Raw genomic sequence first — 72089 nt, forward strand, 5'->3', positions numbered from 1 at the left:
ACATCAAATATATATAACCACCACAGTGGATGTAACCCAATTTTTAAAAGTGAACCACTTAAATCCTTTTACTCATAATCTAGTTTGATATCGCGAGCCACCAAAGGTTAACCTACTGGTTTTTGTTGACCTCCTAAATTTGAGCGTTAATGTAAGAAATGCATACTATTTGATTGCATTTTCTACCTGGTTGAGCATTTTTCGTACTGAGCCATCATATACGCTCCGAGTATTATTACGTGCAGGAGATAGAAGGAGAAAGTTTTGTCTAGTCCTCGAGAAGGCTTAATTTGGGCTTTAACTAAAATTTGATTTGTATGTGGGCTTTCTGCTGAATGAGGAGGCAATGGCAATTTTTTGGTAAGTAAACTGAAACTTTGAATTCTGACAGAAATGGGTAAGAAAAGTTGGCTACCGTTTGGGGCATGGGCTGGAAATTTATTTTTGGGGTTTGCTCGCTGGGCTAGCTTCCAGCGGTTGGGCTTTAATTGTTTGGCATGTCTCTTTTAGCTTGTGCCCTTATTATTTAATAAAAGTTTATTATGTGTTTTTCATTAAATTTGTTTTGTTAAGTTTTTTTTAATAAAGCTCTAATTTTTTCTTTAAAGTTCTGAAATGAAATTAGTTTGTAAGTTCAGGTAACAAGCCAAGTAGCAGACTTTACTGGGAAGTGTTCTGAAGCAAGACTCCACACCAATTCATATTCAACATAGATTCGGTGCAAGGCAATATCAGAAATTTTGTACAGAATATTTAAATATTTGTCTTTCATCAAAGAACTATTATCAATAAAGTAATCCACATGTCAATTCCAATGATATTTTTCTTTTGATGTTAATCAAGCAAACAATCCATCTGATGAGAATGAAGACATAATATAGTATGAAAAATATGATGAATATAGCATTATTTTTGTTTTAATTACTCTTGCACAAATTGCCAATTAAAAGAAACTTATATTCCTTAATCAAAAGAAAAATAAGCTTAATTATATAATATATTTCCGCACGAGCATTCAAGCCATAATCATTTAGTAACTTAACATAATGGCACTTGCACGATAGTTGGGGTTCACTTCACAATATTTCTCATAATAGGAACTGACAATTTTTTAGGTTATCATTGAAAGATGAAATCTGCAAAAATTTACAGAAATCAGAAGCCGTTTAGTTATCAAATTGTTAGGGCCGTCTATGAAATTTTAGGAGCTCTGTGCGAAATTTGTAAAAGGGGCCCTCCTTAAGATAGTTTTAAGTTTTAAAAAAGTATGACAATATATTGATACTAGAAAACATTCACTTAAATTAAAACAAAGTCACTTAGTACTACGGTCACATTATTGTTAGCCCACTCCCGCAGCCTCTTAGCGTAGATAATATCGTTTGTTCAAAAAATAAAAAATAAAAACAAACTTTAGCACTCACTGGTTGCATATTTATAAATATCCTTAATGATAAGTAAAAAGAGCTACAAACATAATCTTCACTAAATAATCAAAAGCAGATTTATCATAAACAACCAAATATGAAGGAAAAAAAAACATCAAACCTCTAACTTTAAAGTTTCACTTGAATGTATAACGTTATTATATAATATAATTAAGAAACTGCCGCATTTCAGGGTATTATTATTGACACTTAAGATATCTCATTGTACTCCAAGTTTTTATATTTCGGAAGAAAAAAAAATACTCTTATAAGGAGTGCACAATGCAGTTTTAAGTGTTAATAAAAGCAATTTTTTTAAATATAGAACATTATTACATGATGTTAGATGGCAAATATTTAGGGGCCCCTTCAAATTTGAGGTCTTGTACGACTGCACCTTTCGCTCCCCCTTAACGCCCCCTCTGCAAATTGTGACTTGATAAATTGACGTATATAATGTTGTGGATAAACCATGAAATGTTCACAATAATAGCTAAACAACTAAGCGATTTCAAGTTTGAGTGTGTTTTTTTATAAAGACGATCTATGAATGATGATTTAAAAACTGAACGGTTTTTTTTTTTTTTTTTTTTTTTTTTTTTTTTTTTCAACGAATGGTTCCAATCTTGAGATTTTATTGTGGAGAAGGCCAAAATAAGTATTTAGCGTTGTGTTAAATTATTAACTATTTAGCGTTTGAATGCTGCTGACATTTCTATATCTAGAAGATCTTCATGCGTCAGAATGATGTAGGGCGAAGAAGGCTGTAACCAATTACCAATCTAATAATAAGCCACAAGCGTGAAGAATATATAAAGGCTCCACTAGCCAAGCAAAGTGAGATGGATTGGTCCCATCCATCAATTCTACAGTGAGATTTAGGTGCACACACTATCTAAGCTAATTAAGCTAGCTAGTAACAAAAACAAATAATGCGGCACAGCTTTTGTGTCATTTGGATCGAGCTCAGCTAGCTAGCTCGGACAAGGTCAACGATATCTTCGATCTCATTGCTGTGCTGCACTTGCTCACCACCATGCACTGTATGTATAACTTTACCTGCTACTTAGGTCATTGTTTTACATCATTGCATGCCATCTACGAACAAGTTGTTAGGGTCACAACTAAAAGTAAATCTAAATACGCTTCGATCGGTAAACCTTGTTAGCAGGTCCGATTCCAACATCAGGTTTTGTTAATTATGATTGTTAAGCTGTTACTTAGCGCTTAAGCTAGCTTGATTCATTTCAGCTAATTCTATTCTTCTTCGGTAAACAACATTAGCAATCAAGTTGTTGAATACACGGCCATATTTCAAACATGGCTTTAAAAATAACACACAAATATTCTGTTGATATTTATAGCCAACTTCTTGCCATATTTCAGTTTTAGCATGTATATTGGTTTGAAAAGGGTTTCAATGAATTAGCTGGATTTATAATTAGGTTCCCATCCCTCTTTTTGCTACTCCATTGATTAAAATCCTATATCTTTTCAATTTTTGATCAAGGTCCTTGGGTAGTAATAACATCATTAATTATTTCAATAATAAATACTTTTTATTTTTAAATATATTCCCTTAGTGTTAAAAATGTTACAATTAGTATATTTATATTTATGACTAAATTTTTTATCTTATATTTTTATTTTTAGTTTGTACCCATTTTTAATTTGCAATCCTTTTTTAATTTGTACCAATTTTCTTTTCAGTTTTAATTTGTACTCATATATTAATTTCTTTTTGTGCCCATATTTTTTAAAGTTTTATTTGTATTTGTGTTCATGTGTTTACGGTCACGTGACATTGTATAATTAATAAATGATAGAAAAATTACATATGGCATATTTATGTTTTATGGCTAAACTTTGTATCATATATTTATATTTTTAGTTTGTACCAACTTTTAATTTGCAACCTTTTTTTAAATTTGTAGTATTTTCTTTTTAGTTTTTATTTGTACCCATGTATTAATTTCTTTTTGCTCCCATATATTTTAAAATTTCATTTGTACTCATAATTTTTTAAACTTTTATTTGGACCCTAATTTATTTATAATGTACCCATTATTCTTTATTAATGTACCACTTTGTTATATGTGAAATGTACCAATTTTTTTTTTTTAAAATATACCAATTTTTTTAACACTATGGATATATTCTTTTGCCATTTATTATTTCTTATTGTTACATAGTTTTTATCCATTTATTCAATCAAAATGTTTGAATTTTTTTATTGTAGCCGTTTATAATACTATTATAATGAGGGATTTTAAATTTATAGGATTATAAAACTCATAAAATATCAAACAATTAATGCCAAAACTATAAAAATACAAATATTAATGAGGTGTACAAAGTTAAGGGACTTTGATCAAACTTTGAATACTATTAAGGTTTTAGTCAAAGAGTGTTAGGGACTAGGGACCGCATCCAAAATATCTCATATATATATAGACAAGGAAATTTTTATTTTTTGAAGGTAGCTAGATAAGGAATTAGGTCCCTATACAATCTTCAGCTTAACAAAAATGCTTGATTGAGTGAACATATAAATGTATATGGGAGACAGCAAACGATACTAGTGAGCGGGTCTGCTAGTGTAGTGAGTGTCTATACTTTATAATGGACCACCTTCTTTAGGTCACCCCAAATTCTCTCGATCTGCATGTGCTTCAACCACCCTGTGCTCAGCAGAGACGCGCTATAAGACCCTATCCCATTCCTATATATACCTGCCCTCTCTTCTCTTGCATTGTACTCCATTGTTGTTCATTCAGCTGCATTATTCCAATGACTACTCAAAATGCTCGTTCTTTTGTTTTCTTTGTGTTATTGGGTATGGGGATATGTTCTGCAGCTAGAACACTCCTAAATTATGAAGAGCCTGTCCACGTGCCTGCTGTCAACTATGGGGCAGGCCATGGCATTGGGGGCGGTGTTGGATCAGGGTATGGCAGCGGTGCTGGAGGTTATGGTGGCGGAGGAGGTGCAGGAAGTGGTGGTGGCTATGGAGCTGTAGGAGAGCATGGTGCTACTGGATATGGAGGTGGTAGTGGTGGTGGAGAAGGCGGTGGTGTTGCCTACGGACATGCTGGTGGACATGGTGGTGGCGGCGGTGGAGGCAGTGGTGGTGGTGGTGCATATGGTGTCGGGGGCTCAGGAGGGTATGGAAGTGGGGGTGGTGAAGGTGGTGGGGCTGGCTACGGCACTGGTGGAGAACATGGGGCTGGTGGTGGTGGAGGAGGAGGTGCCGGTGGTGGCGGAGGATCCGGATATGCTGGAGAGCATGGCGGTGGTTATGGAGGAGGAGAAGGTGGTGGTGCAGGTGGAGGTTATGGCGCTGGTGGAGAACATGGTGGAGGATATGGCGGTGGCGGTGGCCATGGTGGTGGTGCTGGAGGAGGTTATGCTGCTGGAGGTGCAAGTGGAGGAGGATATGGGAGCGGTGGAGGAGCTGGAGGTGGAGTTGGTGGTGGTGGTGGTGGCTATGCAGGTGGTGGTGGTGGTGGTGGAGGTTCTGGTGGCGGCAGCGGCTATGGTGGAGCTCATGGAGGAGGAGGTGGGGGTGGTGAAGGTGGTGGTCATGGTGGTTATGTTCCTTGAAATTACCTTCACTTCTTTGTCACTAAAGATTTGTATCACCTTACCTTATAAAGCTATTAATAGTAGTAAATGGGAAAACAAAATAAGGTAAACATAACGGTAAGGGGATATGTATTACTTTGAGCGTATTACGAATCCCAGTTGTATGCTACCAAAAAGGTTGTATCTATTCATGATATATGAGGATTCTTGATGACTGCTCTTCGAAATATAATAAGCCATGTTCTTTTTTTTAAGATTTGCCTTGCAGAGATATTAATTAAATTTAAATATTGATAAACTTTAACGTAGAAGATGAATCAAGTCATGAATAAATTTTATATTTTTATATTTTCATAAAAGTTTTATTTATAAATTAAGTTCCTTTGCCATTTCAGTTTAGTTTTACTAGTCTAATCAAGATTGATTTTGTTTCTAATTATTGGTTTAGCTTTGTACTTTATTTTTCTATAAATACCTCCTTATGAAAAAACTAACTAAATAAAGTGTTAGTGTGTGAAAACTTATATCCAAAATTTTCAAATACTATGTTAGAACTAAATTGTCTCCTCTAACCAACTAGTATTATGGTCTAATGATATTTCTTCATTTGTAAGTGAGATGTTTGGCTCACATGTCAATTTCGTATTATATTTGTATTGAATTCGATACTTAATTACTAGCTGGCCCATTAATGTGATTTGACCAAATCTCCCTCCACTTAAAGAAAAATATCCCCATCACTTTCCTGTTAGAGTAGAATACCGTTGTATAAATAAAATGCCTCTCCCATCTCTCACTCTGAACCACCACTATCCCACCCATTTTATTCATGCTCTTCCAAGCTCCATGTAAAAGCCATTTAAATCCCCCCCTCCATTGGTTTCCTCCAAACTTGCTTCTCCTTTGCTACTTCCGCGTCTTGTTGCTTCCAAACATGGCTACAATCTTTCAAAAATTTAAGGGATGTATATGGTACCAGCTACAAATAGAAACTCTTATTTGATCACTAATTACTACAGTCTAATGATATTTTTCTCTACTAATAAGTAAAATGTTTTAGATTCTACTAACATGAATGGTAAATTTGAACCAAATTATTATAATTTGCTCATTGTGATTGAGCACATTCCCCACCATCTGGTGCAAGTATATTGTTGCATTAAAAATATATATAGTAAAACAGCTGTCATGTTTATTTAACATTACAATTGAAGTGTCCAGAAGTGCCCTAATAGGCCAACTTCGATTCAAGGATAGGCCTTAAAAATAAAAAAAAATAAAAAAGAGGAGGTGCTGGAATAAAAACACTTAAAGTTGGTTTTTGAACAAATAATTTATCTACACTAAGAGAAAGGAGAATGTGATAGGTTTAGCCTCATAATGGGTTAGTATTAATGTGATTCAAATTTGCTTTTTGCGAAAATCAAACCTAAAATCTCTCACTTACAAGTGAAAAAGAATATTACTAGATTGTAACACTAAGTGGCAAAACACTTAAGTTGATTAGCTCAAATAGAAATTTTTAAGATGTGAAATGTCTGCAAAACCCTTCCATATAAATCCTCTGTGCCGCCTTCATCAACTCATTTGCTCTACAACTCACTCTCTCTCCTTTGTTTTTCTTTTTTCGCTCTGCTTCTTTTCCATTCTCTTTTGTGCATCAAAATCAGCTTCAACGAGTGTCATGACAACCCCAGATCTCACGACAAATTCTAACTTTCCTTTTCCCTATTTCTCCGAGTGGGACATTGCGAACCGCCGTATCTAAAGTCACATGAGTCAAACTCGATCTCTCTGCAAATCTCACTCTCTCGCAGAGTTGGACTCGATCTCAACTCGTTCCAATTCGATCTTTTGCCAATCTGAGTTTGTTCTACCTTTGTGAATCATTCTTGTTGTGTCTGAAAGTAACCCATTGTTATCCTCTTGCTTGAACAATATCAACAATAATTAAATAATGGTACAAATAGACATCATTATGGATGTACTGTTATAATATAATATCATCTCAATGTACTATCTGCATTGTCTCAGGGTAATCGATCGAGATCGTAACAATATTATCTCAATACATTACTGTTGGACTCGATCTCGACTCGTTCCAGTTCGATCTTCTGCCAATCTGAGTTTGTTCTACCTTTGCGAATCATTCTTATTGTGTCTGCGAGCTGATAGGAGCATATTTATGCAACTTAGTTTGTTTGTTTTCGTGCATTTATGTTATTAGTTCTTAGTTATTTTAGTTCTTTAAGTTTCTTTTGTGTGTTTTCAGGTTTATAAGACGTATTTGGCGAAAGGATGCATTTTGGAGCCTTTTGGAGTACTTTTGGGCACAAATTGGATAGCTTATGCTTGGAGCAAAAGGAATGGACGAAATTGAAGAGTTGATGTCGCAAGGATTCCTACTACGACAAAGATTCCTACTACAACAAGGATTCCTACTACGACGAGGATTCCAATTACGAGAAGGTTTCCAAATTGAAGGAGGTTTCCCACTCACATGAGGATTTCTAGTTGGACGAGGATTCCTAATCACACAAGGATTCCTACTTGAAGTAGAAAAGTTAAGCCAAAGTTTCCTATTTTGGTTGACCTTTCCTAAATCAAGAACGCTCTAAGTTTTAGCAACTAAGATGGCTCCCGAGCACCCTTGGATAACAAACAAAGGTTCTTTGCAACTTTCCCTTCCTTGCCGTGCAAGGAAGGTTGTTTCCCTTTCTTTGTGTAAACTTCCCTATTTTCCATCTGTGTTAGGACCTTTCCCTTATTCTAATACCTCTTGCTTTGTGTCTTACCTTTCCCTAAACTATGTGCCGCACCCTTCCCTTGTGTTTCCTAATTTCAATTTCCTATTTCCTAGTTTAATTCACTTTCCTAGTTCTAAAACTTTCCCTAAAGTCCTAATTTATTCTAAAAATAATTAATACTTTAAATATTTATTCTATAAATAATTAATACCTAAAATATTATTCTATAAATAATTAATGCCTTAAATATTTAGTCTATATATAATTAATTACTTAATCCATACAATTATTTTCAGCATAAGTACGATATTCATTGAAGATTGTAAACACATATAAACCGAGGATAGGGTGCTTACATTAGGTTTCAAAAAAAAAAAAAAAAAACCAACAGGAATTGAAACCTAATTAAGTCCAAATAAAACATAATTAAGTCCGAATACATAACATATAAAAAACACCTTAAATTTAAATATTGTCATACAAAACATAAATTTAAAACTACTATTTGGATGATCCTGGTCCATCCCGTAAGACTTCATAACGCCATCAATTGTAACCTCCCTCCAACGCATTATCCATCAACTTCATCAACTGTTCATTCATATCATCCTAACCTACCTATAAATATTCGTTTCTGCTGTCCTAATTCTTCACAATTCTATTACCTTTGTCGCGCAAACACCTGTATTAAATGCGGTATTAATTCTTCGAATTCACATTCAGTAAATGGTCAAAATTGAAAGGAACTTGCGTGACGAATTATTGGTAGCACAAATTCTCCTTTTCGTTGCACAAGTTGTTCGAGCCAAACAAAATTACCCCGTGTTTCCTTGCTCACTTTACGCGACGCAAGCGATTATTCGTCGCACGAAGTGTTCTTGCGCGACGGAACTCTTTGTCACGCAAATTATTTTTTTCTCCTCTCTTTTCTATTTCGCACGACGAAGTGTACTTTTCGTCGCGCAAGTATGTCTTGTGCGGCGAAATATTGTTCATCGCGCAAAATATCGTCACGCAAGCTGTTTTTTCTACTAGTATGTCCCACACCAAAATTAACTACTATTACTATCATCCAATAATAAATCAGAAAGTACATCAAGTGACTCATCGACTTGCGAGGTTTAGTCGAACTATTGATCACTAAGTTTCGTTGACATTTTAAAGTTTTTTAGTTGTTTTATATTTTAAATAAATTCCTATTTATTAAGAAGTCAGTTGCTTTACCCATTCCTTAGGAGAATCCCATTTGATTAGGAGATTTCTTTTACCCATTCCTTCTGGATATGTGCAACAAGGAAGTGAGGAGAAAGTTTACAAATTGAAGAAGGCTTTGAACGGACTGAAACAAGCGCCTAAAGCTTGGTACAATTGTATAGATGCCTATTTCTCAGGATTCCAGAAATGTCCACATGAGCGTACTTTGTTGGTCAAGTCTGAGGATGGACTTAAATTTTTAATTATATGTTTATATGTAGATGATCTTATTTGCACAAGGAATGATGGCACAATGTTTCAAGAGTTCAAAAATTCCATGAAGGCTGAACTCGAGATGGCTGATTTGGGAATGATGCATTATTTTCTTGGAATTGAAGTGGTGCAATCATCAGCAGGAATTTTCATTACACAAAAGAAGTATGCAAAGGAAATTTTGGAAAGGTTTAATTATCAGAATTGCAATTCGGTCAAAAATCCAATTGAACCAGGTTTGAAGTTGCATAAGGATCTTGGTGGCTAGAGAATGGATAGCACCTGCTACAAACAGATGGTTGGAAGCTTGATATACTTAACAGCCACTAGGCCAGATGTCATGTGTGCAGTAAGTCTCCTAAGTAGGTACATGGAATTTCCAACAAATCTTCATTTTCAAGCTGCAAAAAAGGTGTTTCACTATCTACAAGGCACAAGTGATTTTGGAGTCTTTTATAAGAAATGAGAAGTTTCAAGACTTATTGGATTCACTGATAGTGATTATGCAGGTGACTTAGATGATAGAAGTACTTCTGGTAGTGTTTTTATGATGAGTTCAGGAGCTATGTCATGGTCATCAAGAAAGCAGCAGCTAGTTACTTTGTCCACAACTGAAGCAGAGTTTATAGTTGCAGCAACATCTGCATGTCAAGCTATATGGCTTAGAAGAATTCTTGAAGAGTTACACTTTCAGCAACATGAACCTATAGTAATCTATTGTGACAACAGTTCAGCAATCAAGCTCTCTAAAAATCCAGTTCTACATGGAAGAAGCAAACACATAGATGTGAGATATCACTTCCTTCGTGATCTTACAAATGAAGGGACCATTGATTTAGTTTATTATCGAAGTGAAGATCAGGTTGTAGATATCTGACCAAGCCACTCAAGTTGGATGCATTGAGAAGCTGCGTGGTTTACTTGGAGTGTGTTCATTTAAACATCTTAAGCAAGAAAGGTTGGCTGCCTTGGCAGGTTTTGTGATGGTAGAAGCTGACGAGCTTGATGATGAAGCCTTTATGATGGTGTCTAAACCCTAAACTGTTTTCATAGAAATCAGTTTAACGGCGGGTGTTAAGTTTTTTAGTTGTTTTTTATTTTAAATAAATTCCTATTTATTAGGAAGTCAGTTGCTTTTACCCATTATTTAGGAGAATCCCAGTTGATTAGGAGATTGTTAGTCATGGGATAGTCGTTGCTATTTTTTTCTACAATTTAGTTATTTGTAATTCTATTTAAGTCAAACTCATTTCAATGAATAGTATGCAATTTAAGTTACACCGCCTTCATTTCTTACTTCACAGTAAGTATTCTAATCCAATCGTCCTGACCAGGTTCAAATAAATTTAAGTTATCCAATCTAATCCCTGCGACCAGGTACCAAATGGAACCTAACATTCTTAGTGTATAATGTGAAATATCGAGTCCACAGCCGGCGGCGCTTCCAGATGCATATACAGATGTGGAGGACAGCGTAAACACACTACAAGATTAAGTGAGTGAGTGAGTGAGTGAGTGAGTGACATTATAGTAGATTGAGTGGGTGCATCATAAATTTAATCGAGCATGGGTGCCCACATAATCCCCTTTCTTCTTAATTTGCATGTGCTTTCGTTCACGCTCTCCCTTAGTGGACGCGGTTTTGAAACCCCATCTCATTCGACGTTCCTATAAATACCCTCCTTCCCCTGGGTTCTAAGCATAAGCTTGTGGGATTCGATCGAGTGGCAGTAACCTCTCAGTCCCCGTCATGGCTCCTCCTCAAAAGATTGCTAGCGTTGCTTTCCTTGTGATGTTAAGTTTAGGAATTTGTTGTGCCACCAGAGCCCTTTTTACTACTGAACAATTTGGAGCCCACACCCTGTCTACTACTGATGCTGTAGGAGGGGGATATGGTGGCGGTAGTGGAGAAGGGGGTGGTGCTGGCTACGGAACTGCTGGTGGGGGAGGACACGGTGGTGGAGGCGGTGGCGGTAGTGGTGGTGGCAGTGGTGCTGCAGCTGGAGGTGCTGGGTTTGGAAGTGGGGCTGGTGAAGGAGGAGGTGCAGGGTATGGTGCTGGAGGAGAACATGGGGCTGGATATGGTGGAGGTGGCGGTGGTGGTAGCGGTGGTGGTGGTGGAGGAGGTGTAGGTTCTGGAGTAGGGGGTGGTGAAGGAGGTGGTTCTGGAGGTGGTTATGGTGCTGGAGGAGGAGCAGCAGCAGGTGGTGGCCATGGAGGAGGAGGAGGTGGTGGTAGTGGTGGTGGTGGAGGTGGTGGCGCAGGTGGTGCTGGATATGGAAAAGGTGGAGGGGCTGGTAGCGGAGCTGGTGGTGGCTATGGTGGTGCTGGTGGTGGTGCTGGTGGCGGAGGTGGTGGCGGCTCTGGTGGTGGTGGAGGTGGTGGAGGTGCACATGGCAGTGGTGGAGCTGGCTATGGAGGTGGTGCAGGGAGTGGTGAAGGTGGTGGTCATGGTGGCTATGCACCTTGAAAACACCTTTGTTACTGCTTCAGTCACTATGGATCAAACCTCTTTTTGCCAAAAATATTATGAAAAATAAATTTCCCGGGTTAAGAAGATGGTTATTATTAAACCACTGTAAAAATGGAACAGATCGACTTCTGTGGTTGGATCAAATTGATAATCGACCAGGAATATTGATCTTCCATATTATTTGTACTATCTATATTGTGGTTAAAATTTCAATTTAATCCTTCTCAATAAAGATCTCTAGAATTTATGTTTGGTTGATGAATCAAAAACAAAATTTTTTGGTCCAACAACATGCGTGCAAATGAAAAATCCGACTAACGAATCTTTAACGCCTGATTCATGTCAAAATAAAAGAAGAGAGATGAGGAAAGAAATCTGTCTTTACATCTTGAAGCACTACTTTGTTTTCACAAACTTATCACTTTAGTGAATGACCTTCAATCTTCTCTAAAAATCTCTTAAGAAAAAGGAATTCATGCCGATGCATGTGAGCCAACATGCTCCAATAACATAAGGAAGTTGAGATTCCATCATAGAACTAATTAACATTAAGAAATAGAAGCTCAAAGTTATTTAAACCATACAGAGGTTTTTTTTTTTTCCCAATGAGGGACAACTCTCAAGTCTCTAAACAAAATGTACATAGAAGAGTACACAGTGGAAACCAAAAACCTAAAAATTAGAAGGAAAACTAATGAAAATGGCTTGAAAACATTAAGTTTTAAAGATAAAGACAAAATAAGAGGTAAAGTAAATAGTACCAGGATTAACTTTTTAGCGTTAAAATGTGATTTTTCATTAAAGTAAACAGTACAGGAAACTTTTCGTTAAAGTTCCCAAAATTAAAAGCAATTTTGTTGTAGGTTTTCTTTTCTAATTCTTGTTTCCTACTTTCTCTTCATGTCTTTCCACTCCCTTCCTCATCTCTTCATCCACCGGTCTTTATTTTTCCTCCTCCCTCCTCCTTGTACATTTATCTTATTAAGAAGTAAAAATAAAAAGCAAAACGATTATCCAACGAGCCAAAATTCATTTTCATGTGAATTCTAGATTACGACCATGATACTTTAAAAGCTTTCACAGATACATGATAATGGAAATTACATTTTGTTTTTCTGTCGACCTTTTCTTCATCCCCATTTTGTCAATGAGTTTGCTTTGCATAAAAATTCGATCTTGTTTTCTTCTTTTTGTTTCAATAGAAACGTATCCCAAACCTAGAAGATTAGCATGTATATATGATATCCAACAAGAAGCATATAGAGATACCAAATTCTTATTCCACCAGAAAAATATCTTGGCAAAGTACATTTTCCAAACAAAAGGTGATTAATTTGATGGCCTGACTCTCAAGTGGAACAAAGTAAAGAAAAAAAAAACCATGGCCAAGTTATTAGTTATTGCATCTCTATCCTCTATTAGTTTCTGCCTGCCTAGGTGATCATTTCAGGTCCTTCCCATCTTGATCCTTTTCCTCAGGGTCTTGATCTTGTGCTTGTTTCTTAAGAATTCCCTTTAAGTGGTCGGAAATCGGGATGTGCGGAGTAGGAGCACTGTCCATAGTTTCTATCATCGACCGGCCTCTAATCATGTCAACCTCCCCATCTTCATTCATCATTACCATATTACATGGAAGTTTTCCAGCGTAAAATTTTCTGTCATTTTTCTGGTGCCTGCATTTGAAGACATCCTATTAAAATGTCACACGGAACAGCATAATTTTGTGAGGGTATACAAATATACATCAATTGTTTAGTATGCCAGTATATTCAGACTTATAGGCTAATTATTTTGAAATGCTAATAACAATTATTTGCGGAATAACTTGCTAAAGAAGTATCAACAAAATCCGAGATCTTTGAATTAATGCTTGCATATATACCTGTCGAAAACCACCCATGTCGAGTGAAGGGTTGCAATTTGCTCAACAACCAGCGAGCGTGAGGGATAACCCATTATAACTTTCTTCTGTGGAAAAACCTGCATGAACATGCGATACACAAGCAATTATATGTATACGGAGACTCAGTATGATACAACATGATAGCACCGTCTGTTCATATAGGCTTGATTGTTATACGTACCCCATATTTGTTGCAAAGGTCTACGACTTTCTGAAGCTTTAGATATTTGATGTCACTCCTCGACTCATTTTTCTCTTTGAAAAATGATAGTTCTTCTAATCCCACCGGCCAAACATCCAGCCATGTCTTGGAAGAGACTGCAGATTTCCACCACCCAAGTATTCCATCTCACACGAGGCAAAATCTAGTTTACGTATAGCTAGCTATATAGTTCCATATGCTAATCAACTGTTAATTTAATTAACACATCAACTGACGGTATGCGTGTCTAATTAATTAAAATTCGATCCTGACTGACCCCTCTATCATAACTATGAAATACTCTCTCCAAATGAAAAGGCATACATGCATATGCATTTAGAGCTAATTTGCACACAATAAACTCAGGCATGCTAGCAAGCTAATATATATGTATATATACTCACGGGGAATGTTAAGCCATGGCATGACACCAAGAAGAGTGACAGTAGAACCGGCGTTGATTACAATATTCTCGAGCACCCATTCAAGTGGCTCCGTTGTGAACTCTTTCATGCCATCCATCACGATGAGTACATGTTTCGGAGTGTTCATCGACTCCGATGACTCCTTCATAATGTCTTTGTCCATTGCTTTCCTGTTCCGGCTGAGAATAGATTTTCCCATTAGTTTCTGCTTCTTACCTCCTTTTTCGAAGAAAACAACCAAATTATCTGCACAAATCACCTGCTAATTACTTTGGGAACTTTACGAAGCCAAGCTTGTTGTGCAAATGCTCAGCCCGGAGAAAGAGATGGAGTACCCAAAAGGGAATAGATACAGGAACTTCATATTCCTTAAATAGTTAATCAAACTTTGTTTTCAAGGAAAAAACCAAACCTAAGGGCTTGGTAAAACCAAAACTACGTAAGCAAACTTTGTTTTCAAGGGAAAAACCAAAATTAAGGGCTTTAAAACCAAGGAATGGGCATAGTTATGGTACGTATTTTGACATAAACAAAGATTTGTGGCAATCTCCATTCATGACAAAGGATTATAGGATTATTCAATTTCAGGTTTTGATTTTCCCTAAGATTTATCAAGATGCTCATTCTTAAATCTTATCTGCAACCTCTATTAATTCTAAATTATGGAGTCCACGGCCATATTATTTAGCTATTAACAAGAAAGTTGTAAGCTCACCAGCAAACTAATTCTCCTTAAACATATCTCCATATAATTTGAGTGGTGAAGCTATACAATTTGTGAAGTGATTATGTTTTTTTTGTTTTTTTGGATATTCATGCTTAGCCAAATCAAAGATGAACATTAACACCCGCCTCGGCGGCTAATACACTGAACAACCATTTTTGTAGTAAATGTGTTAGTATTTAGGGATCATCTGCCAATTTTCTCCTTACAAGACTATACTAGTCTTCTAATCCTAGCCGTCCATATAAACCCAGCGATTGTGATTATGCCATGTCGTTCAAATTAGTTTTATCTTTGACGTTCCCGTAATTTCCTAATCGAGGGTACTTTACAATATTTTGCACCTGGAATAGAATGCACTCTTTAAACTAGTGTCTCCAGCATGTCTACTTTCTAATTTGTGACAATTGTGCTTCAACTTAACACCAATTTAACATTGCTTAAAAATAATAAAAAATAATAAAAAAGAGGACAACTGGTGACAAACCACGGTTATCCACTCCTTCGGGGGTCAGGAAGACTCACAAAAGCATTTCAGTGTCTCCCTGAGGACAAGTCTGGCTTCCACACCAGCGGGTTTCGAACCTGAAGACCTCCTGTTTTTAGTTTGAATGAAGCCTCGAAATCCACCATTTACCTCTTGACCACCAGCTTATGATTACCGATTTAACATTGTTAACTTTTTCAAAAAAAAAAAAAAACTTGTAGCATCTCGCGACCAATAACTGAAATCACCTAACCCATATCTCCGCAGCCATAAGAAGCAATGTTGTTGCAAAAAGCCTTATCTGATCGATCTAGCCATCAACAATTTTTTTTGGTATTTTGGAATTGAGGATGGCCACAATTCATTTTTTCTAGGTTCTTTCTGGAATTTGATGACAGCCACAATTCATTTTTTCTGGAATGAGAATAGCCACAATTCATTTTATGGGTTTCTAGGTTCTTTCTAGAATTTAAGGATAGCCACAGTTCCTTAAAAACCAAAGAAAGCCCAAGATTTCAATTCCTTCAAGAGTATTGTGTGTTGATTTGGATTTCGTAGTTGATTTTGTATGCTCCCAGACTCGGATGTAGTAACAAAAATTGCAAGGAAATGGCCGCCGACGAGGTTGTGCGTGGTTTGGTGGGTGGCTATCGAGTAGGTGGGCACTTTGGCTCCTTTTGTTTTTCTTTAATATTTATTTATTTGTTATATTCGCCTTTAGAAAAGATAACACTATTAAATTAAAAGTTAAGTTCATAAACAACTATCAAAATATTAGAAAAAAGACAAATGAAACACTGAATCTGGGACAACAAACCCGCAACCCCTTGAGCTACACTCAAAAGACTTACCTTTTGCTTCTTTCGTTACCAAACACGACCACATGTTGAAAGTTGCGGTAATGTGGAAGTAATAAGAGGATAATTTTGCAGCCGACGCGTTGGCTTCTGTAAGGCACTCCTCGGATCCTTCTGTTTGGCTTAATTCCCTGCCTATAGAAATTTTGAACAAACTCGTCCTTACAATTGTTGTCAACTGGAGAAAGCTTTGAAGGCAAATGATCGATCAAAGCAACTCTGCAACGTAAAAACTGACACTCAGCGTAATGCAGCTGCCACAGGACGCATAGTGTGGTTGGTTTTAAGGCTGCCACCAGCACGGCTGACCTTTTTGCACGGCGAAGATCCCGCTCTCTTCCTTTTCTTGTCCAATGAACTTCCATTCTGAGGTCCTACCATGGCCGCTAGGAGTTGGCTTGCCCTGCCCTTAGTCAGACTTTTCTTTGAAAGATATCTGACAGCTTCAGTTCTCTCTGCATCATCTACAACATTGTTCGACGCTCTTTTACACAAGGCATTGTCTGCTGACTTCAAATGATCCTTTCGAATAGCATTGTTCAATGATCTTTTACAGGTCACATTGTCCGCTGACTTCACATGATCGCATGGAAGATGAAAACTTGGTTCTGCAAAAATTCCATTCACACTCATTACGTTGGTTGCATTTATAAAATTCATGAGACAGCCAATAAATTTTTCTGATCAGATTGAATTTGCTTACCTGGAGACTCAAAAACCAAATCCAGACTTGGAGATCTGGGTGGCGTCATAGGTTGGAGAATAACTTTAGCAGACCTTTTGTGGCAGCTATTTGCAACGGGAGTTGATGTACTACATATATTCTCAGTGTTGCCCAACGTTTTATCAAAATTGTTTCTTCCCCCACCTGGAGTTGAAGAATCAATGGCAGCACCAGTATCTGTAGTCTCCTGGGAACAACCAGCATCACGCCTAGGTCCATTAATCCGTTCAGAAAGTTCACTAGCTTCACCTCTAGTGTCAGAGACGTCAACCTCTTCAGGTCTCACTTGATGCAACGAAAGAGTAACCGTCTCACAAGCATCTCTGGGTTCATTGGCAGCACAACGATCAACATAATTCACAATCGGGGATAAATTATTGGTGCTCTCAACATTCTCTAGAACTGACTTAGGTGATGTACTCATAACAGCTGGATTCAAGCATGGATTTAGTGCTTCCACTACACTCAAAAACCAGGGAGTACCCTTCCTTGCATAGAACAGAATGTATGCCTCCTGTGATAGAACAAATTCTTCTCGTACCCTAGTGACCTGTAAAGAAGACATAGAATGGACCTTTTAATGTTTATATTTGTTTTCTTTTGGTCTAACAAAACAAATTACCACAAGAAATAAGTCCTTTAAACAAGAAAATTAATATTTAAAATAAATAACGGTTGAGGGTTAAATAATCCAACTATACTACCACAGATCATCAAATTCATCTATGTGGTAAGGAAAACCTCAACGGAAATTATGCCAAAAGAGGTACAATGAACCTTAAAAAAGAATTACCACGTATAAACATATAGCAAGAACAAAGGTCAGAAGTTCCTAACAGATTATAGCAAAACCAACACACGGTTCAGGCCAAAAGGATCATTAATGCGAAAACAAATAAAAGACATGAATGGCCCCAACCACTTCCACACACACACACACACCAGATTCACAAGAATTATAAAGCCGCGGAGGTAAAACAGTTACCGTGAATACTACAGAATTTATACAGGAAATATTTACCCTTGAGTCATCCAACCTATGCCATGTATCTGGAGAGGACCGAATGAAGCAAAAGTAATGCCCAGAAGTAGATGAGAACCCAACATGCTCCACAATTGCATAAAGTTCGTACTTCAATTCCACCTATTGAAAAGAAACGGGGACTTAGAATTTGAGAAAAACATCCATTTTTTCATTTTGGTACATTAAAAGAGATTGAAACCCTTGATGTACCCTAATCCTAACCCATTACCCCTACCTTTCTCACCAAACTTGCCCACCCCAAGGGCTTGAGAGACAACACACAATTAAACATACCTAACTGGTGACATAACATTCAGCAGACCTTTTTTGTAAGATCATCTGATCATTATCATGTATTAACAAACCCTACATTTCTCGTAACTGATCTCAAGTTGGCTAATGAGGTAATCAGTAGTATTGTACATAAACTAATAAACAGCAACTCACATCGATGTCACTGCCACCAGTGTAGGGCTTCAAGTCCAACTCCAAAGGAAATTCTACATGTTTTTCAATCTTCTGAACATTAGATCCGTCAGTCTTAAATCTCTTCAGGTGAAATGCAGCAACTTGAGGGGCCTGGTCAACAACAAGCTGCTTCTCCACTGACACTTTTTCCATGCACTTCTCACATGTAAACTTTGTCTCCGAGTCATTGATATTTTCTATCTTAGTGAAGGACTCCAAGGCCCTTGGAAGAGTGTCTGCTTCTTCAATCTCCAGACTCAGATCAATCAGAGGTTCGTATGTGTCAGAACAATGACCGCAATTGCAACATCGGAGCTGAAAGCAATTCATACATATAAAAATCAACAAATATAAATTAAAGATTAATTTTCCAGGTTTCCAATCAAATTTTAACCATAACAGGAAAAACAATGGCTGCCAGATCTAGTCATACTTTGCTTACGAGACGACCACCAAAAACCTTTTCCACAAGGTTTTTATCTTGCACAGATGAACTCTCGTCCTTTTTCATAGAACCCATGGAAGATCTCTCAAGTTTATCTAAAAAACATTGCAAGAACTCATGGGCATCTTCTTGCTGGTATCTTTGGAAGTAAGATGAGATGTCTAGTAGCATGGGGGTTAAGAATCACATTCTAATGTAAAATTCTCGGCAAAAACTCATTTTCAAATCTACAAGTAATATTACAAACTCCACAAAAATTGGTGCAATGAAAAATCAAAATTTTACAAATAAAAAGCCAAAGTTGTTTTTGCACATAAATATAAATTCATATGAACGAAAAGGATACGATTCAAATTGTCAACAAGTTTCCATGGCGAAACAACTTTTCCTGAAGAAGCTATTGAAAGATCAATGTGGTCACGAAGAGCACAAAGAACGCAGAATCTTTCACTACCACCTAAATACTCCCAATTTCAGATTTAAATCAGTAAAATTGAATAAGAAATCTCCATAAACCAACTAGCTTCACAATGCTTCCAACAATTGAGATAAATTAATAAATGATAATATGGAAAAACTACAAATAGAAACTAAGGTCTTACGATCACACGGCATCAAATGATTGGAAGAACGAAGACCCTCCAAGAGCGGCACAGTGTGCGTAAAGCATTGCAGAATCGCATTCATAAAGCACGTGTTACCTAGATTTGCAAGCCCTGCACTCTGCAACACCAAAACCACAACAAATCTCAACATCCCAAGATTACTCAAATCAAGATTAAACCAAAAAAAAAAAAAAAAACAAAGAAATAATGAAAGAAGCATTAAAAATAATAACATACCACCATAGAGGGCTTGGTTTCTTCCTTATGAAACTGTGATTCCAAGGAAATCGGCGATCCCTTGGCAGAAGACCATGAATTCCACGGAGAATACCAAGAAGAAGAAAATCGTGAAGAATCGGAAGAATTCAATTCATAAATTGATAAATTATTACCAACAAGATTGAGAGGCGAAGGCGGTGGAGAAGGTTCAGCTTCTTCTTCTCGTACTTGTTCAAAAATTGGTGAAGACCCGCTAGGGTTTGGTAAAGAAGAATCCAAAGATTGGTCGCCTAGGGGTTTCAGAGTCGAAGACGGCCAAAACCCATCTGCCTTTTCTGGCATACAAACCAAAGCAAGGTCGTCCATGGCGTCAGACTGCGAAAATGGCGGAGACCCATCGAGGGCTTCTGCCATTGAAGCTGGAGGAGATGGAGTTCCCAGTTGGGTGCTTGGTTTCTGAGAGATGGATTTCGATTCGGGACTCCGAAGAGATGAAGGGATGGGATTTACAGAGAAATGAAAATTGAGTGTGAAATTGGAATTTGGGTTTTGGCTCCACAAATTAGGAGGGAAATGGGGATTTGGCTTTTTAATTTTTTGAGAGGTTTTGGATTTTCATATTTTTGGGGGGTTTGGAATTTGAGGAGTCGGTTGGGAAGGAGAGGGAAAAAGTTAAAAAGTGGTTGAAAAAAAAATTAGGGTTTGGGAAAAGGAGGGAAAACTCAATTTTGGGGCCAAATTTGGCCAGGGTGGGAAAGAGTGAAAGACTTGAGCTTCTCCACCACTTTTCTTAAAGTTCCAACTACGCAAATATTAAAAAAAATAATAATAATTAAAAATCCTAAAACTTAGAGAAGAAACTAGCTTCTTCCACTAAAGTCAACTGCGCCTCCATCACGAAGCCACCCCTACTAAGAGAACGAACAAACAAAACGATTGGATTAACGAAAAATGAGGGTGAACGAGCCACCCACATAGTGAGCAGTCATATAATTATACCAAATAGTGTTAAAAGCACTTCAAAACCACACAACATCAAAGTGCGCTGCCGAAGAGAGATGCCCAATAAGTTAACTGACGGAGGTTTATGATGAAGACTTATGCTATAAAACAACAATTGAGTACACGAGGACAAGAAAGCCCAGATCTAAGACAAGCTCGTAGAATTGAGACAAAAGCTCAGGGCACCAAACAAGGACCAAAGCTAATAAGAGAAGATAAATAAAGACTGTAATGATATAAGGCTAGAAGGAACAGGAAAAGTTAGAGTTGACGCTGACCCCAACCCTGGGATTAGAGTCGGCAGCAAAGAGAGAGAGAACTACGTTTTTGCCTTTCCACGAGCAAGAGAGTTGGGGATTTTTGCCTTCTTGCACACACATGATGTGTTAGCCATCTCGTATTAAGGAGTGTAGAATTTTCATTTTACAAAAAAAATTGTTATTGGTATTCTAAAAATTTTCATTTTGCACTCCAAACTTTCTATAATTAGAAAGAAAAATACACTTATAAGGAGTGTAGAATAAGATTTTTTCAGTGCTAATAACAGTTCCTTTAAAAGAGTTATTAACAGTTAATGTTACGCCAACTTGCACAAATAATCCACACTGTCATATATGTTTACATGTCAAATTTTTTTATTATTTATGTAAGATTAAAAATAATTCATAATAAATTGCATTGTTCTCCCAAATGACATTGTGTTGAGAGTTGAATCTCAACAACGAGAAAAAAAATGGACATTGAATGTGCTTATAAGTAATTAGACTATTTTTTATATTGTTAATTGAATTATGGTTGAACCTCAACTTCTTCACATTGTTTCTAAAGTTTTGCTTATTCGTTCTCCTCTAGTTGAGCATGAATTTATTTGGGCTTCTTCTCCTTCATCGGTCTCAGCCTTTTGACACTAAAGCCATCTTCAATCGAAAGGGCTACGTTTAGCCTCCGCTCATATTATAGCCTTGCAAAAAATTATTTTATAATGAATAGTGGCAGATCATATCTATATACAATATCCAACCGAAGGGGGCTATATTTTTAGCCCCCTCAATAATTTATTATTTCAAGTTTGTTTTTTAATTTTATCGGTTAATTGAATTAAACTACCATATTAAAATAAGGTTTCCGGACATATTTTGAGGGTCACTTGTCATTAAATGTTGTTTTAATTTTCATGTTATTAAATATTTTAATTTTACTTGCATGTTAACAACTTAGACATTAAAATGAGATAAGATAGTATAGAAAGGAGAAAGGGGCGTGAGAAATGATGTAGAATTGGCTAAGGTATTTATAGTTAGAAATTTTTTTTTTAATTTTGTCTTAAAAAATAAATAAAAAAAGTTATATGACGTCAGCTAGCAGCATAGCTAGGCCCAACTTTTAGAGCTAGCTGGCTGGCTATGTTTGGCCAGCCCTCTAGCCATTTGGCTACATTTTGGCATGGTGGGTCCCAAATTTTTTTTGCCCAACCCTCCATTGGAGATGGGTTTTATGTTAAAACGGACTATGTTTTGACCTATAGCCCTATGGTCGGCTTGGTTGGAGATGACTTAATGGCTCGTTTTGAAGCTCTTTTAAAATGATTGAAAGTGTTTTTAACAAAAATATTTTTGAGGTTCTAAAACTGGGACATGTAACTAATAACAACTACCAAAACACAAATTGTACGTTGTACTATCAAAGCACATCAATTCAAGTCGCTCGAGAGGCCACAATTACTGCAGGTCTACGAGGAACACGTTATGCAATATAAGATGTTAACGTAACTTAATCGTAATTGTTCAAATAGGAGGGAAAGGAAGAGGAGAGAGATTAGGAAGTGAGAAAATCATCCTCCGGAAAAGGCAGGTACTTGACAAAGGACACAACTACATCAAGCAACTTGACCCGACCCAAATTACAGTTCTTAACGTCAACCCTGTCATTCAAGCAACACATCTTCCCTTCGATAACTTAGCCTTCAACGATATATTTCTTGCAAGTTCACTTATAAAAGATTGAATTAAAATTGGGCGGGGACAGAATCCACAGTTTCAACAGAATACAGGCCTTGCTCCCTTGGCACAAAGCAGTAATGTTATGGTGGTTTTACAAAAACACGAGCACATATAATCCACAATCTCAGAACAATAATAATTCCTGTGCTACAAAATATAACACCCGCCACTCTTAAGCCCCGAAAATTTTTGTAAGTCTTACTGGTCTTTTGAAGAACTTTATCGATAAGTCTTACTGGTCTTTGGAAGAAGTTTATCGACTCTCTTTACAACCCCTACATATGATATTGGCTGGTGTACTTACTTTAACAAATGAACAGAAAGCATATCAACATCACAGGATTCTGTCCTGAAGATCCGTCATCAAATTGGATGCCAAGGAGCTAAGCTTCTTCCCCGTCTCTCCAGCAATATTCTTTAAGGAAGAGATATCCTGTTGTGCCTGGAAAGCATCACAGCAATTAAACCCAAATTAGTAACCAAAACTCAGAATGGAAAAAGAAAAGCAAATCAAGATTAACTTTGGTGAGACACAGGCTAAAAGATGATAGGCATACATCACACAAAAATGACGGGCAAATTTATTGCCTGCCACTGCCAGACATACCTGAAAAGACAGTCGGTTGATTAGGTCGCTTGCATTAAGATCAATAGCTGGATCTCCCCTGTCACCAAATAGATCAGCACTGGAGATGGCAGCAGAACCCTGGAAGTAGAAAGACAATTGTGTTATCAACAGCTAAATTCATTCTCTAAGATTTCTCTCTCTCTCGGCATATCAAATATATTGGCAATTTGGTATTGGCCTTCAATGCTAAAGTTTCACATGAAAGTTTTATATTCAAGCACCCCCAAATTTCATGTCCAGAACAAGAAAATACATATAAGATTTGTAGGAACTTTAATTGAACCATATGTTTTGAAGAAAATAACTAATAAAAACAATTGTCAGTAAAATAGTAACTCAGTACTGTTGATTGATCGTGAAATATAAAGATCACAAGTTTATACTAAAAATGGTTCCTTTTAAGATTTTATTTTATTAAAACAGAAAAAACATGGTTTAGGATAAATATAATTTGCCAATATGAGGTCTAGCTGAACGATAGTGGTAACCTGACAAGACTTCAACCAGAAAGTAAAAAACCAAAGACATGGTACAATAATTCAAAAGAAGCACATGAACATGAACATGGTATTATAATGGTAATGACACACACCGAGAACTTCTGCAAGGAGGCTTGAGCATCAACATCAGCAGATCTGTTCTGGTCACCAAAAAATTGTGCGGAAGAGATAGATTTTGCATTTGTGAATTTCTTTCTTGCTTCATCAGTTTCCTGAATTTGAAAAAAATAAAACCTGAATATTTAACAAAAGAAGAAAAGGAACAGAAACGAAAACTGGTTTTCAGAGTGTGCTGAAACATGACATAAAATAAGTCTTAACATGTCACAAGTCTCTTCTTATAGGTCTCTCCAGTAATCAATATCCAAGCGCAAAAAGACAAATGCAAACATATCCATAAGTGTGAACACTATAAGACTCAAAAATTTTAGATTGAGGAAATCACCAGCAGTAAACATTCTTCTGAAGAATATTTAAGTGCTAAGTTTTCCTAAATAGGTTTGTAGTTACTACAATCTCACAAGGCAAACTTTATTTCCACCTCTGAAAATTATATGGCCGGAGCCAGGTCAGGCAGGAGTGATTGGTATTATGGGAGGATTGTACATTCCAACTGTCATAACAATTTTACTCTGGAGGCACCATTTAATAAAACAAGGCCTTACCATTTCAGGCATATGGTTTGCACTTAATAACAACATAGAAAGGGAATGGATGAAAAATCTACAAACCATTTAAAAAGACTCAAGTAACACAGAAAATAATCTCATTCACCTTTTTAAACATCATAATCTGCCTATTTGTCTTGCAATCCATTCTTACTTTGTATTAGAATTCTAGAATACGATAGACTAATTTTGTATCTGACTATTTTTTCTCTTCCCTAGTAATATAGTGCCCGTCTCTTTCCTTAAAAAGATGATAGGAAAAGTTTAACCCATATGGTTCTCTTCGATTCATCAACCTTATACTTCTAAATCATGTCAACTCGTTGCTCCTGGTTTGATAAGTGAAACATGTATCTAGAGAATTGGGCACATAACATTTTTTTTTAATTGCATTTGTTAAATCCACAATTGAAGGCATGTCAGGAACTTTATATGATAATCATAAGCGACACGGAAACAGAAACAGTTACTTCAGTCGTGACGTATTTGAACTAGTTCTCGTGGAAACTACTTTATATGTTAAAGTCATAGGTCATAAATAACTTACTTGAACTTTTGAGGTATTTGAACTAGTTCTCTTGGGGAAACTATTGTCCATTCCAAAATCCGAAAAGAAATTTGATGACTTTGGTGGAGCAATATGGCTAATCACATGAGCACCAGTGGGATTTGTCTCAGTATTTTGGACAATTTCTACATACTCAAATCGAGATGCAAAGGATGATCCAGCTGTTGGAGTGCTGTTAGTTGAGGAAGGCACTGGAACTGGGGCAACTGGCTCTTCAGGTTTCTGATCGTACAGGCTTTCACTTGGCTGCATTTGATAAAGTTAAGATAAATGCATTTTGGTTAAACATATAATCAAATAAGAAACCGAATCCAAAGATACTACATCTGATGAATAATCTACCCCAATTTTGAATAAGCAATCACAACCTTTGTAGTAAGTTTGCGAGCACCAAGCCCCCCGGTCTTCCCAGTTTTCTTAGCACCACCAAGAGGCTTCTTAACAGTACTGGTAACATATGTATGAGGGGCTTTCGGGGAAGCAGCGATTTCAGGTGTTTCTTTCCTTGCTATAGAGTTCTCTTTTGGAGCTTCATGGGTCTTGACATCAGGAAGCCCATTAGATGCTTGTCCTGACTGAGATGCAACAGGAGATGATGGAAGACCTGCCTCTTCTGCCATACTTTTGGCAACTTCTTTGGTAAGTATATGCCTATACAACTCGGCAGCTCTTGATGTGTACTTAGCCTCAATTTTGCCTCCATCCGTCCATCCATGCTGCTTAAAGAAAACTTGTGCACGGTTGTTTCCTCCAAAGCTCATCGTTCTCAGCTGTTCAGGAGTCCATGAGTCTAAATTTGTAGATCTATACCAATAGAAACAAATGTAAAACTGTTGTCATTGTCGTCGTTGTTGCTTTTGCAGTTATTTGTTGGCCATAAGAATTTCAATATCATACATTATCAAATACAGTGTTGTTTAAATTTGAATATCTGACTTCAAATTCAATTCAACATCAAGTTTTTGAAAAGTAAACAATCTTTCACTTGTACTTTCCATTGTGAAGACAAAATATAAATTAAAAAGTAACTTTCTTGTAAACTTAGAAAGTTAGAATCACACTAAATGGGGAAATAAGATTTTAACAATTTGATTGAAATGAAATCTGAAATCAAATTATCAGATCCACCCATGATGCTACTGTATTTTTATTCTAAACATGGCTAAATTTGGAATATGGAAGATTTGCCTCTGTATTTGTTGGGCTGGCTGCCTTTATCCCATACAAACAAAATACTAGGAAGCCCTGACATCCTTAAACAAGAGGAAGATTCCTCCGGCCTTAACAACAAGAGGCCGCATTGTATACTACAAAACACTAAACTCGGCAAGATTTGCGAATGGACAGCTGCGACCATCAATCCATTGGCCATTGACTAGAAAATACATCAAAAATCCAAATGGAGGCTTTTGAGGTTAAAACATAAAGCTTACCTTTTGTTATAACTTATTAAGGCCTTATTCATTAATAGAGCTAGTTGGCAATTTACAATAACTATACAGGGAAAAAGTAAAAAGGCTCCCCTCTTTAAACCAAAATTCCTCTTTCTAATAAGAAACAAGTGCAAAGATTGTCCGAAAAAGCAGTGTGGCCAAGTAAGTCAGAAAGTAACAATCAACAAAAGCATGTCACTGCAAAAAAAAATTTAGAACGACAACAACTGCATTCTGAATTACACAAAACTAACGGATCCCTGGTATTTGTTTGTTTGTATGTAACAGTTCATGGTTCTATAATAAAGCGAGATCTCGTGCACTTCTGTCCTATGCCACACCCTCAATTCAATTCGATCAAATGTCCATCGTATCACCAAATTCAATTCGATCAAATTAATAAGACAAACCATTGCTTGGATCCCCAAAATTCAGGATACATCAACCCCTTCACCATACTTATACATAAATACATACAATATATGTACTCAAAGCCAACACAGAAAACTTGAAGAATCGAAGACTGAGAGAATAAAGAATCCGTTAGTGCTATAAGAAATATACCTAACAAAGCTGATGTGAACGCCGAGACTACGATGAACGGCGGAGCAATCGATGCAGAGAAAGATCCCATATGTAACCGATGCCCAAGTCGGGTTCTTCGCATTACAATCGAAACACATCTGAACCACATACACACAAAAATAAATAGAAAAAAAAACAAATAAAAGATCTAAGCGAAGAAATCACAGATCTGAATCAGATCTCACAAACCCATATCGAATTTTTCATAAAAATCAAAAACCCATATAATTTTTATCCAAAAACACAACCAAAAAAAAAAAAAGAATAAAAAAGAAAAAAACAAACTGGAAAATGAAACTAAAGAAAACCCACCTTGTTTTCTGCCTTGGCTTTCAGTTTTCTGAAAACAGCGGTCTTGTCGTTGAAGATTTCGGACGCCATTGGAGAGGCAAATCAAAACCCAGAGAGAATATCAAACGAATCCGAAGAGGTGCTTCAACACCTCCTCAGGCAAAAGAGAGAAGAGAGGGAGGACAAAAGGCTGAAGTGAAATCCCCAAATCGATTTCAGGTTTCCGGTTTTCGGCCTTTGGAATTTTTGTTTCGTGGATTTTAAACGGAAGCATTTTATGATGGCCCCGGTTGGACGAAATGACGACATTGCCCTTGCGTTTTACGGGCATTTGCGGCTTTGGTGCTGTGTTGCTTTCGAGTAGTAATTATTTATTTGAACGGAGGGCAAAGGTGGTGGCAAGTGTGGCGGTCTCCACCAACCGCTAACGGCTGGGGGGTGTTAAATAGATGGGGGAAGCTGAACCACCAGTTGGCGGTTGCCGATTTCTTCAACCTTGAACCTTTTGTTTTCTAAGAAAATTCTTGAAAGCTAAATTTAGTCCAACACTCTGCCCTAATTTTGAAAGAAAAAAAATATCTTTTACTGTTTTACATTGAAAGGGTGCAATTTGGGTTGAGGATGAGGATGCATTTTCTCGTGGACTTGGATTGTCTGCCCTTCCCATCCTATCCTATGAACTTGGATTGTCTACCCTCCCCATCTCATATCCTTCACATCTCTGCCTATTTCTGTAGTCACGGTTAAGCCACGTTAATATTTTATATTCTTATTGTTTTTTGTCTTATTATTTCTATTAAAAAAATCAATATAAAATGTTGACGTGGCTTAACTGTGACCATAGAATATAGAAAGGGATGAGAAGGGTATGGGATGGGGACCTGGATTGTCTGCCCTTCCCATCCCGTACTCTTTTCATCCCCTCCTATATTATGTGGTCACTATTAAGCCACGTCAACATTTTATATTGATTTTTTTATAGAAATAATAAGACAAAAAGTAATAGGAATATAAAATATTGACGTGGCTTAACCATGACCACAGAAATAAGAGGGGATGGAAAGGGTATGGGATGGGAAAGGCGGACAATCCAGATCCTTTTCTCCCAAGGTCTTAGAATAGTACTTACCTTTATCCAGCTTCACCCTTTTCACTATTCACAAATATTTTTTTATGTTTTGAAAATAAAATGATTGTTTAATTTATTAAATTATTTCAAATACAAGGAAAAAGTATAGTACTACAACTAACATAATTAATTCAAAAAAAAAAATCGAAAAACTTCCTTAATAATATAAACAACTACGAAATTGAAACAATCTTATTCTTTCATTTTTTTTGGGTAAATTACACTTTACCAACACAAGTTTAGGGTCGATTTCAATTTCTTACAACATTTTTAAAACATTTCAATTTCATACCTCAAGTACTATTTTATTTCAATCTGACATATACATTTTCCATCTATTGATCCGTTAAGAACTGACGTGGCTGCCACAATTGTGCCACTTGGCTGTCAAATTTGTGCCACATGACAAAAAAAATAATTTTTTATTCATTTAAAAATAATTAATTAAAAAAAAAAACAACAACAACCTAGAACCCATCTTCCCCCCACCTTCTCCCTTTCTTCCCTCTTCACCTCCCCGACCTTCGTCCCTTCCCTTCACCACCAAAACCTCAACTTCTCCCTCTTTGTCACTTTCCTTGACAACAAGCTATTGACTTTTGTGTATACTCCTATAATCTTAGGATTCTTAGCATAGTATGATTTCATGTAATTATTTCTTTCCTTATTGATATGGTTGTAACATCCTATAAATTCCTCCTTGAGAGATGAATAGACACATAATACTATTCCAAAAGCATTCTTTTCTTGGTATCAGAGCCTAGGTTAATACAATAATTATATAGAAATCACGTTGTGCGCAAAACCTAGAACACCTAGTTGCGCAGCCAATTGTGCAGCGCACCGTCAGATCAGCGAGCGACGACATCATTGCTGACCCAAGTTCGTTCATGCATCCACCCAGATCAGTGAGCGATGCCGTCATTGCTAATCCGAGTTCACCGAGCCGATCGTTGCAGCCACTCACCACTACCCGCTGTTGCATTACGCGGCCACAAACCGAGGGCCAAAACCCATAAGTTCTCGCTGCAAATCCCGATTGAGAACCACCACTATCACTCCCACACCCACGCCTGATCTGTTCTAGTCACGCCTTATTTGTTCTGTTTGCAATTTTTCTTGCTTTGTTGTGCTTTAAGGGAAGTCCACATAATTGTCCTGCTTTGCCGTGCTTCAAAGGAAGTCCCAGGCAGGAAGTCCTCACAATTGTCCTGATTTGTTGTGCTTTGAAAGAAGTCCCAGGAGTAAGGAAAGAGAAAAGAAAAAAGAAAAAAGAAAAGAGAAAAAAAAAAGGACAAAAGAAAAAGGAAAAAAGAAACGAAAAAAAATAGTTTATTTTATTTTATTTGGGGTTACTATTTGTTTTTCCTGGGTCTCGCGTTGTTTAACCTAGTTGGTTTGGAATCTTGGCCCTATCAATCACCTTAGACGTTGCACTCAACTCACGCAGAGCAATGACACCCTGGACTCGTCATCCCCGCTGTAATGAGTCGTGTGCATTGATTGGCGAAGTTAAGGTAAATTCTGACCATATAAGTAATGATGGTAAAGCTTTAAAGGTTTTTGCATCTGTTCCGAATAATATATGGATAATTGATTCTGGTGCTACTGAACATATGATTTGTGATTCTAGACAGGTACAAACACTAAACCTATCCACCAAAACTAACATGAGTGTTGTTAATGGTAATATTGCCCCCATCATTGGGGAAGGTGTTATCTCTCTTTCTGATACCCTTAATCTTGATTTCGTATTTGTTGTTCCTTCTCTTGACTATAATTTATTATCTGTTGCTCAAATAATTGTCGCCCTACATTGCCTTGTGATTTTTTGGCCTTCCTTTTGTGTTTTTAAGGACATTTGGACTCGCAAGATGATTGGTTATGATATTAGGAAGGGAAAGCTCTACTACTTAGAACTAATATCGAATAGTACCCAAATGTTGACTCAAGTTCTTGTTGTGGAAGGATCTCACGGGGAGAAGAAGAAAGCTTCAGATGTTTGGTTGTGGCATCATCGACTTGGACATGCTTCTTTCGGTTATCTACGAAGGTTGTTTCCTAGCTTATTTATTCATAACGATGTTTCTAGCTTTAAATGTGGTGTTTGTGAATTGGCTAAAAGTCATCGTACTTCGTTTCCGTCCAATTTGAGTAAAAGTTCAGTTCCATTTATGATAATTCATTCTGATGTGTGAGTGCCCTCTAAAGCTGCTACATTTGGTGGTGCTCATTGACTCGTTACTTTTATTGATGATTGCACACATATGACTTAGGTTTGTTTAATGAAGTCCAAAAGTGAAGTTTCTTCTTTGTTTCAACAATTTCACAAAATGGTGCAAGTACAGTACAAGTCACAAATACAAGTTCTCAGGAATGATAATGGTGGTGAGTATGTGAACTCTGAACTTCGTGCCTTTCTTGATCATCATGGTATTGTTCATCAAACTACATGCCCATATACTCCACAACAAAATGGAGTTGCAGAACGTAAGAACTATCAACTTCTAGAGGTTGTTCATGCTTCCTTGCTTGAGGTGTGTCTCCCGTTATCCTATTAGGGATAATCTCTCACTTCTGCTGCGTATCTTATTAATCGTGTTCCATCTCAATCAGTTGATTTTCAAACACCACTTCAGGCTCTCTCTTCACATGTTGATGTTTCTACAATCCCCAATCTTCCACCTCACGTGTTTGGCTGTGTGGCCTTTGTTCATCTCCACAAATAGCAGAGGAGTAAGCTAGAACCTAGGGCCTTACGGTGTGTGTTTGTAGGATATGCCTCCAGTCAAAAGAGATATCGATGTTATCACCCTTCAACAAAATAACTGTTTATTACTATCAATGTTGTATTTCATGAGCATGAGTACTTTGCCAGTCCTGAGTCTTCACTTCAGGGGGAGAATCAGATAGAAGTTCAAACTCTTGATTATATAATTCTAGATACAGATATTGTGAATGATGTGGAATTAAGTGGTAATGTTTTGGAGACAAGTGGTGATCATTCACGTGGAAATAGTGATGTGAATGATGTGGAATTAAGTGGTAATGTCTTGGAGACAAGTGGTGACCATTCACATGAAAACAATGTTGAAAGCCTTGTAAGGGACGAGCTGACACAACCAAACAACTCATTGCCTTCCTTACCACCGGACAATTCAGTGTTGCATGCTATATCACAGTCAGTCTCACTACTCTTGAGCCCTAACGACCATAACCAATCATCTTTGATCCCGGATGCACCATCACCACGTCGTCTCCCTAACCGTGTCACTCGAGGTATTCTTAAACTTACTTACGAAGCTTACCCTAAATGCAATACTAGATATTCAGTGAATAAACCCAACCCTGAGCCTAATATGTTATACCCATTAAGCAATTATGTGTCTACAAGTTACCTGTTAGAATCAAACAAGTCATTTGTGCATCAATTATCGACTATATCTATTCCTAACATTGTGCAGGAGGCTTTAGCTGATCCACGTTGGCAAGCAGCAATGAATGAAGAATTGAAGTCTTTGAAAAAGAATGTTACTTGGGAGATCACAGACTTATCAGCTAGCAAGAAACCTGTGGGATGTAAATGAGTTTATACTGTGAAGTATAAAGCCAATAAGACGGTGGATCGCTTCAAGGCACGACTGGTAGCAAAAGGGTACACTCAAAATTATGGAATCGATTATACAGATACTTTTACTCCTGTGGCCAAAATCAACACGGTCCGTGTTTTGTTGTCTTTGGCTGCAAATCTTAATTGGCCCTTACAGCAGTTCAATGTGAAGAATGCCTTATTGCATGGAGATTTGACAGAAGATATTTATATGGATCTTCCACCAAGATGTAATGCTCCAGATAAATACAAAAGAAAGGTTTACAGGTTGAAGAAATCCTTATATGCTTTGAAGTAGTCCCCTCGAGCATGGTTTGGAAGATTCACAAAATCTATAAGAGCGTTTGGTTACAAGCAAAGTGACTCTGATCATACTTTGTTTCTTAAAAGAAGAAATGGAAAGTTGACTGCACTTATTGTGTTATGTAGATGATATGGTGGTAATAGGGAATGATCCGGAAGAACGTGTGGCCTTGCAAAGATACTTGTCTACAGAATTTGAGATGAAAGATTTTGGATCCCTAAAATATTTTTTAGGAATTGAGGTATCGATAAGTAGTTGTAGAATTTTCTTGTCACAGAGGAAGTATATTATTGATTTGTTGCATGAAATTGGTATGTCAGCTTGTCAGCAAGTTGCTACACCATTAGAGGAAAGATTGAAGCTTTTTATTGAGCTTAATCAAGTACTAGTTGACAAAGGGAGATACCAAAGGTTAGTAGGTCGTTTAATGTACTTGGCACACACAAGACCAGACCTTACTTATACCTTGAGTGTATTAAGTCAATATATGCATAACCCTGGAGAACAACACATGAATGCAATCATGAAGATTTTGCGATATTTGAAGGGAAGTTCGGGCAAAGGAATCTTGTTTAAAAGGAATAACCATTTTAGAATTGAAGGTTATACTGATGAGGATTGGGCAGGTTCAGTTGACGATAGGCGCTTAACATCTGGTTACTTTACATTTATTGGAGGTAACTTCGTTACATGGAGAAGTAAGAAACATAATGTGGTTGCTCGTTCCAGTGCAGAAGCTGAGTACAGAGGTATGGCCTTGGGGATTTGTGAAATTTTGTGGCTTAAACTTTTGTTAAGTGATTTGGGTATAAAGCATGATCAGCCCATGAATTTATTTTGTGATAATAAAATTGCCTGGGACATTGCATATAATCCGGTACAACATAACAGAACAAAGCATGTTGAAGTTGATCGATTCTTTATTAAAGAAAAATTGGAGGACAAAATAATTGAGGTACCAGCAATAAGAACAGAAGATCAATTGGCAGATATCCTCACAAAGGCTGTTTCAAGTCAAAAGTTTTTTAGTTTCTTACACAAGTTGGGCATGTGAGACATATATGCACCAACTTGAGGGGGAGTGTTGACTTTTGTGTATATTCTTGTAATCTTGGGATTCTTAGCATAATATGATTTCATGTAATTATTTCTTTCCTTATTGATATGATTGTAACATCCTATAAATTCCTCATTGAGAGATGAATAGACACACAATACTATTCCAAAAGCACTCTCTTCTCAAGCCCCTCCTCAACTACCTCACCAGAAAGATCTCCTCCTCCGACTCCATCGAGTTCCTCCTCCTTTCTTTAAAACCCTAAACATTCTCTCCCCTTTCCATTACTCCAAGACCTGCCACATCCGCATCGCCGACATTCTCGTTAATGAAGAATCGGGATCCGAAACCGACGACTATGATTGCTCTGGAGACTTCAATATGGTTGGACACCCACCTCGCCTCCTCGAGGACAACGATGACGACAGATCATGGCCTTACAATGGTCCTCCCCGTGCCGTATCATTTCTCAATGGTTGTCGACTCTGAAATGAGGCAAACGGAGGCGATGCGACACTGTATGAAGCTAGAAGAGACTGAAAGAGGTTGCAACAATGGAGAGGGAGACTCGAGACGATTCACCGTATGCCGCATGTTTGACGAATGGATTGAACGGCGGTGGCGAGGAAACAGAACCAAGTAAGCAAATCAAAAATTGAATTTCTTGTTATAATCGTCAACTACCTCATCAGAAGGAATGAAGGGTGCAAGGAGGGAGGAAGGTGCGTGGAGAGGGAGGGATGAAAGGTGCAGGGAGGGAAGGAGGCAGGGGATGAAGATTATGGGTTTCTGGGTTTTCAATTTTTTTTTTTCCCAATAAGGTAATAAAAAATTATTATTTTTTCCACATGACATAAATTTGGTAGCCACGTGGCACAAATGTGGCAGCCACGTCAGCTTTTAATGGATCAATGGATGGAAAATGTAACGGATGTATTATATTGAAATAAAATAGTACTTGAGGTATGAAATTGAAATGTTTTAAAGATGTTGTAAGAAATTGAAATTGACCCTAAATCTGAGGTGGTAAAGTGCAATTTACCCTTTTTTCTAATTTTTTTTTTTTTTAAACTCAATTAATAATATTGAGTTATGAGGGAGAAATGGAGAAGATGGTTGACCAATCTAGTTTTTTTGGTCAGAGCCTAATGCAATTGTATAAGATTTCTTTATCAGAGCTCGGTTTTGTCATGACTAGGAGTGCAACTCGTGCAGGTTGAAAGTTCAACCCGCCCCTTACCCAACATTTACGATTCAGCTCGGATTAAAGTTGAGTTTCATTCGTGTTCATTCGAGTTTGGGTTTAATTGGGTTTGAGTTGCCCAGCTTTTTGAGTTTATTAATGAAACAACTTATTTTTGCATGAATTCTTAAAAATTAAGCCAAATAGCTTCAAAACTGGTAGTTAAATTTCATACATCAATCAAACTTAAATTCAGTTCCACAAATTGATATCTGCTCAAAAGTTAAACCAAGTGCAAGAATTTCAACCATGCAAAGTTTGAATTAAAATACAAAAAATATGTCAAAGCTTGTACAAAAAGAAAATAAGGAGCAACATTTCATTATTCAAATGTAACCAAGCACCAAACTCAAGTCTTGTAGTCCAAAATTCAATCTACATTCCTATTAAATAAGAAAAAATAGTTAGTTGTATATCATATATTCACAATTATAATTATAATCCATTAAAACAAAATACATGAGAACATAAAAAATACCAAATAGAATCAAGTCTATGTAGTGCTACATGAAACCCCAATGACAAAACTTCAGAAGTATTAGCCACACCCTTACGCGAAATAGAGTTGGTGAGTTCCTTAACCAGTCTCGTGCACGAATCAAACCTTCATTTTTGGAGTCAAAGAACTACTAAATTGGTCACGTACTCAACCCTCGTACTAAGTGCGGATTTGGAAACAATCGTAGAGATAGGAATTGACATACAAGAAAAAGTATGATATGAAGTTGATTATTCTTTTCACCAACCTAAACAATCAAAATCAAACATGTTACTTTCAACTAATTCTTCTAAGTAACACTTCAACTCAAACTTTACTATGATTTTGTTTAGAGTATTAATCCCTCACATCAGATTAAAAAAAAGACCTTACATGTGCTTATAAGAAATTGGGCTACTCTCCAATTGATTTCATAGTGAAATCTCAACTTTCTTCATATTTCTTCTACTATCATAAAATTGTCACAACATGTGCTTTCTTCCTCAATGAGCCCATCCACTTCATTCAAACTTGAGACACTAGAAGTTTAGGAAAAACCAGTATCCAATGATGGCAAGTTCTCTTATAAATATAATTGTCAAAGCTTCACCAATTGACCTTGAGCCTTAGCAATTATATCGATGACTTTTTTACAGTCATAAAATTTGGCATAACACCACTTCACATACTTCCAACCTGTAAAGAGAATCTAGAACCATCGCAATGATTAAAAAACGTATTCACTTTATTAATGAGGCAATACTTATCAAACTTGGACTACATTTTCAAAGCCATGTCATGGAAGTAAGCACCATCACTCTTGGTCCAATTAGAAGAAGAGTTTGAATCATATTCACTTGAAGTAAATAAGAGTTAGAAGTAAAACAATGAAACCCTGATACACGATCTCTAACAATATGCTTTGTAACAATATAGAAATGCTTAAGAAACTTTAACAAGTTTTTCATTGAACTCCAATCATCATTAGTCATCTCATCTTTGCTCTTGAACTCAATACTAAAGTTCGCGTTTAGGTCATGCAAACGCTTAAATGTACTTTGAAAATTAAAAGCAACATTTAGCATTTGGAATGGGTCTGGTACGGTTATTGTACTAAAATTTTCATACAAATTACCATACCAAACTTTTAGTAAGGTGAATCTGGTACCATTACCATACGAAATTTTAGACGTACAAGATTTGGCATGTAATGCAATGGCATTGTACCAATTTGGTATTGGGCTAATGTTTTTGAGCCCGAAATGTTTTTTGCTTCATTTTTTTTTTTTTTTTGTTAAGCAAGTAGCCTGCATATTAAGATTAAACTTAATATCACCTTTAATTTTTGAAATAATCCAATATAACCATAACCAACAACCAAGATTCATCATTCATCACTATTTCACACACATTCAGTAAGTCAAACCATGCTTAAAGAATTAAAGATAAAAATGAGGGTTACAAACCAAATCATTAAATATAAGTTAAAGATTTCAAGTTGTAAACTAAATAAAATATATTAAAGATAAAAGTTAGTAATTAGTATTGTATAATATATATATATATATATATAGAAATTTATATATTTGATACAATACGGAGATATCATCAGTATTGGTTTTGAATACCAATACCATACAAATGCCTTTGGTCTGTACAATTACCGTACCATTAACGTTAAGTCAAACCCACCATTCCTGCTTGTGTAGTTGCATATAGATCTAACCTCAAAAATTTTTATCTTGTTCGTCATTAGACCCACAACACCAACGTCTTATCTTCTGATGTAGCTCCTTCTAGCATGATAAGTTATATTATTATTATTATTATTTTAAAGTATTAGCTGGTGGTTTCACTATGACAGTCCACTCTTATAGGGCAAGAGAAACTACCCGGTACTTGCACGAGAGACCACTAGGATTTTCATTTTCAACTTAAGTGTATGATCTAATTGTTTTCGAAAACAATTTTCACTTAAAACACATTTCAATTGAGAGAAAAGAATAAAAAATAAACGTCTTCTTCTTGGGCCAATACCTCTGGTTCAAATTCGCTTGTTCTCCTTGGGCCTCTGTCGTCAAATTACATTTATTCAAATAAAGAAACTCTAGCCTAATGGATGAATAATTAAAACGTGTCCCTAACCAACAATTTAATTGTTAAGCGGCCAATCACATAGCTCAATTATTAGGTCTAAGTTCATGATCAACCTTCTAACAAATAGCATGCAATCTAAAACTATTGATTTCTTAGGCACATGGAAATTAATTGAACTTCGAGAACTTATTACCAAACAAAAATAATCTCCATTTACTAAGCTATAACAATTAACTTCGGACAATTTATTAAATTAGGATTTTCGAATAACAATTGCAATTAAGGATCTCAACTATATTACAATTGCACCAAACGTCCAAAACTTTCGTAAAATTGCAACTAGGCCCCATCTCCAATTACAAATCCTACAGTTGTGAGGTTTTTTACTTTTATTAGTTTAGTAATGTTTTTTTTATAAACAATTAATACAAGTACTTCCAATTTATACACTAGAAGAGGGAAGGGCTTGAACCAAAACGTAGTAAGCTGAAGTTGAATATCCTAACCATCAAGATAATCCACCACTTGCTTTTAATTAAGTTATGTTGAGTTGTCTTTTCGTATACATTTAAGATCACAAAACTGCAATTCTTAATAAATAGTTGGGCAGAAATGTTAGGCCTTTTTAATTGGGTAGTTGGGTAGAAATGTTTGGGCCTCAAAAGCAGTAAAAAGACATGGGTTTTTGCTTTGCCATTTCGGGAAAAAAACAAAGGCATGGGTTAGGGTCCCTATTTTCTCTTAAAGGCTTTGGCCCAGCAAAAATGCCTCTCCAGGCTCTCCCAATGTCCAGACCAGCAGGCGAACAGCTCAAGCATAGTTTTTTGGGACAAGTAGTGAACAACCACCCGATCCCCTTCTCGCATATCGGAGTAGTTTAAAATATCGTGTTAAGAAAAAAAAAAGGGTTACAACATAGCAGGTGACTGCTAAAATAAAACCAAGGCAAACAACCCAAAAGGGAAATAGTAGAAAAGAAGGCACTGGTTTGGGTATTGTTTATCGAATTATGGGACAATGTGTCTATCCAACCACCTAACCCACTAACTAATGAAAGTAATAAAACAGAATCTTGATTAATTAATCTTAACCTTAATTAAGAATAAAGCAAGCAGCCAAATCCCAAATGGCATTGGTGGACGACATGTCGGATGAGCGTGGCACTCTGTCACATGATTCATAACTCATGAAAGGTTGAAAACAGCGCTAGTTTTGGTATGAATCACGTGCTTTACCTCCTCGTCCATATATACAAAGGCAAAGCAGGCACAAGACCCATGCCTAAGAAACATTTCAACCCCTAATTAAATCAAGAGCAAATCAAATGGCTTCGCGCTTTGTGAGCTGTTAAAAATCAGTTATGGGAGAAGGAGGGAAGGGAAGGATTTCCAGAACCACGTGATCGTCAGTTGGGGGTTACTTATGAAGGAGGACTTACATGTTATGAGTACTTCATCATGATGACTTATCATGCCAATAACATAAAACTGTTTATGTTTTTGTTCACATGTCCTTGGTTTTTTTTTATATCGGGACGTCAGGTGATGGTGTACATTTGTCACATACGTTGTTCACATACTTAAGAAGATATTTTTTCTTACTTTAGTGACACCAAATAGCTACAGTCTAATAGGCGAATGGATATGATTTGAATACATGACAATCATATGTTATTGATAGTCACTTTGGAGGGGCCCTCCGCGCTTTGGCCCTTGTTTGTTTGGTGTCATGTTGTGGATATGGATACTAATCTAGAGGAACCAAACGTGTGGTCCAACGTTATATGAATGGTGGGAGACCCCTTATGTTCATGTGCAACACGCACATCATCGATTTGTATTTGGGGTGAGACCACTTGTTGACCAACTTGACCATTTTATATATATATGTATATCTGTATATATCATTTCTTTCTCGCCTTCAAATGCATTTTTGTTAGAGAAATTATTCGTGTAATTTACTAATTTTTTTAGTACAAGCTTTCATTTCAACTTTCATTACTATAATTTGTGTGTTTAAAGTCTTGAATTTTAATTTGGAGAAAAATCATATTAGAAAATTGAAAGAACACCTAAGTAGTTCTTCAATTAAAAAAAATTAATCAACGTCATCTCTACATATATATGTGTGCCACAATGAAGAATATAAGATAACTCAAATTACTCAATTGTGATTTATCAGCGTCGATGGCATATCTAATGACTCGAGCTGCAAAAGGTATCAAGGTGCATAGTGGCAATAGTGACAACGGCTTGTGTTGACACTCTAGTCACCACCACCACTCTCTTATCACCACATTGGCATGGTGGTCATCACACCTGTATTGGCCGCTGTCATCCTACTACCATCACAACCACCATCTTTATACCACCGCATCATGCCACAACCGTTATCGCTAGATTCACCACCACCAACCCCCAACCCCAACACCATGTCACCACCATCATCACCATGCACCACTATCGATGCCATCACCCACACCTTGGTGACACTGAATAAATTTTTTTGTCTAATTAAGAACGTTTGAGCATACAAGCATACATAATAACTCTTAAAGTGGGCATGCACTAAAAACCAATTATATAACCCATGAAATTCAAGCTAATTCTTGTGTTCTCAAGGTTATCACCCAAGTGGAGGGCCATCAAGCTCACTCCATGCTCGTTGGATGCTTCCTTGTGTTTTGGGGGCCTTCAAGTTCTCTCCTTGGATATTTGCTTCTCTTTTCGTCCTTTGAGGATTTGAGGAAACGATCTGCAAAGCTTGCAAGGTTGCAAGCCTCTAAATCTCCACACTAAGGATGAGGTGTTAAGTGAAGATGGATGGATGACTTGGATGAAGGAAGATTGATAGCTGTACTCCACCCAAATGGCTGGTCTCCTTAGAGATAAAAGAGAGAAACGTTTCACTCTTTGTCTCAAGAAAACCTTGATGAGGTCAAAGCTATAAAGTTGCTTTTATACCTCATTTCAAGTGAATGGCAAACTTGTAATAAGTCTACTATTCTCTCTGTGGTTGGCCTTGCTTGTTTAGTTTGGCTAATTGTCCATTTCGTTTTAGTTGCCATACAAATTAAACATAATGTATCTTAAGGATCAAAACCCATTTGGGACCCAAAACCTGAAACTAACTTAAAGCCTAACAAGACCCTTTCGTATGATTAATTAACTAACTAATTAATATTGACGATGCTTAATTAAACTTTTTAATTGTTTTTCTATCTCATTGATATTTCTTCACATTCATACTTACTTGGAGTATGATCCATTAAGTTCCAATTAGCGAGATAGTGGGCAGTTTTAACTCTTAAAAATTGATTGTGTATAGAGACTAACTTTCAATTCTCCGTTTGTTGAAGATTAGTGTTGGCAATCTTCAAGGCTTCCATAAATCATAAGTGACACCTAACGGTACGTCATGGCTACCCAAGCTAAGTAGAAGTGGATGGAGAACATATCCAGTTACAACTACAAACCAATACGATCCTTCTCTAATTCAATATTCTTGACCACATTGTTTGTTTGATTTTGTTTCATGTAATCCAATGCAATACTTCTCTATATGATTCACATGCCTACATGATTAGGTAATTTAACCCCAACAATGTTGTAGACATCCTCAATGGAATGCCTTTAACATAGTCAAGATCAAGGACCAAACCATTGGAAGACTATGATGTCTCAGGTTAAAATGACCACTTTGCATTATTGCAAATTATGAGTTCTTACATAACCTTTTTTTAGAAATCATTGTGATCGTTGGTCAAATGTACTCACCCTTTTAAGCACCTATGTGTTTGCCTTAATGTCTAACACTTATGACTTAAGACATTCATACTCCCCCTTGAGTAAACATAACACATACTAATCTTAGTAGATTGTCAATGCTCAACTAATAATCCTATGGCCATGAATGTTTTGGGAATGAATATAAGAGAAGGGTCTTGTTGATCTAACTTACTTAGATCACTTCTCCTCTTAGGTTGAATACATTCCTTGAATTTTGTTATTTGATTAAACATAAGATACAATACATAGTGATCAACAATAAGCTTTACTCCTAGCAGACAAAGAATTATCTAAGGAAGAGAGGTGTGATGTATCACGCATTCTCCCAGCATCAATTGCAAGTGATATATGTGTGCCTCCTATTGTTGAAGTCTCTTGTGAGCAGTGGCAAAGCCACGTGAGGGCGAGGAGTGGCAGCTGCCACTCCCCTCGCCAGAAAACACCACTGGAGAGCTCAGTTCAGCCTTTCCCCTCGCCGGAAAACTAACTAGTGCAGCCCCTCTGTTTCCAGTGTTTTGTTTTTGCTGCGCGCAGCAGTAACATATTTGGTTTTTTTATTTTTTTGTTTTTTAAAACATCCAGGCTAAAATGACGTCGTTTTGGTCCTGGTAAAAAAAAAAATTAAAAATTTAAACATAAAATGGCGCCGTGTCCCTCTTTCGCTTAGTCCCTTCAAGCCCGTGTCCCCTTTTATTGTTTCAACCTCTCATATTCACCAATTAGAGAGAGAGAGAGAGAGCAGCTTTGCCCCCAAAATCCCAGCAGCCAATGCCCAACGGAATGGAAAATTTAGGAAGGCTGATTCCTGTTGGTTTTTTGCAGCCATCACTAGCCACTCTTCAGCCACTTAAGTCTGAGCCGCTGGCTTCCAGCCTTCAATCAAAGGTAAATATTTTATTTCCTAAATTTATTTGTAATTTGTTTGTATTGATTAATTATGAAAGACATTACTATATAAAAAGATTTAGTTGTTGCCATTTTTCTTTAACCTTGCACTCTTTTAAGTTCGCCCCCCCTCGCGCCCAAGAAATCCTAGCTTCGTCACTGCTTGCGAGTATTGTTTGATCTCTGGTTGTGACTCCTTCTTTCTCCCACAATTTCCGCTGGTCAACAACCAACCACAATTCACTATAATTCTTATTTTAGGTGCAAAGCTATTCAATAAAGACCTCTTTCTCTCTTTTTTTATTCCATTAAACAAATAAGACTTTAACATGGTAAGTATTCCAAAAGCTATTACGTCAAATGAATGGTTTGAAGGCATTATTACGTCAAATGAATGGTTTGAAGGCATACTTCCAATAGACACCCCCACAACTCTCCCAAAACCATGTCATAACACCACCACCTATTTAACTCTCTGGTTGCAGTTATTTAATTAGGTGGTATCCCAAGATTGAAGAGATCAAATTTCTTTAAGGATCTAGAGTGAGGAAAGAGCGCCTTTGGGTAGAGGTTTCTTGAAGGCAGTTTCATTATGGTGGTATACAAGCCGCCTGCTTTGGAACTTCCAGTTCTAGATCAACTAGTAAATTTTGACAAATCAGTGAGGTTTTGTTTCTCCTAACACCAAGTTTGATCTTGCTAGAGTTATCAGCAGGAGTGTGGTTTAGAAACAATCTAACCTTTAAGAAATTATAAGAACTAAGTGCAAGAAATAATCTAACTTTTAACAAACAAAGATGAAGTCATAGTCGACTTTAGTAGTAAAACTTCTCCTCTCATGTAGAAACAATATACTGGGCTGACAATAGGTCTAAATCCAATAATGAGACTCTTTTTTCTCTGAGAGCAGTGACTGCTATTTATGTTGAAACAATTCTTGTGATTCCCTATTAAAATCAATATAGAAAACTGACGTACAATTCTAATTTAATTATGAGAACTAAATGTCTAAGTTCATTTAAAGTTTCAATTGAAAACTAATTCGGACAACTTCAAACTCTTTAATAAGACATAATTCAAAACACTAAGACTATCTCAAAAGGAGATGTCAAATTTTAAACCTAAAATTTAAATTTGAAGGCTTACATGACACTTTGACATTTTTTAAACTTTTGATCTCCAACCGATATGTTAAATTTTAAACATAAAATAATAATTCATATGTACTTTCTTTGCATTGGGAATGAAAAGAAAAAAAGGATAATGGTTTAAACCAATAAAAAAACTAATACAAAGCATTTAATAATTAATTAAAAAATTTGAAGGTGCTGTCAAATTTGTCAGCAAGGAAGAGAGATGTCAATTCATGTCATGCTACATCAGATTTGACTTCTCAGCTGGAAAATATTAATGCTATCATTTGTTACCGTTATTGATGATTTGAACATTTTAACATCTTCTTTGAAAATATTCTAAGACGGGTTCTAACTCCCATTATCACACTGGCATTGTAAAGCTAACAATGCAATGTAGCCTACAGTTTGTGTACATCGTACAAAGTTGTGTACATCGCTGTCGTGTACGTTAAACACGGCGGCTATAAAACGAATGACACGAACGGAAGCAACACGCGGCATATCAAATGTGACGCAAATTATGAATCTGCCGTCCATAAAAAATATAGTAAAAAACGAATGTCTAGAGGCTAGAGCTTTCCCAACTTGCGTAAATTGTTTTCACGTGTTTCTCCTGCGACTTCTTTTCTTCCCCATTTTTATTACTTCCATTGCATCTTCCCCCTTCCCCGTCGGCTGCCTTCACATTGTGGGACCCCAGACTTACATCCCACTTTGATGTATGTGCATGAACGGTCGATCATTTCGGTCTTTGTAAGGAATATTTTATTTATTTTTCTTTTAGGGGAAGTGTAAAGCGATTTTGTTCTTAAAGAATCACATATTTTATTCATTGGATGCATGTGAATAATTGGTTGGATTGGTTTAGTGGAATAGGGACGTTGTGATTAAAAGAGGACAATATGTCAAAAGTTCCTATCTTTAAAGGAAAAAATTGCTCTCAAAATGATTTGTACGAAAAGTTGGCTAAATCAGCGTGTTTTTTTTTTTGTCTTTGTAAGTAGGTTTAAATCTCTTTCATTATAATTGTTTTTTTGTATGTTTAGTTTAACAATATTTTAAATATATCCAATTGTAAAAAACAAAGGGGATGTGTAAAATGAAAAAAAAAAAAATGTGTGTGAAATTTAGCTCTTGAAAAATAATAACTAAAAAAAAGGGAAAAGAGTATGAAGTGTACATTTTGCTTTTCGAGACTATTTGAGTGTCCAAAACAGGTGGTAAACTTGTGGTTCGCCATTCATTGCACATGAAGCCTATATGATTGGAGTTTTACTCTCTTTAGTTTACTCTATTGTTGATACATTGCTTCCTAGTCCATGAGCTACTCCCCAATTTTATGCATATTGGGTCATGAGACTATTCAAACTAGATAGAGAAACGTTAAGGAAGGGGGATTTTTTAGTGTGCCTGAAATACGGGTTGGTAGGTCACATGCCACTGTACAAGTGATGAGATATTTGTGTTAAAAAATTAACAACTTAAAAAATAAAACTTCTCTCTACTTGTATAATGACACGTGGTGTACCATCCATATTTTAGGCACAACGAAAAATTTCCCCTACGGAGATTCTCACAAAAGTGGGACTCTTCATATACTATTTGTCACCACATGTTTTCAGCTTATTGTTTTATAATGTTGGCACATAAATTAATGTTAAACTGTTAGATGATTGAGAGTCAATGGAGAGTCTCACTTTGAAAAAGTATCCTTAAAGATCTTCAAGGGAGATGTCAAAATCCTAAGTGGAATACCATTGTGCATATTTGACATCAAAAGTCTCTTCAACCGAAGAGTTGTTTGTTGACTGAGTTTGAACACTTTGTGATTTGGAGTCAAACTTGACATCAATGTCAAATTTATTTTTATTTCATTTTAATGGTGGATCCTTTATTCTATTAACATTTCAACCAATAAAAAATTTGTTTTGAACCTTTTATTTATTTATAATAATTACAACAATGTAAAGATCTATTTAAATAATAAAATAACATTTGACAATTTGGTTGGAGAAATACAAATTTTGACATACGATTTCAGATTGCCACATCAGCCATCAATTTGAATTTAACTTTTATAATTTGATATTTCTTTTGAAGATGGCCTTAGCATTTCTCAATTGGACAATAGTCTCAATTAAAACGTAGTACGATTTTATTCAATTGTTGGATTATTACAATTAGTTTATACTAATCCAACAACTGAACAAACTAAAGGAAGGAAGGAGCCAGAGGAACCTTAAAACAAGGGCATAGAGTGATACTAGCCTTCATGCACGTGCTCATGCGCGTGCAGAAGACATTTTTTGAATCACAGTGTGCTATGCGTGTCTTACATGTTTTAAATGTATTTATATACGTACATTGACAAAAGGAAAGTCAAATATTTGAAGTAAATGAATAATCTTAGATCATGCTAGAAGAAACCCCTCATAAACTAATTAAAGCAGCTAAATTCACATAATAAAATCGGTCTCTATAGAATTTACAATAAGAATAGAGAAAATAATATTTAATAAGCAATTGATTGAATCATATTATTGCTAGTCCATTGTGAGGCTAAGCTCACCCCCTCCCCCTTAGTGTAGATAATATCGTTTGTATATATATATAAAAAAAACAATTATTTGAAAACTAATTTAATCACATTATTATCCGCGTGCGAAAGACCTTTTTTATAACCGGCATTACAAGCCTCTTAAGATGTTTTGAATGTGTTTAAAAATAGAGAAAATAATATTGAATGAACAACTGATTGAATCACATTATTGCTAGCCTACTGTGAGGCGAAGCCCACCCCCTTCCCCCTTCATGTAGATAATATCATTTGTTAAAAAAAAAAAACATTTGATAACTAATTTAATCACATTATTATCCGCGTGCGAATGACCTTTTTTATAACCGGTATTACACGCCTCTTAAGATGTTTTGAATGTGTTTGAAAATAGAGAAATTGAATAACATTATTATGATGTACTAATTAAAAAAAAAACCACAAAAAATTTAATTATTAAAAAATCCTATTAAAATGATGAAAATACCCCTGCCTTATTTGATGCATTATTTTGAGATGCCTTTTAAGTTTTTTTTTTATCATGGGAGCATTTTTGTTCAAATATTTTTGTTGAATTTTTGAACCAATTTTTTTTTACATTTGGACTTGAAACATATTATAGTAAATAAAAATATTCTAATCACTAAGTCAATTCACCGCTACCAAACCACCGATATTATTTTGATTCGATGCTTTTTGTCCACCCCAACTCGTTACACAGATGAACTAGGAGGTGAAATTGACGTGCCACGTCGCGCCCTAGTGCGCACATATACCCTTATACTGTTAGCACAATCGCCATTCAATTAACCTGAGTTGTAGCCCCCATTGAAAAGATAATATTAGGTTAGTGGAACCAAGTCCTCATTAATCCTGATCCTCATTACAAATCATTATCTTTTACATTCACTAATCAAAGCGTGATGCCACCGATAAGGATCGCATCTATATTTGTACTGTGTTTAAATTTATACTTTGTGATAATTATCCAAGTAAATATCCCCTCGTCTAACACATACTAATATAATAATCTTTTTCTCCTTTGGTGCTCCTCGAAATTATGTTCATGCATTCTTAGATTCTCAACTTCGGGAGTGTCCAACAAAAGAAAAGTAAAGAAAAAGCCTTTGGGAAGGTTAGTATATCACTCAAATTCCAAGTCCATTCTTAATTCGAGTTGGATTGAGAAGCATTTGTGTAGAAGGGATTAGGGTATGATTTGATCTCAAATTTGAAATATAAGAATTAATCTAAGTACATTTTAAGTTACTGAGGTTTCGAGTCAATTTGCCAATGAGTCACGAGGTTTTAAAATTTTCACATTATATTTATACCTGGGTGATTTACTTAGATTGATCATGTCAACCGTTATTTAATTACACTGAAGTGCAGGACTGCCCCTAAAAATGTCCTTTGTGTGATATTATGGCGCAACTAGTGCGTTTGTAGGGTGAGGCTTGCTCTAACACATAAGCAGTAAAGGTTGGCCACTTAAAAAGTACTCTTCTTGTTGTGTTAAAGGTCACTCTTTCAACTGAAATGCCCTTACAATTAACAAACTTATTAGATGTTTCTCCAAGAATATGCTTAAAAAAAAAAAGAAAAAAAACACAACAATGAGTAGCCACCCTTATGACCAACGTTACATATGAAAAGAATATGTGAAAATAATTATCATTCAACTATTGCAAAATAATGAATACAAACACTATTATAAATAGAGAAAATTAATGACAACCTTAATCTTCATAGTCAAGGAATTCTAATCATTGTCTCACAAGAAAAGCTAAGGACTTGTTTGGTATTCAACTTGAATTCAATTTTTTTGAGCTTCAAGCCAAGAATCCTTTACTGTTTTAAGAAATCGAACACACATCCAACTTAAAGATAGCCTATATATTAAAAACACACAAAGTCAATTTTTAGAGTTTTCAGACCAACACGCTATCCACTCTCTCTCTCTTCTCAACTCTCTTCCTTCTTCCTCATGTATCTCGATCTCTTCTCTCTCTCTCTCATCTCCCTTTATTCTCACGCCATATCCTCTCTCCTTCTCTTTCCTATTTCTCATCTCCCCCTCTACTCTTATGCCAGATCCTCTCTTACCTCTGCCAGCTCCACCAACGAGTTGACGGTTGTTTTTTTTATTAATTGTGAATACAAAAATAATTTTGAATTTTATACCAAACACATTCTTTAGTCTTACTAAAATTGTGTAAGAAATGGTCTAAAGAAATATTTTTTAAAAGGAGTTTTATTTTATTTTATTTTATTTTTTTATAGGATACTAAACGAGCCCTAACTTACCAGCACTCTTGTCAAACTCTTAGTGGTAAACAACATGAGTTTGTCAACAAGAAGTTTGACAGGTGAAATTGGTACCAGACGGAATAACCTCTAATTAAAAATTCTATATATGCTTCACTGACTAGTTAGCAACACTGGTCAATTAAGATTAGATTTGTTAGTTTAACAATGGAAATAATCATTTTAAACATGGTTTATTGAAGTATCCATGTTTAAATTGATTCTAGTTAAATATGGTTCAATTCAGTGCACATATTAAATTTGATAGACTTAGTTCCATGGGCATATCTATTTGCAAATCAAGGTGACTATATATCAGTGCAAGGAGTCAAATATGTGCACAAGAAAAACCATAATCAACACATGATATTTTTTGCTGGAAAAACCCACCTCATGGTGAAAAAACCGGGGACTCTTCACTGAGTCCAATCCACTAATGCAAATAAGGCTCTTACAAAGCACCACGCAAAACTCAATTCCTAGACCTAATCTATTGAACAACTTTACCTTTCTGCAACCTTACTTTGCATGAGATGAGGATCCATTCAGTCTTCACGAAGAGGCAACTCTTGCCTTGAACTCTTCTCCTTTTGGCATCGAAACCAACACAACCAATGTAAGTGATATGATAATGATGGTTATGTGAAATCTAGGGTCAATAACCAGTCAGTTTCTTCATACAAAAGGTTGAAAGAAGAAACAACATGAATCTGAGGAACTTGGTCTTAAACAAAGATTTGAAACTTAATATCTAGACCAAGAACTAAATGTAAACACAAGAAAAACAATGCAACCAGGATTCTCAATGATTGGGTGATTAATGCATGAAGAAGGTTTTGCGGCTATGGTTAGTAATGAGAAACACAAGAGGCAGCACAAAGCTTTAGAAACACTCTTGAGAAAAATACAAACTTCCTAACAAAAAAAACAAAAGAACTCTAGATTAAGCTTTTATAAAGGGTTTTGAAAATTCAGACAAAAAAGGGACCAAACAAACATGTATCAATTGCAAAAACAATCTGGAAAGATCGAGGGTGAATAGTCCGCTCTCAGGAAAAAAGTGTCAGATGGTCCATTTGGATTATCTTAAAGTGTGTGCCTAACTCACGTGAAAACAGCAAGAAGTTTTGACAAGATAGAACCACTGGACGTAATGGAAATTTTAGCATGAAATGCACATGTATGAACAAACCTTTGAGGTGAGAAGTTAAACTCTTGAGAGATTATTTCCAGCAACATGATCCCATAAGATACATTGAACCCTAAATCTATCTAGGACATGTGTGGTACAATTTATAAGATTTGAGAAGAAAAGTCAAACCATAATTTTAGACTTCATAACAGGATGCAACAATAACATGTTTCAAACTCAGTGCCACGCCCTGACCCCGATATCTCCAAATATCAGGGTAGGCACGTGCTGGTCGACACTTGAGGGTGGCAAAGCCATATTAAACATGCATACAAATAAAATATGTAATTAGAAAGAACTATGTCAAAGTGAAAACATGTTCAGATCATACAACTAACCAAGAATAATGTGAAAGGATTATTATGAAAGAACAGAGGTTACAAAGAAAGTGGGTCTGATACCGAGATGGGTGCTTGAAGCTATAGATACGAGAGTGCCTTAACGCGAGGATCGTGTGCCTCAAATCTAAATCCTGAAGGAGGTGCAAAACCAAAGGGGCTAGTGGACCAAAGTTTATAATACTAATAATAAGAAAACCATTTTCTTTATAAACATACTGACCCCATGTTTTGAAAGCGTATATATAGTACTACGTAGTAGGTTTTTTGAAAACTATAGCATGCCATGAAAATCATTCGTAAAACATGTACGTGTAAAACAATGCTCAATAATGGTAATATCGTTGCTCGAAGGCAAATCAGTAAATATCATAAATGATGTACTCATCTAGAGGTATCATAGTGGCCCGAAGGCATAACCATCACCAAAGGTGAAGCTGTATGACACTTGGTCACGCTAGTGAAGAAATCATGCTCCATCACCTGAAGGTGAAGCTGGACAACTTTGGGTTACGCTAGAGAAGAAATATAGGGTCTATCACCTGAACGTGAAGTTGTATGACTCTGGGTTACGCCAGATAAGAGATATATATATATATATATATGTATGTATATATATGTATGTATATATATACATACATATATATATATATATGTAGTCGGTCCATCACCCGAAAATGAAGCTGTACAACTCTGGGTTACGCCAGAGAAGAAACATATACATATAACATCACACACCGACACTAGCTGTGACTAGTGAAGCTGTCCAACACTGGTTTCGCCAATGAAGCTGGGGGTATGGCATAAATATCCTTAACTGTGTGTTATGGCCATAGACGTCTACATACCTATGTTGTATGGACGTGTTGTATGATAACCCACTAAATAAGCACCGAAAACACATCTCAAAATCTCATATTAAATCACAGGAGCTCAAAAGCTCAAAGCCCCATCTCATAAATCCATGATAAATCATATTCGTAAATCTGTAAAATAAATTCGTAATCCATTGAATTTCATATACGAAAATTCAATAATTCATAACCTTTAGTAAAACATAAATTCGATAAATCATAAATATTTCGTAAAAGCAATTTAAATAAATCATGAATAATGCATAAAACGTAAAATCATTAAATCATGCTTTTTGTGAATGCAATCCTAATATTTTATAAAAACATGCAATTTAAGAAGGGGTCTATTCACAGATATTCCATTACCCGGGAACCGCCGAACTAGCGAGGATGGTGACACTTCTCACTGATGTATCATTAGTTTCCTTGGTCGTTGCCAGATTTTACTAAAAAGGGGCTTGAAAGTGGCCGTATTCCTCGCCGGAAAACTGGGATATATGTCCTCGTAGTTTCTGCATCTCGAGCTCACCAAAACGAGCACGCTGACTTAGGAATTGAACTAAACAACAAAAGGAAAGAGTTCTAGAGAGAGTGAAGGCGGGAAAAAGAAGAAAAATCCGAGAGAGAGAGAATCACGGAAGAGAAAGAGGACACCCTAGAAATAGGAAAATTGCCACGTGTCAGCTCAGGGTGGTTCAAAGTGGAAAATATCTTTACTTGGAAAATTACCAAAATGCCCTTACGTTTCAAATTCCGTAAAATCTTCATTTTAGCTCCAAATTTGATTCCGCTTATGCCCACGTGTTCGTAATGCTGAGTACTACAAGGATACGCCAAGAAAGAGAGTTTTATGTGACACAATATGGTGGTCAACAAAAGTCAACGTTTTTACCTCAAAAAGCTTTTTCAGAAATTCACGTTTTAAAATTATGAAGTTGAAAATACATATATAATTATATAATGACATAAGGTCAAAAATATATATACATATAATAAGACGACGACAAAAATAGATATATAATAACATGGAATTCAAATACTTGTATTGAGCTTAAATTGAAAGTGAAAATAACTCACCCAAAATTTGTAATGGCAAAAAAATATGTATATAAATCAAATAATGTAATTTAAAATATTTGTACTGAAAATTAAAACCGAAAATGAAAATGGGTCTCGCTCAACATTTGTAACGTCATGTACTCCGAGTAGGCATGTGTGTCTTGAGTCGAGTCCTATCCATAACTAAGTAACGACTACTGGTGTAGATGGGCCGACCTGCCCACTTGTTTAGCGAACCCAACAAATAAGCCATGGATATTACAGTTGCAGCCTCCAATGCCGATAACTCATTGTTGTCACGGAAAGCAAGTGAGAAGTTCCTGAGTCCCGAGGGTGCCAAAATACCATTTTGCCTCTTAATTGGGAATGTGTAGATTGTCTGATTTACGCCTTGATCGCACTACCGCACTACCACAAACCGCACCAATTAGAGTTGCTAGAAGTGCTTTGACATCCACATACACACGAACAATAAAGTCCTGGAGTGAAATAGTTGAAAGATGAGTAGAGACAGACACTTGTCGTAAAACACTTCTTTCGTGACTAATCACAATCGTTGCTCTCCTAGTCGAGGGGCACAAGATTCAAAGTCTATAATAGATGAGCTATCACTCTGACCATTTCCTTCGAATAATGGTTGCCACTTCAAACCATTTACAGAAACTGGCCATACAAACACCAAGCTTGGAACCTACAGTTCTATCTTTACCAATTCCTTACTAAAAGACGAGTCAATCCTCAAGATCACTTGGAACTCTTCCTGGTTAGTCTAGTAAACTTGTGAAAAGGTTATGCTACTAATGTTACTGTTAGAATCGATATGAAATTGGCCACACATTTCAACCGAGTTAATTCATAATGAATTCCTCATTAATTTAGCGAGAAACCATGTCGAGAAGGCTAAAAGAACACTCAAGAGTTTAAGGGTAAAAAACGAGTCCATTAAATCTAGAGTACAAAATATCTGGATTGAATATACAATTCTACTGCTTGAATGCATGTACATACCTAACTTGATTGGGTAGTAACAACTTGAAATGGTCAAACTTGAAAATTGGCTAACTCAGTTTCCTGATGATCAAGAGTCATGTCGCAAAAGTATTCGAAAGTTCCGCATAACATGGAAATATAACTGATTGAAGAATGTTCGGGTATCGACGTGTCTTTCTACTGAGGTCGTCAGTGACTACAATTGCACAATCGGGGTGGTTCGTGATGGTGCAATCATAGATATTGATATACTATATCAATCACCGCCACCAGAGACTTAGCCCATTTCGAGTAAAGATATAACTAAGAAGTTTACGAGGTTGAACGATAGTCTAATGAAGACTGACGAACAGAAATTTAGATTTTTCCACGACCCAAAATTTACAAAAAATTGTTACAATGGTAGCTCCAGGAATATTAAATCACTAGTGGTGGCGATTTGCTTGATAGGGTGCTGATTGGGGGATTGAAAGACTGACAATCTCAACTAAAAACTTTGACGTCTAAGTGGTCCTCCTGGACAGTCTATCTACTTTAGAAATGATACAAAGAGTAGCAGGGTAACCCAAGATTGACTGAGATATCTTTTAATACCAGGAGGTGAAACTGAGATTACGAATAAAGCCAAAATGTCAAAAAGTGGAATTCAGCTAAATGGTTTAAGGTATAGTCCTCATAGACTGATAGATAGCACGCTGAGTGAGTTGATCGACAAACATCAAATCATTACGGTTCCATCCACGAAGGTGTGTTATTAGGTTTTCAAGCTAGGATGGCAGCCGTTGACTCTAGGTAGTAGATATGACGGTTCATTTCATGTTGTTCCAGCATCAAAATGCCTAAGTGTTACTCAATTATGCTGCATCAGTGCATGACAAATCCTTCAACAAACATCACCGTTAGATTCGAAATTTATTGGTATCATTGAAGAGTGTAAGAACAATGGTAAGGTGAGACAACATCTCAAACAAAACTAACTTATTTCCTGGCCGAAGATGAGGGTTTAGATTATGGTAAAAGAATTGTTGGTAATTGTCGATAGGATTCGACGAACCAATGATATTTCGTAATTCATGACACTCGAGAGGATTTTCGATTTCCAACTGTCATAACATTGGATTTGGTAAGAATATCTTCTGCTATGCTCATGTTTCCCAAGAAAGGTATAGAATCTAAGCAAAGTCGACTTTGGAAGAACTTGGTATAATGTTGGTTATTGATATTTACTAAGATGACCCTATGGTTGGAGTAAACAAGGACATTATCGGTAAACAATCATTGAGAAATTTCCTGAGGGTCCACATGAATTCCCTTAGGGAAAACAGTATACCTAAGGAAACTGATTCGATCTACCCCACAGATACTTGTTAACTTCCCCTGCAATTAGTGCTTTCTTAATTTCCTCCAGCACAAACTTTAGATGTTTTGAGCAGTCTCCCAATAGGTATGCCTATGCTTGCCATTCCTAAGGAACGCAAGTTGTAGATGACCATCATCGCTTCCGATCTTCATCTAGTCCCAATTAGACTTCATCCTACTAAGATTTCCTTTATTTCACGTCACTTTTATGTAAATTTGACTCTGCCCACTATTCCTAAGGAATGCATGACTCAGAGAATCGGTTCATTATTGAAAGTCATCCATCAAACAATTACGTCTAACTTGAGGCACAATCCCGACACAAATTTCGTATGCTTCTAATATGATGTGACTATTTAGGCAGAACAAGGATTACACAACCGTGCCAAAGGACATCAATAAACATATATCGTGACATCCAAATGATATTAAGGCTGACACACTACTAGAGTAGGAGAAGATCCTAAGTATGCTCTGAACAACCATGCTTTGATATCAAACTAACACGCCTCGACCCCGATATCTCCAAATATCATGGTAGGCACGTGTTAGTTGACACCCGAGGGTGGTGAAGCTATTTTAAACATGCATACAAATAAAATATGTAATTAGAAAGAACTATGTCAAAGCGGAAACTTATTCAGAGCATACAACTAATTAAGAATAATGTGAAAGGATTATTATGAAATAAAAGATATTACAAAGAAAGTGGGTCTGATACCGAGAAAGGAGCTCAAAGCTACAGATACGGGAATGCCTTGACGCTAGGAACGTGTGCCTCGAATCTAAATCCTGAAGGGGGGCAAAACCCAAAGGGTGAGTGAACCAAAGTTTATAATACTAATACCAATAATAAGAAAACCATTTTATTTATGAACATACTAACCCCCTGTTTTGAAAACGTATATCTATTACTACATAGTAGGTTTTCTGAAAACTCTAGCATGCCATGAAAATCATTCGTAAAACATGTATGTGTAAAACAATACTCAATAATGGTAATATCGCCGCCTGAAGACAAATCTGTAGATCTCATCAATGATGTACTCAACTAGGGGTATCACAGTGGCCTAAAGGCATAACCATCACCAAAGGTAAAGTTGTACGACCCTGGGTTACGCCAGTGAAGAAATCATGGTCCATCACCTGAAGGTGAAGCTGTACAACTCTAGGTTACACCAAAGAAGATATATATATATATATATATATATATAATATGTATATGTATATGTATATGTAGTGGGTCCATCACCCAAAGGTCAAGCTGTATGACTTTGGGTTACGCTAGAGAAGAAATATAGGGTTATCACCCGAAGGTGAAGTTGTAGGATCTGGGTTACGCCAGAGAAGTAACATATACATATAACATCACACACTGACATTGGTTTTGCCAGTGAAGCTGGGGGTATGACATAAATATCCTCAACTGTGTCCTATGCCCATAGACGTCTACATGCCCCGTGTTGTGTGGATATATTGTATGATAACCCACTAGATAAGCACCGAAAACACATCTCAAAATCTTATATTAAATCACCGGAGCTCAAAAGCTCAAAGTCTCATCTTATAAATCTATGATAAATCATATTCGTAAATCCATAAAATAAATCATATTCATAATCCATAGAATTTCATATACGAAAATCCAATGATTCATAACTTTTAGTAAAACATAAATTTGATAAATCATAAATATTTCGTAAAAGCAATTTAAATAAATCATGAATAATGCATAAAACGTAAAATCATTAAATCATGCTTTTTCGTGAAAGCAATCCTAATATTTTATAAAAACATGCAATTTAAGAAGGGGTCCACTCACAGATATTCCATTGCCCGGGAGCCGCTCAAACTAGCGAGGATGGTGTCACTTCCCACTGATGCACCATTAGTTTCCTCAATCGTGGCTAGATTCCTCGCCGAAAAATTGGGATATCTGTCCTCGTAGTTTATGCATCCTGAGCTCACCAAAACGAGCATGCTGACTTAGGAATCGAACTAAACTTCAAAAGGAAAAGAGACGGTGAACCCCAAAGCTTACCTAGCCTGTGAACAATGGAGGTTTCGTTGGAAAAACTCTATGTTCGTTACAGGGGTCAAGAGTTCTCGAGTTGATTTTCCTACGTGTTATTATCCTCGATTCAGGGCCTAACTATGATGTAATGGTGGTGATTTGGTAGCGTGAAGACTCGATGAATATAGCGAGTAGGGGTGGCCGGTGATGGTTCAGGGAGAGAATGATGGAGCTAGAGGAAGAAAGTTCTAGAGAGAGTGAAGGGGTAGAGAGAAGCTTGCAGGAAGAAGAAGAAAAATCCGAGAAAAAAAAAGAGGGAAAAGAGAGAGAGAGAGAGAGAGAGAGAGAGAGAGAGATAGAGAGTTCTAGAGAGAGAAAATCACGGGAGAGAAAGAGGACACCCCAGAAATGGGAAAATTGCCATGTGTTAGCTCATGGTGGTCCAAAGTGGAAAATATTTCTACTTGGAAAATTACCAAAATGCCCTTATGTTTCAAATTCTGTAAAATCTTCGTTTTAGTTCCAAATTCGATTCCGCTTGCACCCACACGTTCATAATGCTGAGTACTACAAGGATACATGAAGGAAGAGAGTATTACACTACACGACATGACGGTCAACAAAAGTCAACGTTTTTGCCTCGAATGGCATTTTTGTAAATTCATGTTTTAAAATTATAAAAACTCGAAATATTTGGGGATAGGTCATTACATTCAGATATATGAAACATGTGGTAGAAAGACATCTTTAGATTGCAGATACGGATTGAGACAGACAAGTGAAAGATGTGCAGATAAACAAATTCTGATGGCAGATGTAGATTCAAATAGGCAAATAGTGTTGGAACCAAGTATGCGCGCTGCTGTGGACGGTGGAGGCACATATTTAAGTAACCTGCCAAAACAAGAACCAACTGTGAGTAAGCCCAAGACCGGAGGGGGTGTGCCATTTAAGGGCTCACCGACGATCAAGTTAATAAACAGTTTTAGACTCAAGTAGTGGGTAAGAGAATAAGTATGCAATGAATGCGTTACCTGAGTTAATAAACAGTTTTAGACTCAAGTAGTGGGTAAGAGAATAAGTATGCAATGAATGCGTTACCTGAGATGAACCATATGTAAGTGTATTTATACTAATTGGGAGAAAGAGCTTTTTATGATAGAATCCTTGTACTAAATTGGAAGAATATATCTAAGACTAGATATTGTGTACTCTTAGGAGTGTAGTTACTTGTGGTGCACACGAATTACTATATTGTAGGAATTCCAAGACTTGTTAGGAATCTGATTGTGTCTCTATCCAGATCAGATCTCATGTCTTGCAGAATAAGCATAATCATCTAGCGAAGTTGCTTCAGACTTCACCTATTGCCTCGAAACAAGGTGATGGTGGACTGTTGTTTCGTCTAATGCAGCTCTGTTCAGAGCCACTGAGTCCATGACCGAACTCCTGAGGTAACGTTATTTCGATCAGCTTTACTTCAACCTTGAAAAATCATGGTCCCACTGATAGCATTTGTGGTAGATAAATAAATTCATATGGAAAATATATAAATTCATATTCTTGATTGAAAAAAAAAAAAAAAAAAAAAAACAATAGTCGAAGTCGTTGAAACAGTCAGCAATGGCGAATGTCGAATGAGTCATTAGACTCATTACAATCAGTGCTTCTTTAGATTAGATTCAGTGACTACAACTTGAGTTTTGGAAAAAGGTCAAATGTTCTCTGGCTTCTTGAGTTTCCAGGGAATATGGGTTTTCTAATGCCCTTTTTAATTACAGTAAGCACGTTAATTTAGGGGTGGAAAAAATGCTCGAAAATTCTGAACTGAACCGAAAAAATTCCGAACCCAAACCAAAAATGTCCTAAATTGAGATTCCCGAAATTTTTGGGATGCTATCCTGAACCGATCCCAAAATTTTGGTATGAGATTTGGGATTGTCTTCTCAATATTTAAGGAATTCCATACCGAACCGAAAATATATATTATTAATTATTATTATTATTATATATATTTATACATATATTTTTAATTATAGTTAGAGTTAATTTCAACCATTTGATTGTTTCAAATTGATATGTGCCGTCCATTCATTGTTAAGGTTCTCCAGTCTTCTCTCTCCATCGTTTGTTCATAACTTTCATTTCAATTGAAACTAACCTCTCTCCCTCAGCCACCGAGACTTTTCCTCTCTGTCTCAAATTTGAAGCTCAACTTCGGCCAGTCACTAGCCCACCACCACACTATACTATTACTCCCGTCTCCGACTATGGAGCCTTCCTTCACCACATAGAGCCACCGCGCTCTCTCTCTCTCTCTCTCTCTCTCTCTCAGGATTCTCTCTATCAGACACTCAAAGTCTGAGAGTCTTCTTCATCCAGTGCATTGTGCACCGATTCTCCCCCAAATCAGGTAATTTTTGGAATTAATTTAGGGTTTGAAATTTAATTTAGGGTTCGAATTCTAGATTGGGGTTTGTGAAATTTGTTCATGTTTTGGATTGGATGTTCATGAAATTTAATTTCTATATTTATGTTTACCATTACGTTAGGGTTTATGAAATTTAATCTCGATTTGTCCCAAAATTCCAAAAATATTTTGAAATTCCCGAAATTTGGGATTCCTGAACATTTGGTTTAGGATTGATCTGTAAATTTCCGTCTCGAAAAATTTCGATTTGGGATTCGAGATACAAGTTTTGGTTCGATATCCCATACCGAACCAACCCTACTTTAATCTCGAGCAATAGGTTTGTCAAGTTTTTTACTTTGTGATGACCATCTTGTCATTTTCTCTGGATGTCAATAAAGTATTTTGTATAAATAATTAAATCTATATGACTAAAGAAAGGACAAAAAATGATTTCTTGGCAAACAAACCAAAAAAGTGACGAGGGCCAAGGCAGAAAATCAAATGGCATGAAAAAAAAAAAAAAAAAAAGCAATAATACTTGAAAAAATTATATGACAAGAAAGACAGAAAGAATTTATAACTAACATTAATACAAATTCCATTGTATTTTGATAAACAAGATATCGTAAATTACTATAAACCATGGCGAAGAGACTCTAACTTCCTTGTTTTACTTGCTTAACTCATGCTTACCATATAAATTAGGTCGTTTACAATTATACAACTAATTTTCGTGAATAGGTATTGTTATTAACATCACAATAAAAATATGAGAAATGGTAAAGGGTTTCTCTAAAAAATGGGTCTCTTTATGAAGCGGCAGTTCAGGATTTGAATCTTGGATGGCCTCAGTGTAAAATGTCCATGTTTTAGAGTGTGCAAAAAAAAAATTTAGTTTATTCACTGAGGCAATTCGTCGAACACTTGATAAGTGATATCAAGAGAATTTTGTAGAGTGTTGTTCACGCAATCTGTTGCGATATACTTAGCAGTTATTACATCAAACACTTAGTAGATGCAAAGGGACTTGTACAAAACATTCAAATGATTTTCGGAAGACCTTCACATATATATTTTCTGAACTCGAGGATGGTCCTTGGACCACCTAGGTTCCAGTTTTCATCAGTCTGTGTTTTCATGAACTTTCTGTCACCTCACAACTTACGTTAATTTTCATGTCAATAATATAAATATTATGTTAAAAATATAAAATACCAAAAAGTCTATAAAGAGCCACATTCGAGAAAGTTCATTTACCATTTCTTTCAAAATATGGAACCAAGAGGGTGGTAGGTTCATGATTCATGGGATTTGGAGAAAAAATCTCATGAAACACAATAAAAACAAACGATAAAATACAAAATAAAATAAAACAAAAAGGTGAAGAGGGTTTTTCACATGGGAAGGAGGAATAATACACGTGCCCGACGAAATAAATCAAATCAACAAAGAAACGTGCTTTTACGACACGCATCAAGCAAAACGTGTTTTTAATAATTTAATAATATCGTAATTTATTGAAGAAATTGTGTATAATTATTGTATTGATGATCTGGTTCTGGTGGGGGAATTTTGAAAACTTGAACATAAAGACGAAAGTGGCGACTCAATCAGGGGCCAGGATTCAATCTCGTGACGCAAACGCGTTCCCACTCATTTGTTTTTGTATTATATTCTGTCATTCAGTCTTTATCTGCTCTGCTATTCATCTTAATTAAGTGCAAACTTGAGCTTCGTACGGATCGGCGATTTTTTGGATGGTGGGCCGCGATTTTTTGGATTTTCGCTGCTGATGGAGAAATTTTTCAATGTTCTTAAAATATGAAACTATAGAAAATTATTTTTTTTCAAGTGTTGCTCTAACAGTGATATATATTGGTATATTGAAAAATTTCTCTTTCTTATGAATGGAGGCATAATTTTTTGGATTTTCGCTGCTGCTGATGAAGAAATTTTCTTGTGTTCTTAGAACACGAGATAATAGAAAACTATATTTTTTTAAGTGTCGTTTGAGTAGTGATATATGGTATATACTACTAGTTATGTTGGTATGTTAACGACTTATTTGGATGTATTTTTAAAATAACTGAAGGTGTTTTTGGTGAAAATGTTTTTAGAACAAATCGTTAGGAAAAATGCAAGTAAATCGTGAAAAAACACTTAAAGTGCTTTTGGAACTCAAAATTTTTTTGCTTTAAAAACGTTTTTAGTCATTTTAAAAGGACATCCAAACAAACACTAAAAAATCTCTCTTCTTGACCGCGATCTAGCATCTCTGAAGCAGATGATTTCGATGGATATACTGAACATGATCTTCGAGTACGTGTGGACCGGATTAAACACCTGAAAAATGAGAGGCATGATTGTCGTATTTTCACTTTTGCATTTGTAATTTGGCAATTTAGCCCATGTCACATGCAACATGATTCTCGTTTATTCACTTTTCATTTAAAATTTGGCAATTTAGCCCATGTGAAATGCAACAAGTTATCTTTTATTTTTGAAGGTTGGTTTTTTTTTTCTTAGCATAAATAAGAAATTGACTACAATACCGATATATATTTAATATTTAAAGTAATTACACATTTAAATTTATTTTCCATATTAATTTTTTATACACGTTAGAAAAAGTGGGCCTCTTATTTGTCACTATGTCCATATAATGGAACAATTCAATAAATTTTCTAATAATTGTATAATATTGGTACGAAATCTGAGTTGAAATTAAAAAGAAAAAAAACGTTGTATAAATTTACAATTGTATCCAAACTTAAGAGTGCAACATATATTTCAACCTAAAAAGATTGGAGTGCATTATCAAAAAATTCCAACTAATTGTTCGTTTAGTTTTTGGGAAGTTATTTTAGTTTGGGTTGGTAGACCTCGAAACTTGAGAGTCTGGTGGCTTGAACCCGATCCTTGGCTGAAGTCAAGAGTTGAGAGGCCATGTCTAAGAAAAAAAATAATCATTAACTCCAGTTATGTGGAGCACTTTGGTGCCTATTTATAAGAATAATGGCATCATACAAAATTGCATGAACTACATAGGTAAGTTATTGATCACACAATGAAACTTTGGGACAGAGTAATTGAGCATAGAATGAGGCAAGAGACATGAGTCTTAGAGAATCACTCGGGAACATGTCAAGATGCTCGACAATGGAGGCAATCCATCTTTTACAAAGATTGATGAAATGATATAAAGATATGACAAAGGATTTGCACATGGTTTGTATAAATTGGAAAGAAAAAAAAACATATGATAGGGTCTCGAAAGAAATTCTTTAGAGGATTCAAGAGAAGAAAAGAGTACGACTAGCATATATCCAAGCAATAAGGGATATTATGATGGAGCAATGACTGCAGTAAGAACTCATGAAAGACAAACAGAAAGCTTTTCCATAACTATAGGGTTACACCAAGGCTCAACTTGAAGTCCTTACTTCTTTTTGCATTGGTAATAGACGAGTAACGGCATATATTCAAGATGATATTTCTTGGTGTATTCTTTTCACAAATGATATAGTGCTAATATATGAAACGTAGAAGTGAGTAAATGTGAAGCTTAACCTTTGGCGGGAAGTGTTGGAAGCTAATGATCTTCGCCTAAGTAGGTCAAAGACATAGTGTATTGCTTGCAAGTTCATGGGAATTGGGCAAAAATAAGATATTGTAACGTCCCAAAATTTCTAATTCGGAAGCTAATTACTATGGTTGGCTTGAAATTTATCATGGTTAATCAATATAATATTAGCCACCATAAATTAAATTCGATCATATTATGGCTGCATCTAAGCTCCTCGTTAGATTGCCTACGTATCCTACGAAGGGATCAAGCCATTCGTAGTTCAAAATTCCAATTTCTAATGATCGTAGTGCTCGATAACTCAAGGGGCAGCGCTTAATAACTCAAGGTGTAACGCTCGATGCTGGAGCCTTTCAAGTTCAACGTCATGTGCCTTGTAACTCATCTCATTTATTCTTGATCTAGTGATGTTTTTTGTCATAATAATGTTGAAAGAATGTCTCATTTTATAGTTTATTCTCTTCAACGGATATGCCACCTTACCGACAAATTATTTATTAAGTTCAGCTTTGGAACCAAATTGAATTCGATAATTGCATGTTTGGTAAATCACGATATGTATTTGTAATGTTCTTTTTTTTTAATAAATGAAATATCGTACTTTTTAAAAAACAATCTCATTGATAAATTGCAGCATTATTTCCCCGAATAAGAAGTCAACTAAGTATTCAATTTGTAGACATTGTAGATCTGAATTCATCATCTCATGTTTTGAAGTTATTGATCAAAGATTCTACAGTTATAGTTTTCTTCCCAATATATTCATCCTTTTTTTGGAGTTTTAAGATATACGAAATCTCTGGATTTTCCATTTGTAACTAAATATGCAACCCCACTTTTACTGTCTTGTTTCCATTTGTATTTAGATGCTAATTTTACCAACATTAAGATTGTAATCAATATTTCTAACCCACATTAACACTCAAACAAAGATCTAAACCTTTATTAGTTACCAGAAAACTAGATTATCCCATCCCTACAAAGTGAAAAATGTTGGACTTATTACGCACAAGTAATTATCCATTCTTATGTTTTCCTGAATTGTTGAAATTCATGTCTTTTTTTTTTTAATAATATCATTATATTCTAGGCCAAATTTAATAAATGCAAAGATTCGAATTGCAGTTTGAGTGTGAACATACAAGTAGTTAAATTTTTTTATAAAAAATTATACTACTTATATTATGACACTTGTATACTAAACAATATTCTTCGCCCACTAAAAAATTTATTTATTTACTATACAGATGGTAAAATTTATGTGTTTCTACCCTAGTTCACGGTCACCAGTCAAAGAGTTCATGCTGTGCCACACGTGTACGCGGGCTTTTGGAAGCTGCCGATTAATCGGTAAAAGTCACTTCCTAGAAATTTCGAGTCGGCCGCTCACTCTCCTCTTTTTACTTCTCACTTTCCTCCCCAACTGAAACTCAACTCAAATGCACTCCAAATAAATTCCCTTTACCCATTTGCATACCTCCCCCAACCCAAATCTCTCTCTCTCCTCCTTCTCTCTCTACTTTCTCTCTCTACAACTCCCAACCAATCCTTTAACCCTTCAAACGGTGCGCGTCACATGACGGACTACCGGATACCGCCGACGATGAATCTATGGACGGACGACAACGCGTCCTTAATGGAGGCGTTTATGAGCTCATCCGATATGGCGTCGTTTTGGGCACCGCCGCCGGCCCAGCCCACACCTCAACCCGCTCACGCTCCGCTCCAGCCGCAATCCTCGGCGTCCACCTCAGACTACCCCAAGGCCCCTGTCTCCGCCCAATTCCAGCCGTCCGCCACCCCCTTCAATCAGGAGACCCTCATGCAGCGCCTCCAGGCCCTGATCGAAGGCGCGCGCGAGAGCTGGACCTACGCCATCTTCTGGCAGTCTTCCTACGACTACTCCGGCGCCAGCGCCGGCGCCGTTCTTGGATGGGGCGAAGGATTTTATAAAGACGAGCGGGACAAGGTTAAGGCCAAGGCGAAAACGACGACGTCCGCCGCCGAACAAGAGTACCGCAAGAAAGTCCTCCGAGACCTGAATTCCTTGATTTCCGGCGCCGACACGTCAGCAGACGACGCCGTCGTTGATCAGGAAGTGACCGATACTGAGTGGTTCTTTCTGGTGTCCATGACTCAGTCGTTCGTCAACGGCAGCGGGATCCCGGGTCAGGCCTTCTTTCACTCCACCCCGGTCTGGGTTGCTGGACCGGACCGGCTGGCGGCCTCGGCGTGCGAGAGGGCGCGTCAGGGTCAGGTGTTTGGGCTGCAGACTATGGTTTGTGTTCCGACGGCGAATGGGGTTGTGGAGTTGGGCTCGACCGAGCTCATCTACCAGACCTCCGATCTGATGAACAGGGTCAGGTTTTTGTTCAATTTCAACAATTTGGAGGTCGGTTCTTGGCCCATGGCTGCCGCCGCCGATCAGGGCGAGAACGACCCTTCGCTCTGGCTCAACGACCCGTCGACCACCACCGTGGAAGTGAAGGACCCGGTGAATGCTTCGGCACCCACCAGCACCAGCAACCAGCCCATTTCAAAGCCGATTCAGTTCGACAACCACCCGAGCTCCAGTAGCTTATCCGAGAACCCAAGCCCGGTTCAAGTACCACAATTACAGCAGCAAGTACAACAACAGCAGACGCAGAGCTTCTTCCCCAGGGAGCTCAATTTCTCCGACTACAACGGATATGACAGGAGCAGCGTGAAGAATTCGAATTCCAATTCGCATTCGTTGAAGCCCGAATCGGGCGAGATTTTGAATTTCGGGGAGAGCAAGAGGAGCTCTTACAGCGCCAACGGGAAATTGTTCTCGGGGCATTCCCAAATCGCCGCCGCTGAGGATAACAACAGCAAAAAGAAGAGGTCCCCGCCGTCGCTGGGTAGCAACGAGGAGGGGATATTGTCCTTTAGTTCGGGAGTGGTTTTGCCGTCCAGCGGTGTGGCGAAATCCAGCGGCGGTGCCGATTCAGACCATTCGGACCTCGAAGCGTCGGTGGTTCGGGAGGCGGATAGTAGCCGAGTTGTTGACCCCGAAAAACGACCCAGAAAACGGGGACGGAAACCGGCGAATGGGAGAGAAGAGCCACTGAATCACGTGGAAGCAGAGCGGCAAAGAAGAGAGAAGCTTAACCAGAGATTCTACGCGCTCCGAGCAGTAGTCCCAAACGTTTCGAAAATGGACAAAGCGTCGCTGCTCGGAGACGCCATATCCTACATCAACGAGCTCAAGTTGAAGCTGCAGATGGTAGAGACGGATAAAGAGGAGTTGCAGAAGCAATTGGAGTCGATGAACAAGGACTTTCCCAGCAAAGATTCGAGGTCTTCGGGTTCGACCATGTCAGAGCACGAAATGAAAGGGTCTAGCAGTAAATTGCTAGACATGGACATTGACGTGAAGATAATCGGAAGGGACGCCATGATTCGAATTCAGTGTTGCAAGAAGAACCACCCGGCCGCGAGGCTAATGGCGGCTCTCAAGGAGCTCGACTTGGAAGTACACCACGCCAGCGTTTCTGTAGTCAACGATTTGATGATCCAACAAGCCACCGTGAAAGTGGGTAGCCGGATTTACACGCAGGAACAGCTCCGGTTAGCTCTACATTCCAAAGTTGGCGATGCCCGCCAGATTTGACAGTCCATCCGGTGACATTATCCAATCCAACCCAATCCGATCCGATCCAATTGGTGGTTTAGAGCGATGGGACATTTTAAGGCTCCCAGAAAGCAGAGAGCTCTGCTCTGTAGCCTGCAATATAGTTATTCTACGACGTTGTACGTCCCTCGGGTGGCTGTTGCTTCATCGTAATTGGTTCTACTAGTATAGAATTGAGGAGTTTAAGGTTGTTTGGATTTGAGGAGCCGAAACCACTCCAACAATTTTTCTGTCTTTTTTTTTTTCTTCTTTTCGGGATGTGTATATGTAAATTGGAAGCTCTCAAGTATGTATTATTTGGGAATGTAGCAAGCATTGTGTTTCAGAACGGAGACTCTGCCTCGGGAGTTTTTTGCTTAATCTAATAAGTTGGATTTTCTGCACAAGTTAAGTTGCTACTTTTTCAACTTGTTTTCGTTTTTCTTTCGTTGTTCGAGCGGTTTTCTAATCGAATTTAAATTACCACGAAGGGAGTCTGAGACTAGCCAATTTGTCTTTTTTTTTTTTTAACAAGATTATCTATATTAAAGGAATTGAACTTAAAACTTCTTATTTACAAGCAAAAACGTAGAAAAAGAAAAAAAATAGTTTAAATATCATAACTCCACTTTAATTAACATTAAGGTCTTTTGTAAAACTTCACACCTCACGGATTGAAGAGCATGGATGTTGGTGGAAGTGGGCCTTCGGCTCTCTCTAAAAACTCTACCAGAACAATATGGATGTTGTTGAAAGTGTGATTTCAACCGTTTCTGTGATAATTCTACAATACTACTTGACCGTATAGTACTAAGTAACGTAGCCAATTTGTTTTTGGCATGTCGTTTTAGTTCAATGAATTGAGCATGTTATATTTGGATGTGAAATGGCTTGTTTTACTCGGAAGATTCACCGATAAGCATGTGAGTCTACTTTTGATGCGGAAAATGCACCCACACTTACGGACGAAAAAAGGGTCCGCCATGGGGTGAAATTCCTTGCCTTATTTGGTAATTACAATTCAGTGAAGTGTAAATGCAGCAGCAGTTGCCTCACTGGAAATGGCAGTGAACATCGACAAAACACCAAAAAAGGTTATTTAATAACATGATGTATTTACATGTGGGGAGAATGAATCGGTAACAAAATTTAAATCTAAGCATTATTATTTACTAGTAAAGAGGAATATCACTATAATACTAAGTGGCCTAAAAAATTTGATTTTCTTAGTTTGTCCATTTTTTTTTCCCTCTTTATTTGTTTTGAATACAAAAGTTGTTGTGTATCTGGAGTCATTAATAAATAAATGAGACACTAGTAGGAAATCTACTAATGGTGGTACAGAGGCGGAGATGATGATAGATGATGGTGGTGGTAGCGGCAATGCGTTGATAATGATGGAAGCGGTGATGATTATAGTGGGTGGCAGTCGTGATGATGAGTGGCGGCGGTGGCGGCGGTGATGATGGTGAGTGGAGTTGGAGGCGGTGATGGTGATAATGATGTGGTGGTGTCGGCAATGGTGAATGGGAGTGGTATTGATGTGTTGAATTTTTTTTTGTTTGGTTTTAAACTCTCACTCTTAGAAATTTGAAAATAACAACTATTTACTTGGAATTTAAATGTGGGATCAGAGGTCTCGAATTCCAAGTTTTTGCCACACAAAAATTCTAAATTTATATGTTTATGAATCCAAACAAAGAAATTGATGCATATTAATTTGCATAAAAAGGGCTTGCAAGACATTTATGTTTATGTTTAGCGGGTGCTATTCAAACACCTGTTTTTACCTTCCACACACTTCATATTAATTTTTGTCTTCTAAACCTCTCCAAATTCATTCAGTCTGACGGTGGATGGCGCCACCCCTTTGTTTTTTTTTTTTTTTTTTTTTTCTTCACTGCTGCAAATATTCTACTTTCCGGGTATTGGGAGGACCCTTCCTAGGGCTGTTCCTGCCTGGTTTTCCTTTGGTTTTGAATCTTAATGGGCAGTGCTCTTCTCTGTAGAGTCTGAGTCTGCACCCAAAACCAAAACGAGGGGTATAAAACGGGCTGGCTTGCAAGACATTCATTCTTCCTGTCATGCACTTGCTTAAATGTGGAATTGCCTTTAAATCTCGTTGCTGTATGGCCCAGAAAGTAACCCTTGCTGCCTTCCATCCCTCAAAATTTCAAGCAATTTATCTTTATCTATATCAACCAAAGTTCAGTCTTTTTCTTGTAATAAAAACAGCAAACATAGTGTGGAAGACTCGCAACTTTGTAGCTTGAAACTCACCATTTAAGCGTATTTTGTTTTACCTGCATGCGTAAATTGGAAGCTCTCAAGTATGTATTATTTGGGAATGTAGCAAGCATTGTGTTTCATAACGGAGATTCTGCCTCGGGAGTTTTTTGCTTTATCTAATAAATTGAATTTTCTGCACGAGTTAAGTTGCTACTTGTTCAAGTTGTTTTCGTTTTCCTTTGGTTGTTCGAGCGATTTTCTAATCTAAAATTTGACGGGGGGAGTTTGAGACCAGTCAATTTGTCTTTTCTTTTTTTAACAAACGATTATTTGTATTAAAGGAATCGAATTTAAGACTTCTCACTTACAATTAGTAAAGAGGAATATCTGTTAAATCCTACATTGGCCGTAAAAAAAGAAAAGTAATAGTTTAAATATCTTAACTCTACTCTAATTAACACTGAAGACAATATAAATATAGTTGGAAATGAACTTTCATCTCTCTAATAATTCTACAATATCACTAGACTGTAGAGTGCTAAGTGACGTAGCCAATTTGTTTTTGGCATGTCGTCTTAGTTCAATGAATCGAGCATGTTCTATTTGGATGCGAAATGGTTTGTTTTACTTGGAAGATTCACAGTTAAGCATGTGAGTCTACTTTTGATGCGGAAAATGCACCCACACTTATGGACGAAAAAGAGTCTGTCGTGGGGTGAAATTCATTGCCTTATCTGGTAATTACCATTCTGAAAAGTGTAAATGCAGCAGCAGTTGCATCACTGGAAAAAGCAGTGAACATCAACAGAACACCAAAAAAAGTTTCTTTAATAACATGATGTATTTACATGTGGGAGGATGAATTGGTAACAAAATTCAAATCTAAGTACTGTTACTTACTAATAATGAGAATTATCATTATACCGTAATATTAAGTGGTGTACAATTTTGGTTTTCAAAGTTTGTCCTTTTTTTTATTTTTATTTTATTTATCTCTTTATATGTTTGACTTGGTATACTAATGTAAACATTTCTTTTACACTGTGCTTGAATGAGGAAAATTAAGATTACTAAGAAATTTCAAAATGGTGAAACTTTATCTTTTACAATTTGAATACAAAAGTTGTTATGTATCTAGAGTCATTAATAATAAACGAGACAGTAGTAGGAAATCTGCTAATGGTGTTGTAGAGGCGGAGATGATGATGGGTGAATTGGTGATGGTGGTGGTAGCAGCAATGCGTTGATAATGATGGAAGCGGCATCGAAGATTACAGTGGATGGCAGTCGTGATGATAAGTGGCGGTGGTGGCGTCAGTGATTATGGTGTGTAGAGTTGGGAGTGGTGGCGCTGGTGATGATGAGAAGTGGAGTTGGCGGCGGTGATGGTGATAATGATGTGGTGGTGTCGGCAACGGTGAACGGGAGTGGCATTGGTGTGCTGAATTTTTTTGTTTGTTTTTAAACTCTCACTCTTAGAAATTTGAAAATAATAACTATTTACCTGAAATTTAAGCGTGGGATCAGAGGTCCCAAATTCTAAGTTTTTTGCACACAAAAATTCTAAATTTCTAAGTTTATCAATCCAAACAAAGAAATTGGTGTATGTTAATTTGCATAAAAAGGGCTTGCAAAACATTTATGTTTCAGTTTAGGTGATGCTATTCACACTCATTTTTACCTTCCACACACTTCCTATTAATTTTTGTCCTCTAATCCTCTCCAATTCATTCAATCGATCGATAGTGTCACCATTTTGTGGTACAAATGTTCTAGTTTCCGAGTATTGGCAAGACCCTTCCAGGGCTGTTCCCGCCTGGTTTTCCTTTGCTTTTGAATCTTGATGGGCAGTGCGGGTACAAAAAGGGCCCAGAAAGTAACCCTTGCTGCCTTCCATCCCTCAATTTCAAGCATTTGTCCTTATCTATATCAACCAACGTTCAATCTTTTTCTTGTAATAAAAACAGCAAACATGGTTTTGAAGACTCGCAAAACTCACCATTTTGTGTGGTGCCTTTAGCATCATGTAAAACATCAGTCGGGCGGCTTTGGAGTTTGTACCACCTTCCCGATAAGTGGCAGAGAAAATAAATTCATTAAGAGACAAGGAAAAGTATGATGGTTATCGTATTACAAAAGTGTCCTAAAGCAAATAATAAAATGATGTTTTACGAACAATTTCATATGTTAAATTTATTGAGTTTGATCAAGAACAAAGATTATTGTTTACAACTCTCACTATTAGGTATACACTTAAATAATAAGTTCAAGAAATATGTAATACAGGGAATGTAACCTAAAAAAGTTAAATTCATGAGAACTTTCTTGGGAGAGGAATTGGTCTTGAGTCACCGACACCAATGCAAGTATGTAGGTGCTCAATAGAGAGTGGGTTAACTAAATGTGATCAAAGAGTTCTCATGCACATCTTACATGAGAACTCCTAGTTGGTATAGTGCAAATAATCTTTTGGCTTGAAACACCACAGTTATAGTACGTTTTTTATTCATTTAACAATGCAACAAAGATCATGCTCCACTTATGACATGTTCCATGTATTGTTGAGAACATTGACCTATCCACAGAGACATGCAAGTGTGCAATAATGGATCTCTAACCTTCAACCATAGAAGGAGAAGACTCTGTAATGTGATTCAGGAGTCTTTTGTCAAAGCACATGAATGTGATTTAGGAAATATGTTCTAAATCACATTTACAAGAATCACGTGGATAAGAGAATTACATTGGATGGCAAGCAAGAATAACTATCAACAAAACTATTTAATCAAGAGTATTGATTTAGAGAAAAACTGTGTTGCATTGCAATTCCAACTAAATAGGTTCTCTGCCTCTTCTAGTTAGCTAGGGTAGCTATGACACGCAACTAAGTCTTAATCATAACTTGTAGAAGCTTTGAGGATTAACTATCATTAATCACCCTTATTTAAAAATAAAAAAAAATAAAAGAACGATTTAACTAATAATCGATTAGTAAGAGTTCTAATAACCAACTGCCTTACTAATTAGAACCTTATGAATCGTACACCGCAAGTAAGGTAGAGATTGAAGAAACTTCACAGAAATAATTTCTTGTTTAATGTTAGGATTGATTAGTAAGTTAATTAATCAAACAAATAAGTTCAAATTGGATTTTTAAAAAGTTTTGGGTTTCATGACCCAATGGGCTAGTAGTTTTCACTTAATTGCAGGGACTATATAGGAGGAGTTGTAGCCTTCATTAGGGCTTTGTTTTGGTGAAATAGAAGCACCAGTCTAGCTTCCCTCTACGGGGCCATTCACTTAGGGAGGATTTTGCTAGCACCAGATCCTTCCCAACTCGCTCGTCTACTCTTCACATGTTTTTTGGTGACTTAGAGGTCCCATTCTTTTCGAACTAGGAGATCCAATTCAAATCAAGCAAAAGAAGTAAGGATTGAAGGCCCTCACATACTCGTAGATTTGATATCAACAATAAAGAATAAATAGATGTGTTTTTAATATTTTAAGCTCAACCATGGTCACTGCCCTTCTCATTAGAAATTTGAATCCCTTTAGGCCTCGAAATGCACCAACCCAAATGTGTCAAGAATTTCTCAAAGTTTTTCCATTCATCAAACCGTCGAGTTAGTTTATTGGGCCTTGACCAATTGCGTTTGGCCCAAGTCCCATGCAAAATTGGGACATCATATGATATATCTCCCATTATTTTATAAATTTTTTGTCTCTCATCTTCAACCCTCTATGGTCTTAATTATTTGGAGTTCGCAAATATTTGGCAATTTGGTAAAACATTATTGCTACTCTTTTTTTTTTTTTTTTTTTTTTTTTTTCTGTTGTTTGAATTGGGTTGTGGTTATATACAGAGAAAATCTTAGTATTTTGCAAGGTTTTAAAAAACACTAGGAGTAAGTCAGGTAACGAGCTCGGGCCTAGCGCCTAGTTGGCTAGGCAAGGTCTAGGCAGGCACCTAGGCGGATTTAATTAAATCTATTATATTTCGTGTAAATAAATGTCTATTTATACTTAAAATATATATAATTTCATCATAAACTACAAAATAGAATAACATATATGTTATGAGCTATTGGAACATAATGAAAACATGGGAAACAAGCATATAATGTGTGTTCATTTAAGTATTCAACAAGTCTCTTACAATTTATTGGAAAAATAAAATGCAAAATGAAAGTTATTTATTTTCTGTCTAAGTGAGTCGTAACCTAGGTGGGTCTTGGCATGCTAGGCGGGTGTCTCAGTAGGTCTAGGCACCATTTCTTAATTTTCAAATACCTAGGCATTAATCGGGACGGTGACCAGCTGCCTAGCGCCGAGCGCCTATGCGAGGATTTTTAGAACAGTGGTATTTTGCACCTCAT

The 72089-nt window shown here is 36.7% G+C and overlaps 5 protein-coding genes across 5 annotated transcripts; 2 read left to right on the forward strand and 3 right to left on the reverse strand.

The window, feature by feature from the left end:
- The first annotated feature begins 4076 nt into the window (after window positions 1-4076).
- On the forward strand, window positions 4077-11950 carry LOC137711317 (uncharacterized). Its single transcript, XM_068450546.2, has 2 exons — window positions 4077-5007; window positions 11263-11950. Exons 1-2 carry the CDS (start codon window positions 4218-4220, stop codon window positions 11694-11696), a joined length of 1224 nt encoding a protein of 407 aa, XP_068306647.2. The 5' UTR covers window positions 4077-4217; the 3' UTR covers window positions 11697-11950.
- A 1077-nt stretch (window positions 11951-13027) lies between these two features.
- LOC148696447 (uncharacterized) lies at window positions 13028-14371 on the reverse strand. The gene is made up of 4 exons (XM_088695158.1): window positions 14209-14371; window positions 13784-13920; window positions 13582-13679; window positions 13028-13372 (listed from the first exon to the last, which is right to left on the reverse strand). The coding sequence occupies exons 1-4, from the start codon at window positions 14354-14356 to the stop codon at window positions 13141-13143; spliced, it is 615 nt and encodes a 204-aa protein (XP_088551284.1). The 5' UTR covers window positions 14357-14371; the 3' UTR covers window positions 13028-13140.
- A 1785-nt stretch (window positions 14372-16156) lies between these two features.
- LOC137711038 (ubiquitin carboxyl-terminal hydrolase 20) lies at window positions 16157-20565 on the reverse strand. The gene is made up of 8 exons (XM_068450234.2): window positions 19801-20565; window positions 19561-19681; window positions 19305-19415; window positions 18947-19119; window positions 18493-18828; window positions 18043-18165; window positions 17001-17571; window positions 16157-16905 (listed from the first exon to the last, which is right to left on the reverse strand). The coding sequence occupies exons 1-8, from the start codon at window positions 20194-20196 to the stop codon at window positions 16538-16540; spliced, it is 2199 nt and encodes a 732-aa protein (XP_068306335.2). The 5' UTR covers window positions 20197-20565; the 3' UTR covers window positions 16157-16537.
- Window positions 20566-22758: 2193 nt separating this feature from the next.
- LOC137710936 (putative ADP-ribosylation factor GTPase-activating protein AGD8) lies at window positions 22759-28132 on the reverse strand. The gene is made up of 7 exons (XM_068450104.2): window positions 27479-28132; window positions 27146-27264; window positions 25517-25952; window positions 25128-25394; window positions 24005-24124; window positions 23392-23490; window positions 22759-23226 (listed from the first exon to the last, which is right to left on the reverse strand). Exons 1-7 carry the CDS (start codon window positions 27545-27547, stop codon window positions 23119-23121), a joined length of 1218 nt encoding a protein of 405 aa, XP_068306205.1. The 5' UTR covers window positions 27548-28132; the 3' UTR covers window positions 22759-23118.
- Window positions 28133-63069: 34937 nt separating this feature from the next.
- On the forward strand, window positions 63070-65891 carry LOC137710487 (transcription factor MYC2). The gene has a single exon (XM_068449523.2). It carries the CDS (start codon window positions 63427-63429, stop codon window positions 65482-65484), a length of 2058 nt encoding a protein of 685 aa, XP_068305624.2. The 5' UTR covers window positions 63070-63426; the 3' UTR covers window positions 65485-65891.
- Window positions 65892-72089: the final 6198 nt, after the last annotated feature.

This window comes from Pyrus communis, chromosome 6, assembly GCF_041283825.1.
Source record: "Pyrus communis isolate YQ-2024b chromosome 6, ASM4128382v1, whole genome shotgun sequence".
NCBI lineage: Eukaryota > Viridiplantae > Streptophyta > Magnoliopsida > Rosales > Rosaceae > Pyrus > Pyrus communis.

What these genes read in the sequence shown, in the direction of transcription:
- LOC137711038 (XM_068450234.2), bottom strand. Translation starts at nt 20,196, where the DNA reads ATGGCAGAAGCCCTCGATGGGTCTCCGCCATTTTCGCAGTCTGACGCC. An exon ending in AAACCAAGCCCTCTATGGTG is followed by an intron (nt 19,682 to 19,800) that starts GTATGTTATTAT and finishes TTGGTGTTGCAG; the next exon opens with AGTGCAGGGCTTGCAAATCT. An exon ending in TCATTTGATGCCGTGTGATC is followed by an intron (nt 19,416 to 19,560) that starts GTAAGACCTTAG and finishes GGGAGTATTTAG; the next exon opens with GTGGTAGTGAAAGATTCTGC.
- LOC137710936 (XM_068450104.2), bottom strand. Translation starts at nt 27,547, where the DNA reads ATGGCGTCCGAAATCTTCAACGACAAGACCGCTGTTTTCAGAAAACTG. An exon ending in AAGCCAAGGCAGAAAACAAG is followed by an intron (nt 27,265 to 27,478) that starts GTGGGTTTTCTT and finishes TATGTGGTTCAG; the next exon opens with ATGTGTTTCGATTGTAATGC. An exon ending in CTCGCAAACTTACTACAAAG is followed by an intron (nt 25,395 to 25,516) that starts GTTGTGATTGCT and finishes TATCAAATGCAG; the next exon opens with CCAAGTGAAAGCCTGTACGA.
- LOC137710487 (XM_068449523.2), top strand. Translation starts at nt 63,427, where the DNA reads ATGACGGACTACCGGATACCGCCGACGATGAATCTATGGACGGACGAC.
- LOC148696447 (XM_088695158.1), bottom strand. Translation starts at nt 14,356, where the DNA reads ATGAACACTCCGAAACATGTACTCATCGTGATGGATGGCATGAAAGAG. An exon ending in ACCTTTGCAACAAATATGGG is followed by an intron (nt 13,680 to 13,783) that starts GTACGTATAACA and finishes ATGTTCATGCAG; the next exon opens with GTTTTTCCACAGAAGAAAGT. An exon ending in ACATGGGTGGTTTTCGACAG is followed by an intron (nt 13,373 to 13,581) that starts GTATATATGCAA and finishes CTTCAAATGCAG; the next exon opens with GCACCAGAAAAATGACAGAA.
- LOC137711317 (XM_068450546.2), top strand. Translation starts at nt 4,218, where the DNA reads ATGACTACTCAAAATGCTCGTTCTTTTGTTTTCTTTGTGTTATTGGGT. An exon ending in TGGGGGTGGTGAAGGTGGTG is followed by an intron (nt 5,008 to 11,262) that starts GTCATGGTGGTT and finishes GGGCTGGTGAAG; the next exon opens with GAGGAGGTGCAGGGTATGGT.